At 38.1% G+C, this 72,089-nt stretch overlaps 1 protein-coding gene across 1 annotated transcript; it reads right to left on the bottom strand.

Moving 5' to 3' along the window:
* Window positions 1-52,228: 52,228 nt before the first annotated feature.
* TDRD15 (tudor domain containing 15) lies at window positions 52,229-58,216 on the bottom strand (the record flags this gene model as incomplete). The annotated part of the gene is made up of 1 exon (XM_080342894.1): window positions 52,229-58,216. One exon carries the CDS (start codon window positions 58,214-58,216, stop codon window positions 52,229-52,231), a length of 5,988 nt encoding a protein of 1,995 aa, XP_080199020.1.
* Between the last annotated feature and the right edge of the window lie 13,873 nt (window positions 58,217-72,089).

Below are 72,089 nucleotides of genomic sequence, written 5' to 3' on the forward strand. Positions count from 1 at the left end.
ACCCTATTTGCAGTGTCACAGCCTGAGCTGGAGAAACAGTTCTTTGGGAGCTCCTGGCTCACAATTACATGTTCTCCTTGTACTCACTATGACTCCCTGTGAGACGCAATTAGGGTAGGATCAAGTTCATCTTTCTTGCACCAAACTCAGTCCTAAATTTCAGAGGCCTAATGAGGCAGACCTTCAAAAACAAGCTTCATAGTATCAGTGAGGAGAGGTAGGTGATCATAAAGGCTTTCCAGAGAGAGAATTCATCTATGTAATTTGGTAACTAACATGAGAGTGGCAGATTCTCCCTCTGGAGTCCTTCAGAAGCATCTGCTCTGTCTACTGACCATATAAGTAATTGAGATGTTTATCTTAGGAAGACTTACTGTAAAGACACAAAAAACATATTAGCAATCAGATGCCTATATTTAGTGGTCTTGAGCGTAGCATTGTTATAATAATATTTTAATTCATATCTCCTATAGGCTACCAGTACATACTTTTAACCAATTTTGACATATTTAATCATTGAAAAAACAGACATAAATAGATGGAAAAGAGAGAAAAGATGAAGCCTGAATATAAATGACTATCATATGAAAAAATCAAACTTACATTCCCAATAGCATCATCTCTGAATTTTGCCCTTAGAATTTACATTTTGTCATCCTCATCAAGATCCAAAAAATACTTCTCTTCTCTTCCCTTCCAAAACAACTCTAAACCTTGCAGCATAAAATATAGTATAGCCACCCAGGCACCAAGCATAATAAAATGTAGCAACAATAACTCAAATATGTGTCTCCTTGTCTGAGTCACTTTAGAGACATCCTGAAACATAAATATAGGTTTTCCCTGAAAGGTAACAGTTTTCTTCCTTTTAATCTGAAATAAAATTCTGTCCCCATCTCCCAGGGAACTAAAGGTGACAATAAGAGCTTGACAATGTTCAGGAGATGTGCTTTTCACATTAACATTGCCAACAGCTGCACCATAAATACTAGGTATACAAAAAGTGCATTCAATCATTATAGGAGGTGCAATTTAAAATCTGAAATACATTCAAACAAATCAGTAGAAAAGAGTTAAGGGATCAAAGTCTCCAAAACCTAAAATGCACCACTTCAGTGTTCCAGCTTTATTTGCAAGTAATTCTAAAATCTACTGGAACAAAATATTCCTCTTAATGTTCTGTAAACTGCTTATGAAATATCAAGCTTTGTTCTGTTCATCTTTCCTTTTCCTGTACTTGCCAGATGTCAAGGCCCATGCCAAATGTCTGTGAATTCATGGCTTATGAAGGGCAGGATTGGATGAGTGAAGGAAAATCATGCTCAAAAGACAAATAGATTACCCTCCCCCAACCTCCTCTCCTTTATCATCACAAACACACAGTTAAACACGTTTCACACAGAGAGCTGGGAGCCAATATGAGCATCTTGTAATTATCTGAGATACAACACATGCTTTTGGACCTCCTGCATTCAGCCCTGGAGGTCCTCTGTTCTGTTCCTGAGGACATTTGATATGATGGCACTGACTGCATACTCTCTACTGGGTTTGCTCTGCACATTGGAGACTCTTAAGAAGGGCTACAAGGATGCTGATAGTAGCACTTGCCAAAGACACCCTGTCATTGAAATAATGCTTATGCCCTGCTGGCAAGCACAGAAAGTGCCCCAAAATCTGGAAGGGTATGCCATGAACTGCAGTAGTGATGCAGGTCAATATTCTTCCTCTCCTTGCAGCCCCAGATACTTGGTGAGAGAGTATAAAGAACAGACCAAGTACAGGATGTAAAACCTTTTAAATGCCAAGAGTGAAAACATTGGAGAGTCCCGAACCAGTTTGTATCTAGACATGTTTTAACAGAGCACAGTGGGCCAGCTGACATTTCTGAGGTAGACCTGGTGACTATTTCACGAGCAGATGCCATATTCCTTACTGGAGTGTTAACAAGAAAACAGCCTGAGACAACATTAAAATTATTACTCACTCTCTAAATTTCATAAAAGGAGTCTGATCTGTACCACAGATCTTAAAACTTCTTCTATCAATTTATCAGTTCAACATATAGGACTTTTTTCTTTCGCACCCACATTCTTGAATGTCTCATGCAAGATAATTGAGGTAATTTCCTAATATCTTCTTTTTAACAAAATTAGTTCCATTAAAAAGTGAAGATAAAGATGGAGGAACAGAGGAAGACATAGAAACTACTATAAAACATAACTGATTGATTTATAATCTCTTTAATAGACTGATCTAATGTGCCTAATATGTCTAAGTCCAACCTCATTTGAAAGAAAAAAAAATGCATTGCCAAAGGATAGCCCATTTTTATAAGCCAGAAATTTCAAGAATAACAACAGTTTCTCCACATGCATCTTGTAGGCTGTCCTCATCAATAACCACCAAGGTAAGTTAAAAAAAGAAGAGTACAAGAACCAGGTGAAATATGGACTAAAAACTCCCAGGCTCCAGTAGTCCCTCAGTGTCAGGTCTGCAGTCATCGCTCCATTCTCTTCACACTTGTGATAGTTATCATTAGGTTACATATTTACAAATCTAGAACGAGCCTTGTTTCTTCAAAACCCAGTCCCAAACTTTAACAGTCGCACTGATGACTGTCCTGGATCACTGCAAACAGGAGTAAGGATTAAAGCAAGATGAAAACATATTATAGATTGCCTCAGAAAGCAGTCCTTGGGGAAATGATTTTCTAAATATAAGCAAAGTACGAGGAATTTTTAATTCTGAAGCTCCCATTCAGTTTTCCACATTATTGAAAATAGTGTATCAAAACACACAAACTGCCTCTGCAGCCTGACATTCAGCCTCTCAGTGTCACTGGAAAGGAATGGTCTTTTGATTTATTTTGCCTTTCGGAGCCTATTACTCTTATTCATCTATAGTACATATGTTCTGTCTTTCCTGTATAAAGAAATGTCTCTTGTTTCCAAAAAATATGCATTTTTTTAATGACACACTACTTTCCACAATATTTTCTATTTCTGAAGCAATTCTAAATGAAAGAAATGAAAAACAGGCATATATAGTAAATTCAGGGTGCTTTCAACATAGCATACAAGCTACTGTATTGTAAATGACCATTTTATAAAATGATGCAGTCTTGTTTGATTTCAATCGTAGTTAAAAGTAAAATAAAGCCATTTCCTGGTTGATTTCAGTTGGAATTGGAGATAGTTTTTCAATATGACCCTCGGCAGTGCTCAAAAAAGTGGGGGAAAGAGGCAGATAAGGCACTGAATGAAATAAATGGATCCAATCTGAACTCAGTTACTTCAGAAGTTGATAGCATATTGGAAAGGCAATATGCAACCAGCAACTTCAGCCATAAGAAACCTTATGATGGATGAAAATGAAAAATGTCAGGATGCCTATTTATCTATGAGAATTAGAATCCTTTAAACAAGTTATGAGTGAAAGAGCTGTAGCTAAACACGATTTTAAGCCAATTAGAAATGAATGAAATGTCTAATTTAAATGGACATAATCTTTCACTAATATTAGAAAAACAATACTTTCTACATTTTATTGGAGCTGATAAATCTATTGTGACACCTGAACAGGACAGCTGTTTCATACTACAAGACAGTTTCTTCTCCTTAACAAATAGTCAAAACTAACCCTCATTTTTGAATTTTATCTCCTGGTAGTGAATTGTTCATAATTGTTAATTATTTCTATTACTTTTAACTATAATGGATGACTTAAAACCAATCTTTTACTGTCATAATCAACAAAACCAGTTTGGATTTTACTGCATAATTATATCATTATATCTAGGGCATTTCTAAGAATTCAAAAGTTAAATTGTTAATCTGCACAATGCATGCTAGTTATAAGACGATGGATTCTGGTGTCCTCTACACCTCTGAAAAGTTGTGTATCTTTAAATTCATAACAATGAAGCTAGGATTAGCATCTGGTCTACCATACCTAATTTCCCAACATGTTTTTGACAGCACTTGGCCATTATAATGTACATGGCAATCTTATGAGTTACATTGCCATATATTATCCTCTGAAAAGCCACAGGTCAGACAAAATTCAGGTTATGAACTCCCTTTTCTCCCTTCCTACACAGATATGTGCAGAGTACAGTAGAGAGAAGCACAGAATCATAGAATGTCCTGAGTTGGAAGGACCCACAAGGATCATGGAGTCCAACTCCTGTCCCTGCACAGGACAACCCCACAGTTCACACCATGTGTCTGAGGGTGTTGTCCAGTCTCTTCTTGAACACTGTCAGGTTGGGGCCGTGACACCTCCCTGGGGAGCCTGTTCCAGTGCTCCAGCACCCTCTGGGTGAAGAACCTTTTCCTGATGTCCAGCCTAAACCTCCCCTGGCACATCTTCCTGCCATTCCCTCAGGTTCTGTCACTGGTCACCAGAGAAGAGCTCAGCCCTCCTCCCCTTGTGAAGAAGCTGTAACTGCGATGAGCTCTCCCCTCAGTCTCCTCTTCTCCAGGCTGAACAAACCAAGTGACTTTAGCCGCTCCTCATACAGCTTCCTCTCCAAACCCTTCACTGACTTCTCTTATTCTCCGTAGATAATAGATGAACTACATACAGAAGATATCTCACAAGAAGCAGCAACATGATTGCAGAGACATACTTTCCTATCATCTAATGCAGTTCAAGCCTACTGATTTCACTGGGGATTCTGTGACAGATATGAGAGCAGAGAAATGCCTTATGTATCAGAACTATTATGCTGCTTTCCTTGGGAGTTGTTACTGTACATGCCAGCAATTGTGCCATACTACAAGGAATAATGTTAATACTTCCAATAAAAAAAAAAAATAGGTTATTTAGTATTGCTATTGTTTATGGTATATCACTACATTGAACTTTTTTAAGGTCATACAGATACTATAAGTTTATTTCAAAAATCATTACATACAAATTGGATCTGATGATAGTGTTGTTTGGTTTTATTGTTTTTATATTTTTTTTTTCCAAATGCTATTATAATGATGTTTCTTTCCTCCACTGGCTCTGATCTGATACAATTTTAATGTACACAGGAACATCTAGATTATGCTGATCTCAGTATCTGTGATATCACTTAACAGAAAAACAGGTGAATCTGCTTGACAGCAAATAAGAAAATAATGATTTTTCTTAAATATGCATTCCGAAGCATAGCAATTAAACTGATAAAATTAAAATGTTTAGCTTGAACAATTTACACTGTCACCCAAAGCAAAATTTCGTATTTCCAACTTGCAGTCATTACCAAACTTTTCCTTCTGAAAGGTAATAGAAAAGCAAAAGCTTACAAGAATACTGCCATTTGAGTCATTGTACAAGAACTGTTTTTCCCATCCATTATATAAACTTCCTTTAGCTTTGGAAATTTTCAATTGGAATGCCAGAGTATGTTACTTTAATTCCAAATACGTAGCTCTTCACTGTTGTCACTTTGCTAGTATGGTATTTTCTTGTTCTACTGAAGACATCTAACCCAATGCTAGGAGCACTTGCCTGGAATAACTAAAAAGAATTCTAGTCCTTGAAGAGGCTCTATGGGAGAAAAAAGAACAACAACAAAGCCAAAACAAAAACAAACAAAACAAAACAAAACAAAATAACGAAACGAAACAAAACACAACAAACCCAAACAAACCTCAACAAACTGAAAATCTTCCATCAAGTTCTTGTTCTCTAAATGCTAGCCAAAGTTTCTATACTCCAGATTTTTGCAATGATGTTGCATGAACAGATGTTCCCCTATACAATCTCTTAATATGCTGAACACTCATAACTTTTAAAAAAGGCCTTGGGAAGATCACTACCTACATAGCTTTCATTACCAGCATCCAAGTCTCATGATTTTCAGTATATTCCTGTCCACAAATGTGGGTAAGCAGGGCCGGTCTGTGGGACATGAACAACTGCTGAAGGCCAAGGCTTCAGAGCTCCCTTGGGAGCTGTACAGCTGGGTACTAAGAGGGTGCAAGAGGGGGAAAGGACAGGCCAAAATCTAGCCATGAGTTGGCCTTTAGACCATAATGGTGTCTCTGCAAATAGTAGGGAAAACTGTGATGAACGCTTTGTTCTGTGGAGCTCTGTGAAGACAGCAGAAGGAAGGAAACAGCTCAGCATTTGAGAGACCAGGATCCTTACAGCAGAGAAAGGTAGAATTTTTTCAACCTTTGTAAATGATTCAGGCTCCTATCAGCATGTGAAAGTGGAGAAAAATTATCAAGAGGCGAAGAGAAAAAGCAAAAAGCCTGGAAGACAGAAATAAGGTCCTCTGATGTGTTGCTCAGATTCATGCTTAGTGCTATGATTCCATGATTCTACATCAAGTGACACAGACTGGCTGGTGGCAACCTCTGAAAGAAAATCCTTCTAATTGCTGTGCATGCAGGACCCTGTTCTAGGTGGTTTTAGATGAACTTGGGGCATTCAGCTGATGCAAAATTTCCTTATAGAGAATTTCACTGTCTACTGGTTGAAAACTCACAGAAATACTGGAATAGAATAATAGAAACATTTCAGTTGGAAGAGACCCTCAGAATCATCAAGTTCAACTATAACCTAGCCTAACCCTAGCACTAAACCATGTCCCTTAAGAACATCGTCTACATGTCTTTTAGATACCTCCAGGGATAGTGACTCCACCACTTCCTTGGGCAGTTCTAATTCCTGACATCCCTTTCCATGAAGAATTTTTTCCTAATATCCAAGCTGAACCTCCTCTGGTGCAACTTGAGGCCATTTCCTCTTGTCCTATCACTTGTTACTTGGGAAAAGAGACCAACACTCTCCATGCTACAACCTCCTTTCAGGTAGTTGTAGAAAGAAGCTCTTGCAATGTCTTGCAAGTGGTAGCTTAAGTCATGGATGCTTGAAAGGGCATTTGCTTTCCATGGCAGTTACAGATCACTGCAGCAATATCTCCATCCATTAAACTCATTGCTAATTTGAAACTGTTCAAATCAGAGCACAGTTGGGAGATAGTACATTGCACAACCGGAAAAAAGTACTATGGAAAAATGGCTCTGCAATTTCCTTCTTTATCAGCACTGATACCACTTATGTTACTATTAAGTCATATTTCTAAGCCCATCAAGAGTTTTAAACCATCCTCTTGATCACCAATTCTGTTGCACTAAGCACTGCAGAATTCACTTAGCATATGCAAGGCTAATAAAAACAAAATTCTAGTTAGTACCTTTCTGGGTTTGAATCCATACAGCATCATATACTGAGATTTCATTTTAAAATACTGCATTGGTATGTGTTTCAGGTTATCATCAGACAACCTATGTAAAATATGATACCTGGTTAAAGATAGGTCACCTATTAATTAAGAACATTGTGACCAAAGTAATGGATGAAGGTCCTCGTAATTCATTATAATGGCATTACTGAGACCCACAACTTGCAATTAAAAGATATTAATGTGTACTATGAAGCAATAACAGTATCAGAGAAGCATCCATTTACTCTCATCAAACCCAAGCCTTATCATAAACACAGGTTATTCCCTTTTGAAGACAATATATTCAGCAGCTACGTTCTCTTCTTGATGCACGAAGATCTACGCTCTCAAACCAGCACCTTTCGAGGAAAGACCACACCCTGTATTATTTCTGAACTTTTATTAATTATGTTTATTTTAGAGAATGGGACGATAGTATTTAAAAAGCAGTGAGAGCTCTCCTGTTCACATTCTTCAGTGTTGAGAATGATGTCAATGTAATCAGCATATTTAATTATGTCCTTGAAATGTGAGAAGTTTGCAAATCACTTAGATGTTAAAAACAGAAGAAGAAAAAGAGACAAGGGGTCATCTGAAATAAGAATCTGTTCCATAGTAGGAAACCCTAATTTACAGAAGGTCCTGATTATTAGTGCTTTACCAAGACCTTGTTGAAACAGAGAAATGATTTATTTGTGGTATGACCTTGACAAAGCCGTTCCCTTCTGCAAGGAGAAAATTGAAAAGTAATAGTTAGCAATGATACATTAGCACTGAAACTCAAATCTGTGTATTCAGATTCCTGCCATTGTTTTTTATTTCTCTCTTTTCCTAGAGCAGGAAGAAATTGTCTCTCGAATTTCACTAATTTAAGATGCAAACCTCTCAGGTACAGAGCAGCACAGGAAGATGCCGAGTACAATGAATCTTCCCCACTACCACCACGACCATCCCCTTGGAGAAATGAAGAAACATCGGTCCAGCTTCCTGCAGGATCACATCTTTAGTAATTAGTTACTTGATCCAGCTTTCTGTGGAGTCAATGGGAATCTTTCTCTTGATTTCAGCAGAACCATACTGAGCTCTCAATAAGTTCAATGTGAGTTTCCTCTGCATAAAGACTGTGGGATTTGCCATTAGATTAATTGTTATATTTTGAGGGGTCGGATTTTGAAAATTGAAGAATTCTCTCAGTTCTTGCTGAAATCAATGGAATTCACAGAAGGTGCTAAGCTGCATGTTCAGTGCCCCATCTGTATCCTGCCTTTTGCAGCAGCCATAAAATTATGCTAGGAGACTGGATTATGACAGTCTTATGCAAGCAGATATGCTTAATGACTCTTTTAGCTAATCTGCACAACTGCCTCAGTACATAGGACATGGTTCTTAAAAACACTTGCCAGTGTGCACAGCAAATGCTGCAAAAGTTTAAAATCTCTAATTAAATACATGAAACAGGGCTTTGGGGGAAACAGAAAGCCCAGTGTACAATTATCATTCCTTAAGAGTCTGCGGCAGCGCAAGATCATCATATTCTGCCCCAAGGAAGCTCACATATTTCTACCATTTTACACTTCTCATATTAATAGGCCAACTGAGTGAGAAATAGAGTAACAGTGACCAAATCAGAGATAAAACTCCAGGAGAATTTCTGACAGATTGCAACATAATTCCATCCTTTTTGTTTATATGTTTGTTTGTATTTTAGTTGCCAGACACTTTCACAGATCCATTTTTAATGCAGAAATTTCGGTTTCATAAAATATTCACCATGCTCTGTTTAAATAAAGGAATGACATCATGCATAAAAAATGAAAAATAATGTGTTTCTAATAAGCTAGAGGTTACATTTAATGAAACAATGCCCATAAATGAAATTTCATTCTGAGTGCTGATGGTGCTCATTTCAGATGAATGCACTTTGTATTTATTAGTTTTAAGTGTGTTCATCCTCAGCTTCTGTAATCAGAATTACATTATCCACTAAGATGACAAAAGTAATTAAATCATTAAGACATACTTTCTTAGGGTTGGGTGATTCTGTGGATATGCAACAGTTGGCTGGCTCCTGCCCTAAGCCCCTAGTGCAATAGATTAATTGTTTTCTCATTATTTTCCAGGGGGTATCTATCCTCAGAACAATACACATGTACAGTCAAGTAAAGCCTGCGTGCCTCACGCACGTTCCAGCAACGTGTATATATCTTTGGGCTACTGGCACAAAAGGCAGCAGAATCCTTGTATGAATAGATATGGAGAATTACTTGCCACATCATGCTTGAGGCAAGACTCATGAATGACAAGAGAGGTGACTATTGGACATTGTCAAGGTTTGGTAGATATTGGATCCTGACTGTATTTGTTCAACCTATATTCAGTGGATTAGATGCAAAGCTGTACATAAAGAATTCACTTTATGTACACAATTTCAGTAGAGTCCACTCCACATAAGGATAAATTATGAAGCCTGCATACATACGTTAAATTACTCTGTCCTTATGTGTCACAAGTTTTCCAGTAAATGCTATGAAAAAGCTTAGGAGATTCATAATACTTTAAGGTTTGCATAAAAAAACCCTATAAATGAGTCTAAAGACAGAGCGGGACTTCTACTCAGGATGGACCATGCCTACTGAGAATATTATCATGCAGAATATCATGATGAGAATATTGTCACAGCATCAGCCCTATGCCACAACAGAACAAAGTTTCAATACCCCCAACTTGTCCCCATGTCCTATACCTCAGTTTAATGCTGCTTGCATTGTCAACATACAGATTATGAAAAACAACACCGCCAAGGCAGCAATAAGGTAATGTCACCATCATAATTGGGTAACAGGATGTGATGGAAGAGTTAAAAGCTTTCTAGCATTCCTAATAAATACACTCTTATTTTACTGCTTCAATCAGTCCATAGAGAGGGAATTTCCAGAGTTCGCCCTTCTAGAGTTTAGCTCCTAAGTTTTAATTGCATGTATCTCTGTTTCACGTATGTACCTGTAAAGTCCCTAGTACTGATGCACAAAGTAATCTAATTTTAGATGTATACAGTGAAAATATCTACATCTCAACTACTCACCTCATGTTCTCTTTATTCTCAATGAAAAGAAATGACACAGAGCTGTGGTTCATATATGCAGGAAGAAGACGTGAAAGGCCAAAGTTCAGTCAGAGTTGAAACTGGCAGTATTGTGTCAGATAACAAGAAGGGCATTTTTTAAGTCTGCTAATAGCAAGAATAGATCTTAAGAAAACATTGGACTGATACGTTTTGAAGATGATCATCTGACTAGTAGGGATGAAGAAAAAGTGGAGGCATTCAATGTGTTTTTTGCCCCAGTCTTTAATAATATTGATCGACCTCCACTCCCCTGAGTTGGAGGGCCATGAGTGTCGAAACAGTAACTTTCCATTTGTGGACAATGAAATTGTAAGTGACCAGCTGTATCAGCCGAATGTTCAAAAGTCATGGAAGATCATGGAACAGATCCTCCTACAATCTGTGCTAAGGCACATGGAGGAGAGGGAGGTGATTTGGGACAGCCAGCATGGCTTCACCAGGGGCAAGTCCTGCCTGACCAGCCTAGTGGTCTTCTACAATGGAGCACACCTCTAAAATGGGCCAATGTCCACCTTGTCAGATTAATGCTGTCTCAAGTATTATCATCTTCTCCTAAATGTAAACCTACTCTCCACATCATGACAATAATTTTTCTCATGGTGATTAACTTCTACTGAAAATTTATGAGATTTACAATGCTAAGGTGCTTTGAACTTTACTATTCTACATGAACGTAAAGAGTGAATAAAAAAGAAAAAGATGGTGTTAATATGATATTAAGGTGCCAAAAGTAATACTAATGCAGACACCATGCATATTATATATTTTTTGTCATGTGTTGGGCTGGAAACTGTTTTCCTGTCCCACAGAATATTTCCACATTTTTAAATATTTCACCTCTATACGAGCACAAGACAAAATTATGTGAGGAAGAGAGAGGAGAAAGAAAGGACTGGCAGACAACCACTCAAGCAGGACAGTAAAACTAATGATTAGGCCTTTACCCAGATGAACATGCTCCCACCCACATCAGTAGCTTGAACCAAGCACAGTGAAGGCTTGAAAGTCTATCTTCTTCCTTTGTCCAGACTATTGGCTATTCTGTGCAGCCAGTCTCTCCTTGTGATGAGAGACTCCCTTCTGAGCCTAAGAAACCATTTTCCAATAAAAGATTAATCAAACTTTTATTTGATTCCCACAACAGCTCTACTTGAAGTGGTTTGCAACTTAAAGCAGTAATAATCTACAAACTTCACTAGAAAAGAAATGGAAGTTGGAACAGTTATTAGAAACTTTCTTTTGTGTTATATTTTGACATTTCAGTGCTGAGGAACTTTAAAGTTAATAGCAGCAGGTTACCAAGTATTTTGTTCCTCTGCTAAGAAAAAGAAAGGAGAGGGGGGAGAGCCTTTGCATAATAAGTTGATTTTTAAATGTTCCAGTTATACTTTGAAGTTCTTCATTCACTGAGTTGAATGTTAGTGAGTAAATTTACATTTTCTGTGAGCTTTGTGTTAAGCTAGGCAAGTAAAAACACTTTTTCAATCATGTATGACTCTTTATTTTTATTTTTCCCTCAAACCAAGAAAAGTACTGATTCCTTATATAAAAGAATCGATGTGTGAAGATCTGAGTTTCAAGCTTCAAACATTTTGCTGCAGTTCTGTTAAAAAAAAAGTACGTATGTATATTTTTAAACAATAGAAGAAGTGTTCTTTCAACACAAACCTATAACTCAAAATTAGCTGAAGGAATCATATCTCAACAATTATAGCAGCTTCTCAAATACACTATTTTGTTGGACACAGACAGGCATGAAAAGCGTCAAGCTTCTAAATGAGTGTTTCAGAAAGACATCCAATTTTTTAGGCCCTTAATTACTACATATATGGCCAGTGGCTGCTATCAAAGAGCAAGAGTAAGCTGCTGGCCAAAATAATTGCATTACAGAATACACCATGCTTTTAGTCATCATTTTGACATCTGATAGATACAAGGCATTGATTTGACAGTGAAACTATAAATTCAGGCCATTAGAACTTCATTTCTGACATTAAAACATGATAATCACATTGTCATAAGGACAAAATAATTCCTCTGATCAATATGCACCTGAAAGATATTCTTCCAGAGATGAAAAATAATTTAAAAGCAATTTTGCTAAGATATCTGCGTGCCTGCTTTGTCTTTATAAACTCACGTTTAAATCTCTTAATACAGAGATTAGCCTTAAGCATTTTGTAACCTGCAAGTAGTTTGTCTCTGAGTTTTTAAAAACTGCTAACTAAATAATACTACCTTTTGTCAGGCATAGATATAACTAACATTTTTGACAATTTTGAAATTGGAATATTTTTACATTTTGGGAGAGAATTAATATTGTGCATACAAACAGTTTTAAGATTGGCCATTATTTTAAATGCTGTGAAATTCATTATTCTTGACAGTGAAAATTCTTCATGATCTTTGCAATATTTTTGAGCTCCTGTGGTGAAGCTGTTGCCCTTGCAAGGTAAGAAAAGCTAAAATAGGAACAAAAGAACACACAAGAATTGAAATATCTACAAAGGGTGAGCTACAAAAATGTGATGACCAAAAGCAATACCCTATACTGAAAGGGTTGAAAAGGAAGGGAACAGAAGGAAAATTGTATGTTCTTGCACAATAAAGAACTTAATACAGCAGGAAAATCAAATTACTATTAGGAAAACAAACCTGAAATCATCCTTTAGCATGACTGAGGGAATCTGAGAGTGGACGGCTCTGAATGCAAGAATAACAAATAAAGCAGGTTTGGAACTTGTAATCAGAAACATTTTCTAACACTTTTCCTTTTGGAAAAATCAAAATGATGCCTCCCCAGATGCTGCTCTGGAAGGTTCCTGTCTGTTTCCTTTCTCCCAACTACCAAAATGCTCCACAGCTGGAATGCTGAAAAATTCCACACAACTTCCTCAAATGGAATTTGCCATCAGTTCTTAACCACAAAAATTTGGGGCACATGCCTTTCTCCTCTTGATTAAGGGTTATTTTTTAAACAATTTTTTAACATTTTTTTCCATTTTCTCACCAGTCTTAATAATAAACAACCTGTCACTTAAAAAATGATTTCTGCTTCTCATTAATTTTTACAACATGAAAGTGAGCATTTTCAGTAATTTCTTGATTTTTCTGCTAGAATAAGTCCAGACGGAAACATGGGAAAACTGAAAATATTAAGACCTTAAGTGAAGGAGAAACCACTTTGTTTGGTGTGAAAATACCATTTTATATAATAGTCATAGGAGTTTCTCTAGGGTTTGTGGGAACTATTTGCTGAGTGTCTTTTATAAGACTATACTTATACAGTTATGTCAAGATTCCACTTACCTGTAATCTGAACTGCATTCAGATATACATGATAGGTAACACAATACTTTTCTATTTCTCCCTACATTTTAAAGATAAACATTACATCCATGTTAATGAAGCAATAACTGAAATATTTTCTCAACAAATTATTAATTCAATATATTTTGCCTTATGCCACTTATGAAGTGGTCAGAAAGATTACATATGACTTTATTCACACTTAATATAATAGCTGAATGAGACCAAGCCATAATAACTCTATTTATAACTTAGTAACATTTTGGTACAGGAAAAACAGAAAGCATTCTCAGGAATCTGAGAAGTAATGTACCCCAAAATTTAGAGAAATTACTTCCAAAAGGTGTTTGAGCTGTGTCTATTTACAATTGTTGGCTAAATCAGCCTGAAAGCTAAGACTTCATGATTGCCGCTTCATGAATAGTTTTCCAAATCACGCAAAAAAAAGCATTACTGTTTCCTGACTGTGTGACCTAATTGTGCTGAACTACTTTCCATGTTGGCACAAATATAGCGTTGATTAAATAATCATTTTGCGAAGGCTTACAATTCACCAGCTCCGAAGAAAGTTTTACTTGTACAAATGTTCACAGACAATAATGGGAGAACATGCTGAACTGAAATCTATTTGGACAATTTTTCAGCAGCAGATTTCCATACTACCCAGTCAGCCCTGTTAGTTTGTGGCACACAGTGTCTGACAACTGAGAAATATGTAAATTGCTCTACACTTGTTATGAACACTCCTCCAGATTTTGTTCAAAAGCCGTAACAGACTGGGCTGCTCAGCATAATTTTTTTTGAAGCATTTGCAAAGCTGGTACCAGATCCCACCCTCTTTCCCTATGTATATCCCTCATTTGATTTCTGTGGCAAAAACACCCATTTAGCTACATGAAGAAAGTCATTTAACCTCAAGTCCATTTCCCTCAACTCTATTTTCCTCTCATTACACACACACACCATACAGAAATTTTCAGTCTTGGTTATTATTTATGGAGAGCTTTCAGGATTACCTTTTACAGCTGATTTATAAAAGTAATCACCTGCCTCAGACCGAAATGTAGCACTTGAACTTAAAATGCTGCTTCTGATTTGAAAGATGTCATCTGCTTGAATAAAATCCTTCGTTTGAAGCACAGAGAATTTTTTTGTGATAGAAAAAAAAAATCCTAAATTAATTTAAAATTCAGAATAAGCTTTTTACTGAAACCACTTGAATATGTATGCAGCTTGCATTGGATAAATAATGTACTTTTAATTAATTGTATAATGAGATGTGTGCATTGTGAAAACATATATGCACATATTATTTCATTAACAGCCATTTGAACCAGTAATACTCAGGGTTCAAAGGAGATTATGTTCTTTATGTGTACCCTTCTGAGAAGCCTAGATTCCATTTTAAAGAGAAACATTACACTAAACGAAACTGATTCAAGCTATGTCAAAAACATGTGCAAAATCTGTCTCCCAGATATACAGGGCAGCTTTCAGGTCTTGCACAGAGTTCTGCTCTAATGCTCTCTGCTCTACATAAGACCCTCTACAGCCCCCGTCAGCAGAATAAACTGACTGGCTGCTGGAAGGCAGAAAGAGTTCCTGGTAGAACGAATAAAACATGCCACCTCTCAAACAGGCAATTTTTGATGTTCACCCCAAGCTTTTTAGTTGATACCCTGACCTGCTAAACCTCTGAGAATGTTCCAGTGGCCACATCATAACTCTTACTTCACCGATGACCAATGCTTTGGGATCTGAAGAGCCATCCAAATGGTACAACAGACCCTTTTGTCTTAAATTAAATAGCCAGTTCAACTGTCCAAATTTTACATGTGGTTTATTTTTCTTCTCTATAGATGAGCCTGCGTTTATTCTATAACAGAAGGTGGCATTCCAGACTGTTCGCATGATGTAGACACAAGGGTTTCATTTTTAGTACACTTCATAAGTATTTTGCATAGACAGATGAAGATGCATGACACACTGTAAGCAAAAGCAACGTTTCATGCCTGCACTTCATAATTAGACTGAGTTCTTAACAAGTCACATTTTAATTCCCACTAAGCAAGTATGAAGAGGGCATCTGATCTCAAATACCTTATTCATGCAAAGAATAGGTTCAGCTAAAGTGCAACAATGAATAAAATATGGGAAACGTATTTCTGAAAGGTTATTTTACTGTGTCACCAAGTTAATTCTGGCACAAGATGACTCAAACCATCTGCAGCTTGAACAAGAAGAATTAAACATTTTGACAGGCCTGAAACCTCATACTTTGATTTTCCATTTTTCAAAATCCCAGTTTAATTCAACCTCACTCCTCCCTTTTTTCTAATGTGCTCCTTTGCCATTATCTCTCCGCTAAATGCAACTGCTGGAAACCCCCTGCTGTTTGACACTCTTAACCATAGGTTGCTAAAGTTGAAATGAAGTACATGTTAGTTGTTCGAAAACAGCCACCTTCCTCAGAATGCAAACTCTAGAACTTTTTGCAAGGCTGACTTAGAGCAACCTTAACATATTACCCTTAGTTTGTGTGGGTTTGAAATGCAAATGTTTACTTTCTACTGTAACATAAACATGATTTGTTATGCAGGGCACTGACACTTCTTAGCATACCTCTAAGAAAAGATATAACTGCTACTCTCAAACACATTTCTTAACACCAGGATGCTTGAAATTTATACTTTAGATAACAACAATGTATAACAGTGAATGCATAAACCAATATACACTGACCCTCATTTGAAAATTTAGGCTCTAATTGAGGAAAAAATCTGCTGCATATTCTTCTGCTAAAGAAAGCATTTAAATATTGTTCTCTGTGAGGATGGAATTCTTAAGGTACTTATAATGTTAGAGAGTTTCACTGCATCCCATCCTTATGTATTTTTGTCTTCCCCTGTCCCTTTTCCTTGCCATCTGCTTTCAGTGTTACTTACATTTATCTGTCGAAAATTTTGCCACATGCCACATTTTTATTGAGCCAAATGATACAGTGCACATGCATTTTACTGGCAAATTTACGGCTAGAGGGCCCTTGATTTTTTTTCTGTCCTTTATGGAGAAGAACAGTTCCAGTTTTAATGCTTTGGCACATAAGCTTTAATAGCGTCCATTCATCTGCTCCTGAGCTCCTCACTCAAGCTCCCTGTGTATCATCCAAGTCGAAAGCTATAATGCAGAGAGAACACTTCTCATCACTCCATTTTCACACTTGTTTCTCTATACTTTTCATTACTGCTGAGCACCTACCCCTAAAACCTGAAAGATAAGTGAAGATACACAAAAGGCTTCTCCCTCAACAAAAAACCTCAAGCTTTCAAACACTGAGATGAAGCGAGACACCCAGGGACTGTCCCACCCACACTTCATGTCTGCTTTAGGAGTCTTCGCTTTTCCTGCCATTGCATTTCTGTACTACGCACGTGTGAAAGGATTTCTTTCTGCTACTCCTGGCCTTTAAACACCAAAATTATACAGAATGTTTCAGAAAGATGGACCAAATTTGATCAGGATTTGCTTTGAAATTAGGTTCACCTTTTTGAAACACACCGTACATATGAAGGGAAAATAGGAACAGTCTTAGCAAACAATTATGAGGAAATAACTTAGTTTTTCCATTAAAATCTAAATTACATTCTCCTAGGACTTATTTTGGGGTTTATTATTTTTGTGATTGTTGCTTAATTTGCAGCTGATAGATTCAAAATGCTTTTCCAAATTGGATGCAATTTCTACGCTAAATAAAAAGGCAGTCCACAGTTTTAAGAACGTTCCTTAAATGCATGGGACGACCCAATAATAAGTTTTAAGGAAAAAAGCCATTAACATTTTGTAACATCAACCAATTCTTTTTTCGTAAACACATTATATACTTCTGTTTGAATTTAATCACTACTAAGCAGCTAAATAATTATTTCAAGCTAATGAGAATTAGTTTTGAAGTTGTTAGTATTAATGAAAAATCACCATATCCATATTAGTGTTGCATAGTACTAAATAATTGATACCTCAGTTCATATTACTGCTTGGAGGATACTACCAGCAAACACAATTATTAGTTTCATTTTGTCAGATAACTTGCAAACACACTTTTTAATGTTTTCTTAGAGCAAGTATTTTGAATAAAAAATAAATCTACACTTCATTAGAACAACAGCAATAAAAAAAAAGCCTCCAGATTTAGAAGCACAATGATGTATACTTGTGTTAAAGATAAAATAGAAAAGGAAGGACAGAATCAGGAGAATTCAGTGGGAATCCGGAGCACTCAACACTTCCTCGGAGGTTTTAAGCTCCTTTTAGGAATAAGCCCTGGAGGAACTAGAGGAACTGTTTCTTTCTTTTGTTCAGAAATCTTTCCTATTCTCTCCCAATGAAAACAATGCATGTTTTGCACCCCTCAAGACCTCACTCATCATTCCCTGTTCATTGAAATTTTTAATCAGTTTCTATTTTTCTTGTTCTTGTGAGCTATTCTGTGTAGTCAAACATTAAGCTAACAGGAGTGATAGATGGCACTTCACAGGCTGCCAACTACTTCACAATTCTTAGTATCTTACAATTCAGGAAAACCTGAGTATGAATGTTTCTGGTCCAAATAGTCTAATAAGGACAGCATGGGAACACAAATAGCGAGCCAAGTTCTCCTCTGTTTATATATCACCAGAATTCTCACTCACAAAAGGAATCTGCTGATTTACAGGTGAGACTGTCAGTAGAAGGAATATAACTCCCCTCTGATAGCACACTATCATTTCTCTTTTAATGTTATATGACTTAATGATGAATACACTCTCATCTCTTGATCTGTCTATGCAACCTGCAGTAGTTTATCCCTCAGCCTGAAATGTTTCTCTTTATACAACCTAATGATATTGATTTTTTTTTCTTATGATCCAGACAACATGCTTGGGAGTGCTACTGTTCTCCCTTTTGTAACTTTCAAAGGTTCAGCTTATTCACCTCTATCTCTCTCACATTTTCTTATGAATGTACCATACTAACTACCTCTGGCAGCTCCAGACAAGCTTCTCAGGGCAGAATTTTCCAGGCATTGCAGCCTTTCACCTTTTTTCAATTTAGTAGTTGTGGTCTAATCCTGGCCAGCAGCTAAGCACCACACACAGCTGCTCCCTTAGCCCCCTGCAGTGGGATAGCAGACAGAATCAGAAGGATAAAAATGGGAAAAATTGTGGTTGAGATTAAGACAGTTCAATAAGAAAAGGGAAACAAAAAATATACAAATAGAAGCAAAGAAAAACAAAACTAAAAAAAAAAAGAAAAAAACCACACACATACGTACACACACAAAAGTGATGCAAAGTCACTCGCCACCAGCCAGCCGATACTAAAGTGATATGGTATGGGATATCCCTTTGTCAGCTGTCCCAGCTGTGTCCCCTCCCAGCTTCTTCTGCACTGGCTGGAGGAGCACAGTGAGAAGCAGAAAAGGCCTTGATGCTGAGTAAGTGCTGTTCACAAATAACTGAAACATCTGTATGTTATCAGCACTTTTTTCATCAGAAATCGAAAACACGGCAGCATACACGAGCTACTGTGAAGAAAATTAACTCAATTCCAGCCAAAATCAGTACAGTTGTACAATCTGTAGTTGGCATAGCTTTCTCCATTTTCCCTGAAAAACTATTTCATGGTCTATTCAAACTCATTGTAAGGAAGCTTTTCTTTGCTGTATTTTTCCTCTAGTAATTCTATTGCCTGAAGTCTGTTCTTCAAAATTCTTGATGCCTTTCCATCCATCATTCTATCACCCCTACTCGCACATAACCAAAACTTTATGTAGTTGGCCCTTTTATCTGCAGCCACACTTCCTGTAGCCCCACAGCTATTTTGTTCTTTTGACAGAAACATTTTCTACCTTGACATTCTTTGCGACCATGAGCTCGTCATTCTACCTGACCGGGTCATGTTTTCTACATCACCCTTAGCTACCCAGCCATTTTACACCGCCTTGTTTCTATGGGTAGGCACACAATGATTTATCTGAGAGAAACTCCCAGTCTTGTATCTTTCTAGCACAGGATACTATGGTTCTTTCTACACAAAGATGATTAAGGGAGTGGAGCACCTCCCTTATGAGGAAAGGCTGAGGGAGCTGGGTCTCTTTAGTTTGGAGAAGAGGAGACTGAGGGGTGACCTTATTAATGTTTATAAATATATAAAGGGTGAGTGCCACGAGGATGGAGCCAGGCTCTTCTCGGTGGCAAACAATGGTAGGACAAGGGGTAATGGGATCAAGCTGGAACACAAGAGGTTCCATTTAAATTTGAGAAAAAACTTCTTCTCAGTAAGGGTGGCAGACACTGGAACAGGCTGCCCAGGGGGGTTGTGGAGTCTCCTTCTCTGGAGACATTCAAAACCCGCCTGGACATGTTCCTGTGCGACCTCACCCAGGCGTTCCTGCTCCAGCAGGAGGATTGGACTAGATGATCTTTTGAGGTCCCTTCCAATCCCAAACATACTGTGATACTGTAATGAACAAACCATAACAATTACCTCCATGCTTGCACTAGAAACCTCCTGTCCCTCTAGCACAAGGGCCACGTTTAAACCACCAATAAGGAATGCTCCTGGGCCATGCCTAGAAATAGCTGGTGAGAGCACTGGTTATCTCAGGTCAGAGGTAGGGCAAGATTTGTTCAAGTATTTGAATAGACTTACCATAAATCCCGTAGTCCAAATTTTTTTCTTCAAAGTGAAAATGTTGTCTCCTCTTTTTTGCTTTCAATGGTCTCAAAAATGAAAGAAAGAAGAGTATATTAGGAAATGTTTATTCACACAAGATACACCTCAACAAGGAATGCTGACCATGGGAATTAGCATTAGAAGGTTTGGTTTTCTCCACGTAGAATCAGAAAGGGTCACATTCAGAATCATATCCCTAGACTAGGACCTGGAAATAATGTTCTTTAGAAAATTTTTGCAACATGACACTAAGCTCCAAACATCCTGTCTAAAAGGGAACAATTTAGATCAGCTGTGCTCCTCAACCTACGGTGAACCTACGTCTATACTTAAAAAGCTCTTTCAAAAATACTTGGTTATGATTATAAGAGTTGCTAAATTAGACTAAGGCAATGGTCTGTGTGGTTCAATAAACAGATGCCAACACAGAATGGCTTTAAAAATATATATAAGAAAAAATAGAAGGCAGCAATCATGATCTACTTTCTCTTTTGAAATAGTGTAACCTTCTTGGTATATGCTTTGAAATGCATCTTCTAGATCACTTTAATCACTAGTATACTGAATGCTCTCATTACCCATTTCCATGGCTAGTCTGTGTCTGAATCAAACAAAACGTGGCATTTTTTTAATACTAAATAAAGATAATTACAAGTTGTCAAAAAAATCCCAGTGAAAAATATGTTTCTTTAGAAACATTTTTCAATAGTAACCTTTCAGTTCTTTCAAAATATTTCTTTTTAAACAAAACGAAAATGTTCCATTTTGTTTTGAACAGTTATATTTAATTCTGTCATTTTTATTATTTCTGTTTTTTTTATTTTTCCATTCAACCTTTTTGAAGTAAAACACATATATTAACAAAATAAATTCTGGTGGAGATTTTGAAAAAATGCTATTTGATAAAAGGAATATGGAAATTTTCAATTTGTACCTCTTAATGCCTTCCTTTATCATTAGGTTCCTTTACCATTATCTGAAATGTGTCTTGGTGGGAAAATTTTTAGAGAAAATGTAGATTATTGGCACACTGTGATGTTTTTTATGGGAATGGGTTTCTATTAAGGGAAAATAAATGTTTGACAGAGCAGGGAGCCTTCACAGAAGAAGAAATAGTAAAGGGAAGTAAGATTTCAGTACAGTTCTAAGAAATTTTTTACCCGATTAAAGAGTCCACATTTCAACTAATTTTTGACAGGACCATATGACTAGAAGGCATCAAATGTGCTACTGGATGTAGCTTCTGCAATGGGGTACTAGAGGAAAGATTTGTTGCACATTTACTTCCACTGTCCCCACACAAAGGGTCAAAAATTCCCCTTTCCTCTCCTCTCCTCTCCTCTCCTCTCCTTCCCTTCCCTTCCCTTCCCTTCCCTTCCCTTCCCTTCCCTTCCCTTCCCTTCCCCTCCCTTCCCTTCCCTTCCCTTTCCCTCCCCTTCCCTCCCCTTCCCTTCCCTTCCCTTCCCTTCCCTTCCCTTCCCTTCCCTTCCCTTCCCTTCCCTTCCCTTCCCTTCCCTTCCCTTCCCTTCCCTTCCCTTCCCTTCCCTTCCCTTCCCTCTTTCACCTTTCACCTTTCCCTCCCTTTCCCTTCCCTTCCCTTCCCTTCCCTTCCCTTCCCTTCCCTTCCCTTCCCTTCCCTTCCCTTCCCTTCCCTTCCCTTCCCTTCCCTTCCCTTTCCCCTTTCCCTTCCCCTCCCTTTCCCCTCCCTTTCCCTTCCCCTCCCTTTCCCCTCCCTTTCCCTTCCCCTCCCTTTCCCTTCCCTTCCCTTTCCCTTTCCCTTCCCTTTCCCTTCCCCTTCCCCTCCCTTTCCCTTCCCTTTCCCGTCCCTTTTTCCTTCCCTTTCCTTCAACATAAAAGAACCTCATGACTCACAGTAAAAAATTGAAAGCTACAGCTACAGTGTAGGGAATTCCTCTGAAGGGAATTTGAAGAGGCTGAGGGTGTCACCAATGTCCTACAGCACTTCTGCTATTCAGCATTTATTAAATAAAGATTTTACTATGACTCAAGCTCAGTCTCTGCTGTCTATCTGCTCTCATATTAACTCATCTTGCATAAGCACAGATTAACCATATGAATGCAAAAACCAGACCACATCCTACAATGTGGAAGAGTAGGTCAAAACTAGTACACGCCTGTCTGAGCTGTAGATCCATGTTATAGTCTCATGGACATACAATGGCTCCAGGAAATCTGGGAGCAGCTTCTTCTTCTTTCACACAAAGGTCAGACAAAGGTAACGCTCCTCATGCAACTTCTAGTAGTCATCAGTGAATCAGCAGGGAGAAGTTCACCTTTCCACCCCCAAGCAACCTCAAGCCCAGAAAGATGTCATTAATATACAGTGTGATCAGGTGACTTTTATTTCAAAAGCATCACATCTCCAAGGTCTTGTATCACAAACTTAATTTCCAGCCTCCTTAAATTCCCCTATTTTGATATATGATCCTTTCAGTAGCTTACCAAGCATCATATTAAAACAATTTTTTTTTCCTTCTCTGTCTATTTGAAAGAACATTCCAGTAATTCACTGTTTGTTTGGTTTGGTTTGGGGTTTTTTATTCTAAACTTAGTGAAGACCAGTTTTGATCTTTTAACTTCAGAACTTTGTTCCTGTTTGATATTTGTTCTCCAAAAGTGTTTTCAGAAAGTTATCCCTTCTGACACTCTCTTAGGTTGAAAAGGCAAAATCTCTTAATCTGCCAAATAAGGTTTAACCAACGCTTTTCAGCTAAGGAATGATCTTTTTTGTCTTCCAATTTAGAAATGCTCTATTTATAGCAGAATGTTTTATTACTGGTTTCTGAGTGCCCAATATTGTAATTTGAAACTCTCAAGTTTCATCTCACACTTTTCATATCAGTTGCCTTAGTCATCTGATCCCCACTTCTTTTAATGGATGATTCCTTTCCCACCCCCTTTTTTCAGCATTACCTCCCCACTTTATGCTTGGAATTTGAGAATCACATATTTAGTTCTCTACATTTGGGTCATTATCAAATACATTAAACAAGATCTGTCACAGATTGATCGCTTGAGGATACCAGCAGTAGCCTTTCTCCACCCCAGTTATCTCTTCCTGCATATCCTCCTCTTTTAACAGCTCTTTAATCCACCCCACCTTCTCTATTAACTGCTATCATCTCCACCTACAGTACCAATTTCCTATGCAGCGTTGCAGAAAGCACTTTTCTGAAATCTAAAGAGATAAAGCCACTGCCTTACCTCACAGAAGAAAAATTAAAATAAAGCAAAATAAAATAAAGATAATAGGCTAAGCTGACAAAAAAAAAATTACCTTTGATAAAATTCTCCAGTAATTTAGCAAATTTTCCATTTGCCTTCATTCTTTAATTATATTTTCCTTCAAAATCTCTTCTAGTAATTTGCTGGCAAAATATCTTCTAGTACTTTGTATTAAAACCAGAAGGGCCAGTTTTAGATGCAGACTTGGGAGGCAGCTGCCAAGGGTAGCCACTGTTTTGGTGGCTACTTACCTTTCCCCACTTTCCCTGTGTCTTGTCTCTGCTGCCTTGACAACACTTGAACCAGGATCTGAGAGAAGGGAGAAAAAATATGTGTTACCTCCAGCCCCGTCCTTCACTGTCTGATCAGCTCCTGTTCTCAGTGCCAGTTGAGGGGTGGAGGTAGAGGAAAGAAGATGGGAGAATAAGAAGAGTGGGAACAGGGTGGAACCTCTTATAGTTGCTGGGTGCCCGGTGTGGATAGTGGAGCAGATCCTCCTCCTGCCATAAGGGGAGGAACAAGAAGGTTGTCACCGAGGAGGAGTAGGAGACTATGTCCTGTGCTGTTATGGACTGTAGAATGAGGAGCTGAGCCAGAAGAAGGGTACCCTACAGAAATAAATCTTATCCTGGAGAAAGGTAAAGGGAAACATGAAAGGGTAGGGATACAGCAATAATTTTTTTGTGAACAGGACCTGTGGAAAAAAGAGGCTCTGGGGAACTGAGAAGCCTGGGAGCTTCTCTATGTCCTCAGCACATGGTCCATGTTGACCCTGGGCCAGTACCCTTCCTATGGGGTGAACAGTCTCTCTGCAAGAGACCAGAGATTTCATTGGCAGGGTAGGGACAGAGGGGAAAGCACCTCAGACGAGTCTCTTCCCTATTTCTCCAGAACTTTAAAAATTTCTTCAAGCCCCTTATTGCCTACTCTGTCTTTCCAAAATCCTTCTTTGCTCCATCACAAAACTGAACTGTCACCACAAAAAATGAGGACAAAAGAAATATCCCTGATGCTCACCCATGCAGTGGCAAAATTCAGTTTTGCTCACACAGTTAAGAAGTTCTGACTTGGTCTTGGTGCGAAGCAAGACAGCAAAAGTTTGTGGGGGAGCAGGGAGAGTTAATTTTACAAGATTGTTACTGATTTTATTATTCTCTAATCATACAACTCCACTGTACCAAAAATGTTCGTTACAAATCCTTGGTGCTGGACTTGCTATTTCCTGTACCAGTTCCTTCAATAATCTAGAATGGAGATTATCTGGATTTCATCACGCTGAGCAATCTAAGCTTTGCTTCTTAGAGCTACATTTTGCTGCTTCTGCTTTGTTTAGATCTACTGCATGTAGTGCAGCTACGATGACTGATTAAAAATTGTGTCAGAGATAGTGTACGACATACAAAACACAAAGGGTTAACATACTAATCATCTTGCATTGGAACAGAAACACCCCAGTGGAGCCAGTCACTGAGATAATGAAATTATAGCTCAACAGGAAAATCCTGAGAAAGGAGTGTAATGGCTTTAATAAACAAGGATTGCTGATGTTGGGGAGGGAGCCTTTCTAGAGGCTTAATTAATCAAAACAGCTGGGGAACACCTAAGTAACCACTATAAATAGTGCATGTAATTGTTCTTTACGCAAGTACTTTACTGAGCCAGTGTGTAACTTCCTAATTTAGCCGTCGAATAATGTAGAGAGTGAAGACCGTATACAATGTCCATACATTCATAAAGTCACAGATACACTTTAAATCATTTAACAAAATTATTACTCTGGTGATTGGCTAGGAAATGTGGTTAGGAAAGCAGAGTCTGTCATCTAAAATGAGATGTCTGTTGTATTATTTTCCTGTAACGGACTTCATAGTAAGAAACCGTATCTAGAGGTTGCATCCAAGACACTTTGTAATAGCTTGGACAGTCTCTTGGACGGTGTCTTTTCTTTCAAGTTTAATAACACATGATTGTTATATCCTACAGGGGGAAGAACTCATTCAGGTGAATACCTGGTTCAGAGCAGCATTTCTTCCATGTACCCATGTGCTCTCCATGAGAAATATATCACTCTAACACAGCTTTTTATGACGTCTCGGCGTCAGCGGAACCAGCTGTCGAGGCTAATGGAAGTACGCAATCTTCCTGATGATTTCTGGAATAATCTAAAGCAGAAGATGATGACAATTACCTTTGAGACACCTGCCTCTAAAATGGCACATGCTCATTTTAAACAGCCTGTAATCTCACCTTGAGTGACTGCCAGGCTTCATTTGGATCCTTCATGTTTAATATATTATTTAGATTGCATGGTTTTAGGCCTGAAAGGAAGCAATTTAGACTGAAATTAGCAATAGAGTGTGGAATTACACTGACAGGCACTGCAAGTTTAGATAGTTATTTCAAAAATAACACTCTCTGCTCCACATGTACCTCTATGGCACTAAAAATGTTTAGAGAATGTTAAGACATCACAGTTAAATGCTCAGAAATAACAATTCTTGAGATTTCAGGCTCCAGTTTTGCTCTTTATGTCCCAGTGCATCCCCAGGACCGGAATATCTCACACACCTCTGGTTGCTGCCCATCATCAAACTGAGGAAAGGGAAGGCCTGTGAGGATGATCAGGCAAAAGGAGAATGTACTTTACGAGAGGTGAGCAAGGGAAAGCTTGTTGGCTTCTTTGGTCCAGCCAAATGAAACTTGAGTGGGAAGATGAAGCTGATTTGAGATGTATCAGAGATGATACAACAAGAAGAAAGCAAGAATTATTTACATCTAAAGAATAATGTTTGTTTAAAAAAAAAAAAAAAAGGAAAAAACAGTATAAATCTGCCACAAAACAACCTGAAACTGAAAGAAATGTCCTCTTAGAACAGCCTCTTGATGACAGATGTAACAGCAAAGCCTTGCTAAATTTTAACTTTCTAATTGCAGTAATCTTAACTCTAACACTGTAAAACACTGACAGGTTTCTCATTTCAGATCACGTGAAAGGCAGCTCTGTGTCCTTCAAGTCTTAATATGGGAAGACTTGTGATGATTGTCTCCTTTTTACTTTTTTTTTTCCTGCAGACAAATGGGTCAGGAAACTTTCAGCCAAACTGGTGAAAGTTTCTGAAAGTAGAAGGCAGTATCAGGAGCACCCTGACATCCAGAAATATATCTGCTAATGGTGTTCACGATGTGTCATGATATATGGAATTGCCATTCATCTTAAACAGCAGGCAGTTATTCAAGGAAACTACAATTTGCAGACACTGACAAGCTCTCATGCATGAGTTCCAGCCTCATTTCTTTTGCTTTCTGGGGACCACATACCAAACCCAGACCCCTATAAATCAGTTACATTAGTCTAATCTTGGGTGACACAGGCATGGACATGCGTGGTGAGGCTTGTATAAAAAGAAGCAAACAGCCTTGCAAGTCAACATTGGTTTTAGTTGCTTGTCTTAGTCTAGCAACATTATGTTTGTTTTATCAAAATGCAGCCAAATGGCATTTATCATTTAACCATCTATCTATGCTGTTTAGAATGGTGCTCACATTATTATCTATGTGCCAATCTTAGTTCTACCTCCCATCTGCAACTTTATATTGTATAGTTAACTTCTACAGAGACTGGAGAAAAAATTTCACTTACCAGCATTTTCACTTACCAACTTCTAATATACTTTTTTTTTTTTTTTTCTTTTTAACATATAGCAGCTTCTACAGCTTTTTTATTTTAGACAACATATCTTTTCGTTTCAATCCAGCCAGCTTTCAGTGGCAGTGTATATTTTTAGGAAGCTGTACAGCCATCTGGAAAGGTTTTATTTTTTTGTTATGTTTATCCTTTGCACTTTTCAGATTTCTGTCAACGTCCATGGTAACAGCTGCTATAATACTCCCCATTCTTGTTTGGTTTGCAAGCTGCACAATCCAATGTGGTTTACAGTCTAGACTTCAAGCAACCACCAATTTGTAAGACCAATAGTTGTATTTTTTTGCCTTTGGAGACTATTATATAGGTGTCATAAGTGTAATTTCTTTTTCTTTTTGCTTATGATTTATTTCAATGGTGTTTGATCAGAAAACTATGCATTAGTTTTTCATATGCATATATATAAATATGTGTATATATATATAAAACTCCTGAAAATGCTGACTTGTGCATTGCGGGTTTTGTGGTTGTTTTTATTTGTTGGGGATTTTTTGTTTGTTTTGTTTTTCTTCTTCTCTCCACTCCTACCATCCACCTTGTAAACTAAATTATTTTCCTTGTTTGTGAGAGCAGAAACTGAAGTGTTGCAGTTCATGTACAGCTGTATTTTATTTTTCATGAACAGTATTAACTTGCATAGACACACCATTATTCAACCCACAGAATTAAAGAAGAAGTGGTATCACCTTGAAGTACAGACATGATAACTGTTTAAACAGATAAAAGCATTAAATAAAGTAAAATTTTTAAAAAGCAGCTGAACCTGAGGGAGATGTTTATTAAGGTGAATTGTACTAATCTGAACTGAAATCCAAGGGGCCTGGACGGTCAACAGTAACAAGTGCCAAAAATTTCCTAATGATTGCCAAATATTTTGAAACAAGCTCCATAAATATTTGTGGTAGTCACTGAAAGGAAAAATATCCCAATAATTTGCTGTCCTGCATTCAAGAGTCTCATGGTATGTGATTTATATTCACAGATGAACTTACTTGCCTAACTTCTAGGGACCCGTGTCCCAGGGCGCATCAGTAGCTCTGAGAAGGGTGTCTGAGCAATGACAGCAGCCAGCAAGCTGAGCAAAGAGCTACCTGCACAACCAACAGCAAATAGCTAGCTGGGATTTGTGCCTGAAAACACATCTCCTGAGCACTTTGGTGTTTAGATTGAAGTTTATCTCATGCATCTTTAGAGGCATGTGGGGCAGGTGACAGTCCAATTTGGAAGCTGATGCTCCCTTTGTAGTCAATGAAGAATACACAGAGAGTGATTCATGCTAAGCATTCAAGGAAACTTCACTGGCAAAAATCTGTATACCTGAGGTACTACATAACGATTTTAATAAGTGCGTAGTCAGAATTCAGTGTTTAATTTCACTCTCCTAAAATATCACACAAAGGTCTGTGGACTGGGACATTAGTCTCAGAGCCCTAACTGTCCAGCAAGGATATTGATATTACCCTTTCTTTTATGCAGCAAGTTTACAAGGAGAAATATATTTCTGAGAGTTATTCAGATTTTCCAGCAATGGGCCATGTAGGTACATAAGACAGATACTTCACATCAAAGGGAAACTGAGATTCTTACTTGGAACCTGCCTTCCAGCAGTTCACTAGTGAGGGACTTTACCCTTCCTTTACACAAGCTAAACAGAAAAGCCAAACTGTGGCTTGCAAATTTTCATGACTTTATTCTACCTCTGTATCACATGACTGTGGCAGTGCCTCTGAAAAATAGCAAGGATCTACTAAGCCAGACCCTTCTTAAAACGTTTAACTTTCTGCAAAGTTTGACTAGCCTTAAAGAATAATAAGAGGAGGAAAAAAGCCCCGAGAATTGCTACTCAGTACAGCGTGTTGAACTGTGGGCCCAGCAACGTCAGCATATCAAGGAAAACAGCTCTAGGGAACTCTAAACATCATCCAGCAGAGAGAAATTTTGTATACAATGTAAATATTGGACTGCCTGTCTTTCTATATCGTTATTACTAAGCTCTTTACTGTTTAACCTGTGTGGTACAGTACCTGTCAGTCTCTGTCGTACCTGAAAGTTCCTGTAAACAAACAGCATTATGATAAATCTCTTGAGTTTCCCTGAGGCATTTTTGCTGCTGCTGGAAGCCTGAGGTCACTGTGCAGTCAGTCCTGCAAATATTCCCCTTGACTATCAACTCGGAGGTCACAAGTCTGGATGGTGTGATGCCAGAATGCTTTAACAACAATCTCACAATATAGAGCTTCGGGAATCAGCATCTTTAGCTAGTTTGAGAAATCTCTTCATTCCTTCTAAGGATTAGGAAAAAAATTCACGTCTGTCAAACTGTCAATGTGCAGAAGAAATTGTCCCTGAGCATACGCTGTTAGTGAGCAGACAGATCTGGCAGTGAGAGTCCTGCTAATTTATCGTGATCTACTGACAATTCACATGGAGGTGCTCACCTCCTCGAAGGCTCAAGCTACAGGGAAACTAATTACCAGTTTGGATTAAACAGATAAACGAATAAAATTGGGCATTGTTTTTTTTGACTGGTGGAGACTGGAGATCAGATTCAAACAACCTAAGACATGCTTATACCTAAAAATGAGATGCCTAGGGTTAGCATGATGATTCAGAAAATCTTCGTTATCTTAGGCTCCTAATGTAGAGCTGCTCCTGAAGAGCAGTTCTCGTAGCCTGAACACCGACTGTGAAGCCTTCTGGAGCTGGACAGTAACTAATTGTCCTGTCTAAATCAGGGCTATATGCTAGAGATAGGATACATCCACCCTAACTTCAGTCATCTAAAAGTCAGCTTTCTGTCTCTAGGCTACCTTTGTAGTCCACATGGAAAAGCAGGATGTTAATCACCTGTTCCCTGAGGTTAAGTATTCCCCTAGAAGTATCTGTCTATATTGACTTAGGCTTACACAGATAACTTTTGAATGTGCACATTTCAGAGAGAGGAAAGTCATTGTAAGTGGCTTAACTCATTTTCCATCAAGATATAGAAGTCTGAATATACACATAGTACTATGAGAAAGATGTCGCTTACTGGCACTGACTGGACTATCATGGTAATTACTAGTGTTCCCTATTTGTCTATTTATTTATCCGTGTCTCATTTTTTTTAATGTGAACCAAAGGAAACAACTGTGGTTTGCTCAGTTGTCATTGAAGTTCTGTATTTCTCAAAGTATGTCACACTAAGGGAAATCCTGACGTTCCTCAGATCACAACTCATGAGAGATTTCTAACTTGAGCAGGCGAAAAAAAAGCATTTGCTTACGTGAAGCGCATGGCTTTACCCCAGTGGCAAGTTTAAAACAACAGTACACTGTAGCTCTGCTCTCTTCTTCCCCCCCCACCTCACCCAAATCAAGATCTCCACTGGAAGTCAGAACACTGTCTTGCAGCTTAGTTTTAAAAACTCACTTATGTCACAGAATTACTCGCCTTCCTTAATTTACAGTTTATGTGTATGGCAAGAAATATTATATCATACATCATTACACGTATAAAAACATGAGTAAGTTCTACTTAAAAATCTTAATCATGAAACCACTATTATCTCCGTTTACATTTCTGACATAGGTAATAGAGAAAATCTTATTCCATATGGACTACTTAGACAGATATGTAAAGAAAATAACATTTTTAGAATTGCAGAAAACCCCTGAAAAGCTACCAAGGACCTTACAAAAAAGTCTTACATTCTTCTTATATTAGATCTTATGGGAACAGGAAGAAGAGAAGACTTTGCTTGTGCCATTATGAGGACATCAGCAAAATCAGTGTAAAATGTTCCCATTTCTTTGGATGACTCAAAACAGCTGGAAGATGAATTTAATGATCAAGGAAGACTCATTCAGTCCATGTTTGCAGGCTAGCCTGGCATGGAATGAAAAATGGGATCTGCTCTGAAACTCTGAAATCTCCCAGAGTAAATCCGTGAGGATTTGCAACACCCCATCGCCCATCCATCTCCGTGTCCTTTCCACCATCATCGAGGCCTCCTCAGGCAACTACCTGGGAAGTGATGTAGACACCTACATAAACTATATAATACAGACAGTATTTTTTATTACCTCTGCTAACAAAAATTTACACAGACCCAAGCCTTTCTCCTCTCTTCACATTTTTCCAGGCCACATGGGAGGCATTTACACTGAATGCTATCACAAGCCCCTGAGATCTACCCAAAACGTCCACAGTTATTAACAATATACATTCATGGCCACTCAGGAAGCCCAAACAGTCAACTGAAGATCTCTTGGGTGCCTGCAAGAACCCCTGGCCATCTTTGGGGCTACAAGACAGAACAACCAAAAGCCCTGTAACACCTTGTAACTACTAACACAGACACATGCACAACGTAAGCATCTACCATTGCCCCTCTCTGCAACTTCTATCAACAACTAATACAGACAGGAATTTCTTATCACCCAGAAGATTCCCAGTCAGCAAAGTAGGATGCAGCCAAGCACCAATCTCCAGCCAAGCACTTTGGGGTGGTCAATAAGTGCTCCGCATCCAGTGAGCAAGAACAAACTCATATACAAAGCACTCCCTGCACGCATAAATGCCATTGGTCACACCTCATACCTACTAACAGGTATACCTTGTTCTTTACGATTCAAGAAGATAAAAAATATGCATATCAAGCCTACATGTGTATCATGGCAAATATAGATCAGAATATCCTTTATGTGTTAGTCAAGTTTTGTCATGTAATATAGAAAAATAAGAGCATTCCCAGACAGCAGTGTCATGCAGATTTCTAATAGTTATTATCCCAAGTGAGATGATGAAGTTACTTTTGTTCTCCACACAAAAGTAGGTGCAGTGAAAATTGTGTGTGAGTTGCTAACACATTTGTGTTTTGAAGGGTTATTGATGTGAATAGCAGGTGAAGTGTAAAGAAAAGGCTCCAGCTGTTTCTTGTTTTGAATTCTTCCTTGGTGCAAGCACTGAGAGTAAATACTGGAATGTGAAAAGTTAAATTCATAAGTGTCCCAGTTACACTCAAAGAGAAAAGAATTAAAACCCTTTTTTGTTGGTGTGCTATGCGGTTCTGCAACGCTGGTTTTATTCACACATAGTACACAGCTGTTTATTGAGTCTGACCCTTGAGGGGACATTGAAGAAACACTGGAAATGAAACCACTCAGAAAAAAGACAGTTTTGCTTTCCTGTTTACTTGATAGATGTTTCTTATTAAAAAAACTCAAAACCAACCAACCAAACAAAAAACACCTAGCATTTCCTTTATAGCAGTGACTTGTAAATGATTGATTCAAATATTAGCAAAATTATTTCAGTTTTATGATGTCTTCCCCATCTTCTTCTCCGGAATAATTGCTTTCACAAAGCAAAAAAAAGAAGAAAAAAAAAAGCAAAAGAAAGGAAGAAGAAAATAGTCGAGAAGGTGCTGTTTTTAGTGTTCAGGAGACTCTAAAACAAAACTAAGTAATGCTGTCCTTTATTAAAATGATTTAGTAACCAAACCATCTCACTTTTTTTTTTTTATACCACCTTAAACTCTACTATAACCAGCCTTAAATATGTCATACCTATTCTGTTTGATTGTTTTGTCAGAATAAGAAATATAAAATACATAATGGATTCAAATAAAGAGAGACTAAAATGCAGTGAGTGCATTCAAATCCCTGCAGATCCAATTTTGTGGGTAGGGAGGATGACTGGGAAGTTGATGCCTGAATACTTTTAGCTAGACTCCTGCAAAACCTCCCTTACTGAATACAATTCTTCATGAATTGAACAGTACCATTATTGGAATATAAAAAGTCAAATAAAAATGTGAGCCATCATTTTGCAACTGAAAATTTTGTTTACATTAATTATACGGAAGACAATAACTGTACAAAAAATGATGCCTTCAACCCCCCCTTTTCTCCTTATGTGCCTCCAACCTGCCAGTGGCAAAACCTGCACAGCTGAAAGCAATTTCCACAGCCACCAATTCTGTATTCAGTGCTGGGGCAACTCATCACAACAAGAGAAAGGTATATTCCATCAACTTGAAATGGCAGGCATCTAGACTTTGAGACTTTGGGGGTGATTCAGATTTAAGAATTCCTTTTCCTTTAGTTTACTTTATATTGCTGAAGACTCAGTTCTAGTATATATGTCAAAATTTGAAATTCTGTATCTTTGAGTAAAGAGAGACAAGTGGCTTAGCGAGTGGAGAAAAGAGAAATGTTCTTCTCCTGAAGGACAGTGTGATAAATTCATAAACTACTGTGAGGATGCTACCATCAAATCTGGTGTTTGAACCTCTGGAAGGTTTAAAGAGACAGGTCAAGGGGACTTGACAGAACATAGAATCCAAGATACAACCAGAGACAGAGCTGTCAATAGCTCTGAATACAGTTAAACTGAGTGTTGCTTGAAGAGCGAGCCAGTGAAAGATCTGAATGATGGAATGATTGACATAGCAGAAAAGCAATTTCTAGATCTCTGGATTAAGAATGCGGAATAAATGCAAAACATTATTACTTTCCAACAGGATGGTCAGTTGGCCATCAAAGGAGTGGTATGAGAAATGCGGATTTCAATTAAAAAAAAAAAAAGAAAAGAAACAAACAAAAACCTGGAATATCCAGTTCAGAGTTTGTGAGAAATGTTTCCCAATGTGTTAACTTTCAGATTACTGCACCAAGACAAATGGGTACAGGTTTTTCTTCCTTCTTTTTAAGCCATCTAAGCTGGAGGTCAAATGTTTGGATAAAAGTAAATCTATGCAAATGTGCCTTTTATTGTATGCAGACTTTTTTTTCCTATTATAGTATTTCTGAGTTTTATTTTAAAGTTATAATGCTCTTAATCTCCTCTGTGATATCTACAGGAACAAGGACAATGGTGGAAACCTTCAGCCTTAATAGTTCAGCAGCTTAGGCCAGCACACGCATTCATCAAATGCAAATAATGTCCATGATGGTCTATATTATTCTGATTTATTTCAACTAATCTCAAAAGCTGTATTTTTTAAAAAAAATAATCTCAATAAGGGGTTTAATATTTTGCTGCAATTAATTCTCTTATTTGGCTTAAGCATACCGTCCAATCATTAAATAAGCTCTACCAACCTCACTGCCCTTTAAAGAATCTGTTGAAAGTCTTTTCCTCCGGAATACAAGTAGAAAATAGTGTAAATTTAAAAAGAAAGGGAAAGAGTAAGATACCTATTTAAACCTGCATATTATGTAACTGTCCCCTTTTATAAACCAAATCTCAGTATTACAGAGTCGAAACCTCACCTTGAAGAACTGTGGATTGTATCATTGATAGAAGGTCTCTTAAAGCTGATGTAGATAGACTGTTTCCCTGAAAATAAGCCCTGGCATGATTTTTCAGGATTATTGAGGATGCTCAAAATATAAGCCATACTCCAAAAATAAGCCCTAGTTACAGTTCATAAAAGAAAAGGTCAATTTAAATGGTGTCCAGGCAGCTATACTTGTAGAAAAGGAAAATCTTTTGGAGCAAAAATTAATATAAGACACTGTCTTGTTTTCAGGGACACAGGCTAAAAGGATAAACCCTACAGATGTGCCACAATCTCTCGCCCACTTAGTATTTCACGCCAAAACTGGCACCAAGTGAACTGCTTTTCACATACAGTAATATGAGGGACATCAGGTAATTTTCAGATCTTATTTTAAGGACTAGATTCTCCTCCTTTTAGCCATGTTGAACTGTTTTCCTGCACAAGTGGTGCACTCTAAGATACTGATAAAGTATAATAAAAGGAGGAGAACCTGCCTTTAGAGCATTACACATCACTCATTACAAACTGCACTAAAGTACATGGTTTTATCGCTAACTATGCAGCTCTATTTTTATATCAAAAGTCTTTGGGTTTTTTCCTAATGATTCAGAACAAACTCTTTAGAAAGCCAAACTGCCAAGCACCAAAGACCACCAATGGCTGGAAGTTAAAAAGGTGAATTTGTAATAAAATTGAAGATGCACATTTCTGATGGCAAATGGTCAATTAGCCATATGGAATGATGCCATATGATAACTTCAAATTAAGATTTCCAAATTTTTTTTTTGTATCTCAAGCAAAAATCAGAAGATTGATGTTGATAACAGAGAATAGAAGTCCTTAGTCCTGTACTGAAAACTGAAAGCCCATCCAAATCTAGCTGGCCTAAGGCACCCAGCTCTTTCAGCAGCACACAAGGGATGAATGTGACCTAGCATTATATTTAAACGGAGGAGTAATTCACTGGGTGCCTATCCACAGCTTTATAAACAGTTGAAGGTTTTAAAGCAAATCAAAGTATGTAGCAAATTCCTTAACTGCCCAGCCAGCATGCACTAGAAATCTAAGTACTTGATGATAAATTTCCTTTGGGATCTTAAAAATTGATTTTCTAGTATTTATTTCATTCTCATTTTCCCTCTTTTGAAACATTGCCATTACCTTTTTTCTACAAGAGCATCTCCTTCCATTCCACAGCTCCTTCTCCCTGCTACGGACAAATATTGTTTTTGTCCCTAGGGCCAAAGCATATGTCACTGGCCCTGGCTTCAGCCTTATCTCCACTTATTCTTTCTTTCAAAGGAACAGTTTTTGAATGCATCTGCTGATGGGATATGCCAGATGAAGAAATAGGGTTGGCAGCCTTTCTTTTGCTCAAACCCCTTAAGGGTGAAAATTGGGGAAAAACGAAGCACATTAAAGTGCAGAACAGCAGAATACTGTTGTAACCCCCGTGAGACCCCACTGCTCCCTGTGCCCACTACAGCCTCGTTCATCACCTGCCTGCAGCTTTCATTGCTTTGTCACCCGATACTCTCACATGCACCCTTTTAAACCATGTCTACATGGATATTTTACTTATCCAATGCCACCTCATCCTCATTTTTTCAGCTAAGCTTCTGCACAAACTCAATCCTCTGATTCACAGTTCCGGCCTTTCATTCCCTTTATTAACTTACAACTCAGCACCCACATTTACTCACTTATCAACCCTTTCCAACTAACCAGTCTGTAGCTGAAAAATGGTATTATTGCTGATCAGAGAGAAACAGAACAGTTTGATGTTCCTGCCCCATTACTGAAATGCTGCAGCCAGATTAGTTACAGGGCAACAGGTCTTCACCTCTTTCCGCATCCTCTTCACTGCAGAAAAATGGAAAGAAAGATGGTGGAGCGCCAATTTAATATAATTCTCCTCCATATTAATAAATAGCTGGCCTGGAAAACCAATTTCCTCCATAAATTTGCAAATTGTTATAGATGACACTGCCTATTAGTATTTGCATTTAGGGACTTCCACTTACAGAAAAGCATGCAATTATGTCTTTGCTATTAACTATGCTACACAAAGATAAATGTTACTTAAACCTGCTGCAAATTCTAAAGGCGAAAGAGTTTTTATAACTAGGTCATTTTTAATGAAAATAATTCGAGATTGGTCAATTCCCTACCACTTAAAAAGAAGAATCAGGCAGATGGAACATATTTAACTTCAGCAAATTCCATCTTTTCATGAAACAATTCAGCATTATGTTGCTAAATCTTATACTATATACTTCTCTTTTTTTTCTTCAAAGAATTAAGACAGCCTCCTCAGATCAGCTTGGGCAACTTCTCACTGCAAGAATTATCTACAAGAAGAACTGAAAAATAAATGGGATTATTTTGTTTTTGTGCAAATGGCTTCTTATGCTGATATCTTCTTTCGCTTTATTGTAGCTTCGGTTTAGGAAAAATTAGTGCAAAGTCTCCACCTACTGGCCAATCGTATTTTGGTGAAATCAAAACATTTTGCTACCTAGCCAACATATTTTAATCTCTCTCCTACTTAGTTGGAACAATGCTTTAGATTGGTTGTTATCATTAAATAGGGGGGGAAAAAAAGGTTTCGGAAACAATATCCCTAATCTATTGAGTTATACAGTGCTATTCAGAGGTACCTTCCAGGTGTGGAATTTTGCACAGATTAGTACACCACTTTTGTCAGTGTCTTGTTATTCAGTTTTGATTCACACAATCCACAGGGAAACCAACCAGGTGGAGAAAAATGTGGGGAAGCGTTTGCCAAGCTAGTACATAATAGAAACTGAAAAATTCTACAAGTATCTTGAGTCAGAATTTGAAAATTTCATAGCAGATTTGGAGATAAGGGACAGGACACCCTCTGAGCTAAAGGAAAACAAAATAAAACAAAAAAGGTAATTAGAGGAAAAAGACAGTTGGTCAAAGAACAAAGCTCAGAAAATTCATCTAGCAGTATCGCTGGAAGTGGCAAAATTTAATCACAATTTCAAAGAAATGTGTTGGTGCACTCCATTTGCAATGCAAGATGGTTGAATGGTCACTTAGCAGTGTTGCAGTGGATAACAATACACCATCTGGTGACAAAGATATTTTTCTATTACAGGACTGAAATTGCCTAATTATTGACCAAAAAACTCAGTTCCAAGTAAATATTTAAAAAATTATAGTAGTTATTTAAATGTACTATTAACTACTGTCTTTTTATTTGCTAAAGCATTGTAACGATATTTCAAGGTTAACGCAAACACTAGATAAATATATTTCAAACAACAACTTAATTTGCCCTCTCTCTAAATCTTCCTTGAAACATTCTTGTGCATGATCCAGCTCTTCATCATTAATCTTCTGTTTTGAGCATCTCTGGTCAGCTAAGCCGATCACTGCTACAACTGCTCATTGGTTTTGACAGCGGCAAAAATAATAGCATGCCATAATCACCAGGACAGCTTTGGATCTAATGATCCAAAATTAAATTCATGTCTACACTCCCTTTGGCATCACTTATCAAATCGCAACTTGTTGGAGCAGATACTGTGGATTCATACTAGAGAACTGTAAATTTATAGGCCATTAGTCCTTCAGTCATTTTTAGAGCTTGCACCCTAGAATCATAGATCAAATAGAATGCTATAGAATCACAGATCAAATAGAATGCTATAAAGACTAGCATTTTTTTGTTTAATATAACATCTTTTCTAAAGTTACTGTAGAAGAAACTGTCTCCTCTTGTGGAAGTAAACATTGCCAAATAAGGAAAACTCAGATCATATATATCTTATGAGTTTATAATGGAGACTAAATTAGGGATCAAAAACAAACCAAAAAAAAGCGTTGAAGAGTTTCCATGTGAATGGCACAGAGAATATCTGTGCAACTGTACAATGCTGTTCTTTTCAGAATAGTGGGTGAGAAAACTGAACAGCCAGCTTAGAGATGCTGTCACTAACACCGATGTAATCATTCTCCTACGTTCTTTTCTTTTGGGGCTGTTCCACTTCACCTGAAATACCTATACAGCCACCAAGGCAGAGAATAATAAAGTCTCAACAAATATATCTAGACTTCTACAGAGTAGCTTCAAGATGAACCTCCAAGTTCCCTTGTGTACCAGCCCAAATGGCAGCTCAGCTCCAGGTATGGCCCAAGATCACTCACCAGTCTGGAGTTAATGTTAAAAATCACACAGAAGTGTTGTAGAAAGAGAAGCACCTACAAAACATTCTCATGTAAGAATGAACAAGACTTTCCCAGATGCACCACATGACAGAATAAAACAATTCAGATGCAAATAAATACCTCTGAGGTCATCTCTTTCAGCCTTCCAGGAAACAGCCCAAGCTTGCTCCCTTCAGGCACTTCATCTAATCTAGTTTTAAATAAGACACATAATGAGGCTTCTACAGCTTCCTCTGGTAACTTATTTTACAGTCTAATATAACTCATTTTCGGGAAGTTTAAATTCTTTTTAATTTCCTCCCATTACTTCTAGTTATATATATAATATTATACTTCATACAGTACAACTTTTTTGAAATACAGTAAATATTACTTTTTCAAAAAGTAACTCTTACCATAATTAATAAAATTACTAATTTCATCAATGTTTTTCAAACGAATTTAATTCTGTTGATAGGTTACAAAGTAAAAACTGAGTAAAAATTTATCTGTTCATATATATATCTATATCAGTTTTAATAATGTTGCAAGGTAACCTACAAACATGACCAACTCCAAAACTAGGGTTATTAGTACCAAGGAGACACGATAGGTGACTGTTCATTCCCTTAAATTGAAAATTTCCTAGTTGAAAACCTTGGAGTGTAAGAATCAAAGGGAAAGGGCAAAAATTCACCATAAATTATTGCTGCCTGGATGAAACAAACAGTCCTTGACAAAATAAGATTCCTGTTTATTAATAAGCCCTTTTAGACAGTTTTACGCTGCTCATCATATATATCTGTATAAGGCACTTGCTGGGAAAAAGCCGTTACATCAGAAGTTGTATAAGTTCAAAGGAAGGGGCTTTTTGGTCCTGCAGTATCTTGTCTGTAATCATTAAATCCCATAACTGATGGTGCCTTTTACTGAGAGTTCTGGTAAAGGATTGCCACTCCTGAAGAGTGGCATGGAGGTAATTACATCTATCTATACCACACCTGTGCTATGTTATAGTGTATGTACATGTGTTACTATAAAGTAGTTAGCCTGAACATGATATAAAGTCTAATATTGAGCACTAATCCAGTAGTCCAGATGGCACCAAGCTCTTAGTTACCACAGAGAAAACATCCTTTCCCAAACTGAATCAACTCAAACTAGTTCAGGTATGTCTACAATACACTGTGCATAGTTATTGAAGACTAACTAAGGTTGGAATGGACCTTTCAAGACCATTTGGTCTGACCTCTGCTCAAAGTGCAGGGGTAACCTGTGAGGGGCAACCCCTGCTCCAAGCAGAGATAATTTCAAAGCCAGGGCAGGTTGTCCAGGGCCTTGTTCAGTCAAGGCTTGGTATCTCCAAGGGATGGAAAATCCACAGCCTCTCCAGGCAAACTGTGCCAGTGCTTATCTGTCCTCACTAAGAATATTTATTTTTTTTGTATCTTACTGGAATTGCCCTTGCTGAAACTTGCATCCATTGATGCTCAACCTTCTACTGTGCACCCCGGAGAAGAGTCTAGCTGTGTTTTCTCTGTATCTTCCGTTTAGGTAGTTGGAAGACGATTACATCCAACGCAGTATGTGGGTAGACTTCCTCACCACACAGGCACACTGCTCACTCATATTCAACTCACTGTTCACCCAAAGCACAAACAGTTGACTAGATAATCTTTTGAGGCCCCTTCCAATCCCTAACATTCTGTGATTCTGTGATATTGGAGATAGTCCTCTTTTTCTGCTGAGTTGCCTTCTAGCCAGTCTGTTCCAAACTCATGCTGTTTTATGGGGTTATTCCACTCCAGGTCTCCCTCCCTTGGATTCATGTGTGTCCAGTTTGCTCAAAAGTGGGCCCTAGCTCAATCTTCCTAATCCATCCTCAAATATGAGAAAGGGTTGATTTTTGATGGCAACAAAACAAAACGTTAGCAGGAGCTTTATTTTTAAAAACAGATGAAAGTATTTCTGAAGAAAACTAACAGCATAAACTAGGGTGCATGGAGTAAATTTAAAGAAATCTTACAGCAAGCATTAGGCAGAATTGTACTGTCCAGGTTCAAACTTGTTATTTAAAACACCTTGTTCAGCAGCTGCTGTACCTGCAGGCACCTGCAATTACCAGCTGCCTCCTTGTCTGATTTCCCAATTCCCCAGGCACTGCTCTAAACTACTTCAGTCTCAGCACCTCAGTGCTTATCTCCCTCATACACCCAGTTAGAATCCAAGCGTGGGCTTTTTCAACCTATGTCCTTTACAGGCAAAGCATCCAAAAAGCAGATGTTCTGACTTTCTAGCCCTTAGGGGCCCCCAGTTACGAAAACACTACTCTGAGAGACCACTTAGTATAAAATCGCGGGGCAGTGCTCTTAGCCTTTTTTTAAATTTTATTTTTAAGAGTGGCCAGATAAGACAGTAGCAAGCAGTTTAATGGTTAAATCATTCACTTGGAAAAATGGGAGATGTTTTCAGTTCAACAGTGTCCAAAACCCTCTGTTTCATCACCAAGCTGTAACAGCATAAGGAACCTTTTCACTCCCTCCTCTTCAAATTGTTCTACTATGGACAAAACAGGTCACGGAAACATGGCTTTAGAGCACATAACTTCATACCTCTAGTTCTGTGCCCTAGCACCTAGGCTACAAAATCATACCCTTTCCTCTTTTGTGCAAGGAATCCCGAGTGCCTATCTGCACAGATTTGGAAAGAGGGGACACTTCTTTCTCAAAATGTTATACAGTCTGTAGGCACCTTCCCTGGGTTGTGGCTGTGGCTGTTCTTGGAACTCCTAATATCTGAGCAAGTGATGTAAATAGTGTACATTGTTTGAAAAATTAGTATTATCTTCTTAACTGGTGGATATGTTTCATGAATACTGCTCACTGGGTTGAATGAGCTATTTGTACACATGTAGCTCAGGGAAAGACTGCATAGGCAGAAGTCCTTCCTTACACTCCACATAAAGCACCTAGCCAATCATAACAGAAAGGTATAAAAACTATAATACATTCTTATCCTCATGGTTTTCCACTTCCAATATGTGGCCTTTCAGTACTTAAAAGGAGTCTATAACAAGAATGAGGACAGACATTTCAGTAGGGCCTGTTATGACAGGACAAGGGGTGATGGTTTTAAACTAGAAGAGGGTAGATTCAGGGTAGAGATGAGGAAGAAATTTTTTACAATGAGGGTGGTAAAACACTGGCCCAGGTTGCCCAGAGAGGTGGTGGATGCCCCATCCCTGAATATGTCCCAAGCCAGGCTGGACGGGACTCTGAGCAACCTGATCTGGGTGAAGATGTCCCTGCTCATTGTGGGGCGGCTGGACTAGATGACCTTTGAAGGTCCCTTCCAACCCAAACTGTTCTCTGATTCTACTATTGTTTTAAATCCCACATTGAGAGGTGAGACTTTTCCCCATACAGTCTGCAGGAAGCCTTGGCATTCCCCAAAACTTTCTGTGCCTGGGACAGGAAACCTAAAGATTATATGCTGCCCAAGTCCTTTGCTGGACCTAGTGCCATAAACTTTTTGTAAGGCATTACTTCTCATTAAGTACAAAATAAGGCATACTAATTTTAAGTCAACTTTTGAGTCTGGCTATCAGAGCAGACTCCACAGCTCACACCAAAGCACAAGGCAGATGTTTCAGGATATGCTCTGACTCAGGAGTCCAAAGGGAGAAATGTCTGAACCAGCCGAACAGAAACACTGAGTACAGGCACTTGAGATTCCACCTTTCTTTAGCCAACTTAGGCGGCAGGTAGATTCTTCCATCCAGGTATTCACAGCCCTGTGGCTCCTCATAAAATCACAACCCTAATGTGTCACATACCCAAATGTGCTTTATCCTTTAAAGAAGGATATACTCTATTATGAAGTAGACTTATGCATTCAATGCAAGTGAAGAAAATGCAAAGCTAATTCTCTGTTTCAGACTGATGTTGTTGTGTTTTATTATTATTATTATTATTATTTGTTTCTTATTTTTGTTTTTAACGTATTTCAGTTGTGTGCTTTAATCCCAGAGCAATCAGTCATTTGATCTCTCTTGCTGAAGGTGTCCTGCTTTGCAGAGAAGTATCCAAGATTAATTAGTGAAAATAAAGGGTGTAAAATGCAGGGAACATGACTGGATTATGAAAGTCCTAGTGTCTGCTCCCAGAGTTGTTTCATCAATGAGTATTTCATATAAAAATGCATAAGAATTCCTTTGAGGAGAAATTGGAGCATAGGTTTCTTCCTGCCCAAGAAATTGTCTAGCTCCTAGACTTGACTCCTGTGGCTAGAGACAGAGAGACACATCACAGCTCTTTAATAATTTTTGTACAGTAAAATGGCTTCAAGGGGGTGAGTAACAAGCTTATAGCTTGAAGGTGGGAAATGAAAGATGAAGGTTTGAACCCTTGGAGGCAAAAGGGGGAATACTGGCTTAATACAAAAGTAAGTGAAATTCCACATTACATGGAATGTCAGATTAGAGGAGATCAATGGCTGCATGGCTTAAAAGAAAATGAACATAATTAAACAGCTTGATCATATATTATGTGTTAAATTCAAACTCCTATGAAATCAGCGTGATTAAACACTAAAGAATTAATCAGAATCAAAGTCTGTCAAATAGTGTTTTCTCTCTTAAGACCTTGGTTTTCCTTTAAAGTACAAAAGAGAAAAAAAAAAAAGAGAGAATATTAAACCTATTTAAACCCCATTTTTACCCAATTTATTTTTATTTGCAGCAAAATTATTTCACAGAACTAGGTCGAGTTATATTTCAGGGTCACCTAGTTGGATTCCTAATGTGTACTGCTTACTAAAAAATACATTGCAATCACAGTTTTAATTCCTTCAATATGCAGATCTAGACATGGTTGTCCTAGAAACTTTCTTATTAAATCTGCAGGAATCAAGATACCTGCCCTTAAAGTCAGTTCAGAGCTGAATAAATACATTCATGATTTTGTTTTCATAGTGTTTATTATAGAAAAAAAGATTCTTGAAATAACTAAAAAAAAAGATTTTCAAATGTGTCTAATTAATTGAGAAATATAAATTTAATGGGACTTAATGGAAATGTGCATTTTTAAGTGCTTTTGAATAGCCAGTCTACAAACATCATATTTCTGTATCTACAGTAACAAGGAATTTGCCACCATTTACTTATATCAGGCCCCCCTTAAAATAGTGTCCCCAACCTATTTCCCCCACTCTGGTTCTTCTATGTTTTTACCTTTCCTCAGAACAAAAGCAGAAATGTCATCACTTAAAAGCAATATAAGAAAGGGGTAAATCTCCTGCCAACCCCTGCCAGGAACCATGCCTGCATGCACAGAGCCACCAGATGCCAGTGCAGCTCACCCGATTCATCAGAAACCAGCAGCCTCCTGCAAACTGACAGGAGCTCATCGCAGCCTCTTTAACAGACGTTGCCACCGCGCAAACACCTTGGGGATGAACCTGAAGAGGAGTGAAGTTCCTATCACGAATTTCTTTCACGTCAAGTGTTTCCTGCTGCCCCACGCATGTTGGATGCTAAAAATCATTCCCAACTGGAGCAGCATTCCCAGTCTCTGCTATTCCCAGTCTAAAATCAGCTAGTAAAGCTTTTTACAATAGCAGAGCTTTTATTTTTTGGGATTCCCTTCCCCTCCAGGAGTACTCAAAGAGTACCCTGGCAGATTGCATTGCCCCTAACTTACAAATAACTTCTTAACTTTCAGAGGAAGAAGCCTTTCCTCCCTTTTCGTACCTCCACATATTTCTGCAGCATATACATTCTCCAGTGTCTTCATAGAACCTTATTTTTTATAGCAATGTATAAATTATAAAACATAACTCACAGAGGCCTTTAATACCTATGGTATGGAGTGCAAGATCAGATAAAACAGGGATGGATCATCTTGGGTGGCAAAACATTCAAAATCATAGACCCACACCAAACTTTTTGGCAAGTATTTCTGTAAGAGACATAAGCAGTTATCTTAAAAATTCACTAATTACCTTATGCAACAGAGATATTTCCACTTTTGTAATCAAAATATTTCTTAGAGAAAGACTGCAATTCTGGGACAATGAGTAGGTAAGCATACATACTCTCAAGAACAATTATCGCTTCAGATTTATGCAATTAGCCCATGTATAAGCAGCCTGTACACTGTTACAGATAGTTGGTGGAAGAGCCAAGTACACTGATGAGTCCACAGCAAAGGAACGTGGAGACGTTCTGAACACCTTGGAGAGGGAGGGAGGGGCAGAGGATGGAAGAGCCAAGACAAAATAAAGTATTTGAAGCTTCTATTCCCAAAGCCACCTCTCAAGTATCCAAAGGGACATAAGCCTGGCAGGCTGATAGATTTTCTGTGTACCTCAACCTATTGGTGCATCTCTGTCTTAACAGTCTCTTTCTAGAAACACAAATTGTTTTGCAAAGAAGGATTTATTCTGTGCAAGTGTCCAATTGTAACTAGAGAACACCATACAGAATACCTGTGCAGTATTCATTCATTTGCCATTTACGCTTAAAACTGGTAGCGGAGATGACTTGAGTGAAACTGCCTAATCACGTCCTAAAATAAGATTTAGGGACTTTCATGTGCTTCATTCCAGAAGCAAGGCTTTGGAAGCTACTGAAGAGGAGCTGCAGCTGTAACAGGATAATAATGCCAGTGAAAACGGACCCCTACAGTTCTCTTAACCTCCTGCTCAGAGCAGGGTCAGCTATGCAGTCAGACTAGGTTTGTCAGAACTTTATCCAGTTGGGTGTTGAATCACAGAATCATTTTGATTGGAAGAGACCCTCAGGATCATCGAGTCCAACCATAACCTAACTCTAGCACTAAACCATGCCTGTAAGAGCCTCATCTATATGTCTTTTAAACACCTCTAGGGATGGTGACTCCGCCACTTCCCTGGGCAGCCTGTTCCAATGCCTGACAACCCTTTCCGGGAAGATTTTTTTCCTAATATCCAATCTAAACCTCCCCTGGCGCAACTTGAGGCCACTTCCTCTTGTCCTATCACTTGCTACTTGGAAGAAGAGACCAACAGCCTCCACGCTACAAACTACCAAGGATGAAGACTGCACAATCTCTCTGGGCAACCTCCTGCACTGCTTGACTGTCCTCATTCCGAGAAGGTTATGCCTTCCAGTCTAAACATCTCATTTCAATGTATGGCTATTTGTCCCTCTTACATTTTGTTGTGTCTCTACTGACTTCCAGCCTCCACCTCTGGATTGCAGCCTGTGGCCCTCGAGGTGTATCAGCTGGTCCTCTCAACTCAGTATAACACGTGAACTCAATGAGTAAGTACTCCATTGCCTCCTCTAGGTCATTGATAAAGATGCTTAAAAGGACAGGACCCAGGATAGACCCCTGACGTACTCTACTTGTTAACAACCTCCAAACAGAGCATATCCCACTAACCACTACATTCTGAACCCACCTATCCAAACAACATTTGACCCATTTGGTTCTTGACCCATCAAGAGAAGTACCATCCTGCCCTAGATACATTAATATTGTTGTACAATGTTGAAAGCCTTGCAGAAGTCAAGGTACATGATGTCCACTGTTCTCCCTTCAAGCTGTTCAAGCCTGATTTACTCTTCTAAATCTGTGTCAAATATTACACATCACCTCGTTCTCATTCGCATGCCCAAAAATGTGCTTCAAGAATACTTGCTCTGTGCTTTTCACAGGTACCAAAATGGAACTGACCAACCTGTAGATCATTGACTGTCCTTTGGGCATCTTTTGAAGATGAGTGCAACATTTGCCTTCTTCCAAACATAGAAATCCTCCCCTAATCTCAATAAAAGGACATCAGCCAATTCTCTCAGCACCTTTGGATTTAGCATGTCAGGTTACATGGACTTGTTGAGTTCTTTTCTTGTAGACTTTGACATTCCTTGCAAATCTGAACTCCAGCTCTAGTTCCTCCTCCTTATATCCTAGGCTGCATGCATTTGTACACAGATATTAGATGTAGTCTCCCTTGTACTGTTTTAGTACAAGGTTTAGTACAGTTTCCTGAGGTGTCTCTTGTTCCCATCACACTGTATCCCTTTTTCTTTCCACCTCATCCACCATTTCTCCACTTAACTGAGTGACAACTCCTTACCCTCATTGCTCCTGGTTTAAAGCTTTCCTCATCACATTGAATAGTTGGTTGGCATAAATGCTCCTTTCTCACTTTGTCAAGCAGATCCTGCCTCCGCCTAGCAGTCCTCAATTATCAGCGGGTCCTGAGGGTCCTAAAAACCAAGTTCCTGTGGATAACATGAGCTGCATAACCAGCTATTAATCCGCAGAACAAACCTCCACCTCCCCCAGCCACTCTCTCCACTATCAGGGCTATGTGGAGACCTGCTATGAGCAAAAGGTCCTGCCAGAGCACTAAACCTCTTAATTAGTTTAGGCCCATGATGGGAACTGGTAAAAATTATTCAGAGGTGAAGATACCATGTGAGCACAACCTATATTATTCTGTTGCTCTGATATTGGCAACTGCACATAAAAAACTGTTTGTACTTAATTATAGGTAGAAAAGTAAAGACCAAGTCAGGTAATTTTCTCTAGGAAGTATCTAAAGTAAACAAAAAGTAAGCAGCATGAACCAAATAGTCAGAAGGCAGTCTTGGCATCCAAGGCTATTGACATCTAGGTGACTGCACAGTAATACCATATAGGGCCCAGACTGCTTAGGTAATGCTATCAGAAATATCAATTTAGGTAGGGATGTAGGGCCAATTAAGAAAACGTCATTTGGGATGGGTTGTTTATTCAGAAGGAATGTGGGCAAAGACAAGAGGGTATAGGGGCAGCAAAAAGGCAGGTTCACAGAAAAAAAAAAAAGGAAGTTATAAGGTTATTTTACCTTGTTGAAGCACCACTCCCACTGCAGAAGTGCAGTTGCCTATAGTCAGTGGTGAGGATCACCTCCAGACTTTGGATCTGCAGCTACTAAAGCACACCCAAGCATAATCCTCTGAGGACATTAAGGGTAAGTAAAAGCAACATCAGATGCTCTTTTGCATCCTTAAGTTTCTTCTTACGTAATAGATGATTATTTGTTAGTTTCTATGAGCTCCTTCTTCATGCTCTACAAGCAAATTTAATTTCCTATCTTTTTATTGCAAACTTAAAAAGTCTTCACACACTAGGTTAGCACTGAAACCTAAACTTTTGCTTGAAAGCCAAAATTTGTATGGTGCCTGGCCTGTACAAACATTCAATAACTAGTCAGCCACTTCAGAACTCCTGAACTACCCATCCCGTATCTCGAGTGAAACCTTTTTGTTCTCTTCCTGTCTTTAATACATGAATCCCTAATGATTTCAAATCTCCTCTCAGGCTCACTATTTCTGCTGGCTGAGGTCTGAACACATTTGTGTCTGGAGGTAGTACAGGGTTACTGCTAAACCTGCCTGAAAGGACTGGAAAAATCAGTAATAGGTACTCTTCCTCTAGACTACTGCATGGTAATAATTTACTAAAACTAGGTGTCTTATTGTACAGTTATACTATCTTCAAGCTCTCTTAGGAAAATATTATACATACATCTTCTCCAGTATCAGGTAAGCTTTATGGATGTCACAGAGGCACCCCAAAAGTCATTTTTAGGCAGACAACAAGTTCCAAAACAGTTTTCATTCTAGCCAGAAAAGTGCAGTCAATAAACTGACTAGAAAGAGGGTTTATGGAATTATTTAGCACTCCCGACAACATAAAATACAAGTTCAGATAGCAGCTGAGGAGATTATTGGGGTACGACAACATATGAGTAATGAGGATCCACAACATGCACGCATATGCTCACAAAACCAGAGATCTCTCACTCAAGGGTACCTAGTAGAAACAATCACTCAGCTGGGTTAGGAGAGGACTCTCAGTTGCCTGGGTTAGACAAGGACTCATTCAAGGATGTATCCAGTAAATAACCACTCACCGCAGGAGGAGGTGAGGTGCTCTCAATCCCGGGAAGTCTCTTTAGACAGCGTCCCAGTCTAAGGGGAGGGCTCCAGTTCACAGATCCACTGCTCCGAGAAGACCACTCAGATAGGGTGTTCAGCAGGGACCCTGTTTTACAGCCTGGCCAGATTTGGCTGTGCCCATCCCCCCGCCCCCCCGCCCCACCCCGGTGAAGGTGAAATCACCCTGCCCCAGGGTATGGGAGGATGTGACTGTCAGCACCACGGTACCATCCCAGGGACAGGGACAACAGGGCACAAAAGGTGATAAGGAGCCATCACCTGCCCTATTGAAGGCTCTGGATCTCAGGGGGATGTGCAACTGCCAGAATGGAACATTATAAAATGCCAGAACACTAGAAAAACATCTCAATAATCTTTTAATATGGTTTAAATGTTCAGCAATGCACATCTTTAAAAGTAAATAATGGAAAATGTTTCTCAAAGTAACTGCACACAAATCTAAAAAAGTCTAAAGTAACAGTATTGTAACAGTGTGCGTATCTGGCACAAAAGGCCCGGCAGCATTTACAGCAGAGTGTGCTAGAGAGCAGGACGCAGATGACGGTGGAGTATGGCACATGTGTCACCGGAGAGCTGTACAAGTGAGCAGGCAGAATGCCTGTGCCGTTTGCACAGCATTCCAAAGCAAACCCTGACTTGGTGCAAACTGCTACGATTCACTCCACAGCTGCTGGTGCACAGGACAAGGGTTGATCCTTGTCACCATCTCACAAATATCATACTGATGTATCTTCAGATTTTTTTTCCAATGCATTCACGAACCAAAAAGGTCACAGAAAGCTTCAAAATATTCAGAATGACTTAGGCAAAGCCAGTTACACAAAGAAGATAAGCATTTTATTATTCATGACAAAAAAGGCAGAATACTAAATACGACAGTATGCATGGGAATATTTTTAATTTCAAACAAATGCAACCAGCTCCCTATCACTTTCATGGATTAAAAAAAATAGTAAAAATAATCATAGTAATCAATGACACAGTGCCCAAAACCAAACAGGAACACACACCTAAACTTCAAAATCCTAAATAAATGACAATTTATTTCAACCAGATTACAAGTACAGGCTCTCCTACTTACAAGAAACATGCTGTTATAGCTGAGGTTGGGGGCAAGGGAAGTAAACACCAAAGAAAGAAAACTGGGAATAAAATCCATAGCCAGACATCCCAGCAACTTCATCTAACAATCCTAACATAACTTTACAGTGCACTTCTGAAAATCTGCATCAACAATGGCAACAAAAGACAATCTCTATATTTACAGGTGCAACATACTCCTAAAAAAACTTTATCTAGTTTTTCACTGAAGCACTTCAGAAAAGGAACTGCTATCACAAGCTAGACTCATTATGAGTTGACAATAAAACACATTCTTGCAAATAAACATAACATTTGCAATTTGCAGAAGATAAAAATAGCACACACAGAGCTGTTTATTTTTTATCATCTGTTGTTTCTAGGCTCCATTTTTTTAACATTAGGTGAGCAGTGTTCTACAAATTAAAGCACAATATACATTAGCAAACAAACAGAAGAATTTATTAATATTACACCAACAGGACTGGCATTTAGGATACCCAGATGATCTTCAAAAAGAAAAGACAACCAAGCACTTGCTGTTCCAAGTGAATGATAACCAGGAGTTAGAATCAGAGTTAATTATCCCTTAAAGTGTCAGTGCCTTTACATGAAAATTAAGTATTACTTGGCACTACAACAAACATAGCCCAGTGAAGTAAATGTTAACGTTATCACTCAACATGAGTAATGCACAAAACAACCTTTGCATTTTATCATAAGAGCAAGCAGCATGTCAAACTTCTGACAAAGATCTTGCCAGGTAGACGTTTAATTTTAACTAAGAAAAACTTCAAATTCTGCAATGATATAATAAAATAGTGCAATATAAGGGAGACAACAATCACAAATGCTTACAAAAAGCCCCCTCTATTTAATCAACACATTAATGGAACATTTCTGATACAGCAGTTAATATTTACGTAAGAAATTTTATCATGTGCACTTTCCGATTTGTTACTAATGGGCAGCTTTCACATGTATGCTCAAAATACTTGCATGCTTTTTGAATAATACAGAAGCAGACCTAACTTAGTAAAGATCAGCTGGCATTTTCATATCTCTCATTTATTCAAATTTCCAGGATACATCTCTTTCCTTTAAAAAATTCTGTTTTCCAGATAGCACTTTCAGGTTTTCACAGAAATAAATCCATCATGATATATGGGAGTGGTAGGGGAGTGCTCTTAAGATTATATTTGCATACAGAGGTGCATTAGATGTATTGTCTATTATTAGGGATGTACTAATTTTTCCATTTAAAAAAAAAAAAAAATCACAGGCCATACAGCGAAAAACCCTCACACTTCGGGTCTCCTCATGCTTTATCTTTGTTTAAACAACTGAGGAAAGAGGGGGAGATTAAAAAAAAAAAAAAAAAAAAAATCAGAGAAACATCTAACCAATTCTTATAATTTCAGAATGATTAAAGCCTTAGCTAAGACATACACAGCATATCATCACTTCTCAGTTCTCCTGAAAAGCCTCTGAATCTTTCCCTTCAAGATACAAACAGACCTAAGTACATGGTGAAAACTTTCTCTCTTGACAGATGAGTGAGGAAGAGTGATGAAGGGAATGAGCACCCTCAGCAGAGACAACGACTCTAATTGTGATGTAATTCAGATACCAAGAGAACCTTGAGACAGGTTAATGGTATCTTTAAGTTGTTTTCCTTGGCTCTTGGTATAATCTCCCATAAATAAGGATCCAAGTTTTTTGCTTAATTTTAGTAAACTGTCTCCTAACAAGATAAGACATACACAAAACTTCGGACTTAAAAATAAAGAATATGTTGAGCACCTTTGTTTTCTGAACACTGAAAACAAGGAGACACCACCACTGTAACCCAGATGCTCCTAGAAACTAAGTTTATATATACATATATATATATGTATATACACACAGACAAACACAAATTGTAAAAGCACTCTGACAGAAAGTTTATTTATTGCTGATAAATACTATTGTCTAAATAAATAAAACAAGACATCTTGGAGGAATAAAAAATATTCAAGAGCAGAATCTGTTTTGGTTTTGTTTTGTTTTCTTAAAGCAATGAAGAAGTATTTTCCTAACTGCAGTCTACTTATTATTCAAATAATTCTTTTGATACTATCTTCACATTGTCTTTCTAGACTGTGGAACATCAGAATCACAAGTTTCTGGTAGCAAAACTTCTCTGCATTAAAGCCAATTTTACCTGTCATCACAATGCTGAAAAAAAACACTTCTTCACAGTACTATCTTCTGTAGTTTTTCCTTTTCTTTTAGTTACATGAACTCAGATCCTTTGTTAATGATATTCCAACACCCATTTTACCAGACCTTCCCTATTTAACACTCTGTCAAAGGTATTCCTATGCTTCAGATACTTTTTTGTTTCACTTCTTTTTGTCAGCAAAATAAGAGGTTTTGTCATAATCTGGTTCACAAAGGGAAGAATAGTAACTAGAATTTGGACACTTAGGCCGCAAATCTGTTTTTTCTGTTTTAATTCTGTTAATGAGGCAGCACCTACCTCTAACGTGGACTGCATGGCCAGCAGCAATTAAAGCATGAGCAAGATTGTTTCCCTCATACATAACATCCACCTCTAATTTCATTCCAGAGCCATAGTGTTTAAAATGAAATATCAGACCTGGTTTACTAAGAAACTTCTGAAACAGAAGCTTAGCTTCATCACTCCAGTATTCCCCCTTAGCAGGAACTGTATCATGTAAAGAGCAGTAATGTGCCAAGCGTGGTAAATAAGACAGACTTTCTGGAATAACTTTAAGTTTATGAATATCACAGTAAGGGATGCTCTTCAGAAAGCCATAATCAATAAATGTAAGAACAACAGACTGACCTGTTGCTTCACTAATTTCTGCCCTGTTCCACTGCTCATCCAGTCCAAATTTGATCAAGCATCTAGTGCCAGGAGCCACAAGTTCTCTTGGCAAAGCTGGCAAGTCATCAGGAAGGTCAGAAAGCAGCATAGACAAGTTGTTCATGCAATGAAATAAGACTTCAAACTGGACACAGAAGTTTGAAGGATCAGTAACTGCAGTCACAAACCCAGGATACCTTCTGCCACTCTGCATCAGCGTCCATGTGATTGAATCTATCTTAAATGATGTATCCAACTCCTTACAGTCTGCATTACTGGATTTTTCTGGTGTAACAGTAGTCTGACAATGACATAAGAGCTGGTTCAAATACTCCTCAAGTAGAATTTTCCCTATTAAAATATCTACTTCCCAAATATGAGAGGATTCCAAGTATCTCAAAAACAAGATCCTTATTTCATGATCCTGGAGTGCATTTGCTACATGTACAAATTGAATGTTCTTCAGTTTTTTAATCCAAACCCATTTACAACATACAGCTTGTTTAGGAATACTTTTAATCTTGTCACTGAGTATTTTTGCATTATTTAAGGATACCATCTCACACTTGCCATAATCTATGAAAAAAACTAGCATTAACTTCTCCCTGGCAAATTTCTTTATCACTTTTGATCGATACCACTTTAAGTTCCTTTCAGATTTTGTCATACATTCCAATCCTTCTTTAATGTCATCCACTTTAAGCAAATCACTTCTTTGTGCTTCTTTGACAAGCATTACATTTAACTCATGTAATATTTGCAAATTTCTAAGTAACTGTACATGAAATTCTCCACTCTCTGAAATACTAATTACTTCTGCTCTTTCTACTTGTTCAGAATTTAGATCTTGAGGAAAAACATTTAAGGGTGTTTTGGTATTTTTCATTGTAACAGCCTTAGTTTTACTTAGACCACCTAAACAATTCCCTGGCTTTCTATTAGCATTTGTAACCACAACTTGTTTTGGTCTATTTTCCTGATTATGCACTGGTACACTTTGACACCTTGTCTCGCTCTTTTTGTGCAAAAGGTCAGACATAGACTTTCCATCACAAATTACATCTATTTCCCATTGATCTCCGTGTTGCTGTAAGAACTTGCAAGCAACCGGCTTGTTATTTATTTTGCTTACAAAATAGGAAGTACTTTCATTAGTCCAGCTTTCATCAGGAACACTTTTTACTCTGCTAAGGAAACAATGAACGCTGAGCCTTGGCAAAGTTAAGAACTTCTCCTGAATCCTGCAGATTTTTGAAGGACTTAAAATTGCTGTATTACCGTAGTCAATGAACTCTACCTCAAGGCAGTTTCCCGATTTCAGAGCTTTAATAACTGCTCTATAGTAAAAACAATCAGTGTCATACTCTGCTACAATGAGATCCCCTACCATGAGCTCATCTAAGCAATTTTTGTTACCTACATTCACCATGCTTTCATTTAATTCTTCTGCTAGTTGTATTATTAAGTTTTCATCCTCTGCAAAATGAACATAGAAACTCAATGGACTATTTGTATGAGAAATATACCCTGTCACTTCAGAATTCACCCGAATTTCACGTTTAGGAAGACTGATTAATTTAGGTATATTTTCATTACTCCTTTCCTGCTGACCTGTGTAATTTAGTCTTTCGTTATGAGATTCAGAGAGGTCATTTACAGTTATTTCCTTTGAATTTAAAGCAGGATGACAGAGTGATTGAGAAACAGGCTCTCCAATCAGAGGTTCCACTCTGTGCTCCAGAACAGCACTGACAGTATTTCTAGAACCTGGGTCTTTGCTGTCTTGTAAATTTAGCAGTTTTGAGGACCCACTACATGACTTCTGTGTGCCACATACAGTTTGCTCTTCATCTTCAAAATTCTTTCCCATACCTGTCTGATGACACTTATCATATACTTGGCATTTCACTTCAGTTTTCAATTTAACACTTTCAAGATCTGTAATGTTTACTTTATTAATTTCTTTGTCATCTTCCATTTGACACACGACACCTCCATCACTTACAACTAATTGTTCCGCATTTTCCGGTGCAAATTCTTCCAGTATTTTTTCTTTAATTTTTGTACTTACTTTGACCTGTCCATCATACAACTCCACAACAATCTGTCCATCTGATTCTCTAGATACAATGACAGCCTTCAACAATTTACCAAAGAATGTATCCTCAAACCATCTAGTAACTCTTGCTGGAACTCTTGTCTCCCTAAGATCCGAGAGACAGCATTTAATAGCTTGCATGGGTGTGAATAATAAGTCAGTGGCAGAGTCTGGAATAGGCATCAACTGCTCCCTCTCTACCATATTCTTATTTCCAAAATCCACAAAGTCCGCACATAGATACGATGTTGATTTCACAGGACGAGCCAAAGCTCTATAAAACAGACCATCTTCAAAATGTCTGGCTAAACATAATTGGGTATTGCTGGTGTCATATTCTGCATTATTTGACATTTTACTTATGACATCAACCTTCTTCATCAATGCCTCTATAGTTTCAGTGTTTCGATTAAGCTGACAATAGAATTTTGAAGGACTATGTACATGAGTTATATAGATCTCCTCCTCACTTCCAATCTTTATATTAAAAGATGAATAGCAAAAACTGTACAGAGAACCCAAAGATGCAAGGTTTGTTAGACCAATATATTCAGACTGGTTAAGACCACGTTCTCTAAGGAATTCCTCTGCGCTAGTAAGTGGAGTCTGTAAGTCAACTATATTACATAAAGAGTTGGGGCTTACAAGAATGAGAGCATGAATTACACAAGTCAGTGATCCTCTAGAAACAGAAATGAAGTCTTCAAAATGCCTGCACACTTCTGCAGACCAACTAAGTGAGTCAGTCTGTAAGGGCACATTTTTAAGTGCACATCGAAAAGCTTGACTTTCCAGAGCTAGGAAATCTGGAAGAACAGCTTGAAGATCTTTAATTAAAACTCTTTCCCGATAACCATAGTCTACAAAAACTACATCAACTTTGTTTGTGGATACTTGCTGCACAACAGCTGCTCTGTACCACTTTCCATCTTTGGGATATTTAACAATACAGGCTACCTGTCCAGTTTCGTAAGGGCTGGTATGTTCTTCATAGTAAGCCTGAATTCGTTCCATTAATTCATTTAGCTCTGCCAGTTTGCTTTGCAACTGACATGAAAAATCTGCTGGGGAAACAATGCAAGAACACATCACTTCAAAAACAGCTCCTGGTTTAAACACAAATTCTTTATAAAGTAATTTTTTCTCATTTGCCAATTTACAGCTTTTAGAGATAGCACCTTTTCCAAAACGGGACAGCACAATAGATTCTCTCAGCTCTGAAGGCACACTTAATGATTTTTCCTTCTGAAATCTCTCTCCATTTACAGATACCTTGTTCTTACGAACATTACAGACACTCTGAGCATTTACTTTTTTTTTCTTTAATTTGTAGGGATTCTGGCCTTGACCTTTTTTTCCCAAATTTAAAACAGAATCTGGTGTCTTTTCCCGGTATTCAGCATAACCAGCCTGAACCATACACATGGCAACATTTTCTTGTTGCATGCCATTCTTATACTGTATGTTAACAACATACTTGTTGTTTTGCTTTCCAATGACATGAAGTAAAAGTAGCTTGTTCAACACAATGTCTTTGAAGAAATCAATTTCGCTTTTAACCCACACACCATCAACAGGAAATGTGCAAGCAAGTGCACAATATGTAGCTAAAGCTGGTAAATCAGAAAACTGAGGAAGCAATGTTTTCACATCATGACAAGGTACTGTATCTATATTTCCAAAGTCCAAAAAATAAACAGTAATATTTGCATGAAGCACTTCAATGACAACACCCCGATAATAACGCATGTCTTCACTGTAGCGGGCACAGCACAGCAATCCAGGTTCTGGGTTTTTAAGGACCATTTCATCAGCTCCACATTGGTTATATGTCTCTGCAATATTTTTCATCAAGGCTTGAAATTCATCCTGATATTTGTATGTTTGAATCCAGAAGTCAGATGGATTTATGACATATACCACCAAAGCAGTATGGTAAGAATTCATTTGCATTTCTACTCTTTTGTAGAGGCTTGACAAAGAAATATCCCATTCAGGTAAGCAGTTTTTGGTATATTTATTTCCAGTACAATTCTTAAATGAGTTGTATCTCTCATCACATGGCTTGCTGTTTACACCAATGCTTGTGATTTTTGTTTCCAGAAGAGAGACACGTGATGCAGCTGCCTCATTTAGGTTTTCTGGATGCTTATCTTTAATTCCAAGATTTTGATTTTGCAGTGTAATATAATACAGGCGTTTCATGTCACTGAATAAATCAACATGGACACACACAGTAGTTTGTCTTATCAAGGCCTCTGTAAGTTCTTTCAGCTGCATTTTTATTACTGTTTCATCCTGACCACCAAAACAAGACAGAGCACATGGAAATGAAATCATCGGTAATGCCATGAACTCCACTTTAAGTTTCTGAATGCAACTCGATGACACAGCTTCAATATTGCCAAAATCCATAAACCAGACTTCCACACTGTCAGCAAGAAGCTGTTTTATCACTCCTCTATGCCACTGTCCATTTTGCCTTTTGGCAGCACAGAGTAGCCCTAAACTATCAAGAGAGTTGTTACTTTCTCTACTGATAGCTTCATAGTACAAATGCATTGCTCCTGTCAAATCTTCCAGCTCTTTCTGCCATTTCTGTATCTGACAGTAAAATTTATTTGGGCTTACTGCAGCAGTTATTTTTACATTTTCTTTACTGCCAACAGGTAGACGTAGAAAGAGATCATCTGGAACTGGCCAAAAATCTGTTGGTTTCTGAGAACTACTGAAAGTAAGGAACTCCTTGATCGGATATATCTGATGCAACAAATGCGGCACTCTCTTACAAAGGATACCTTCGGGAAATGCTCTTAATATTTCTACGATAAGACAAAAGGAATCTACATCAATTAATTTTCCTAATTTCAGTTCAAGAACATCACTAATGATCTTTGGCACTTCTAGAATAAACAGCTGGTATGGTGCAACAGCTTTCACATGACCTGTAATCTGTAATCCTACCAGAGATGAAAAATAGTTAATGGCTTTTGGACACCATTTTTCTCCAAGAGGAAGTATGCCTGCAAAAACACCCAAAACGACCTTTGGAGGCAGCTGAAACAAATCATCACAAGCAGCTGCAAGATGCGTCTCCTCAACCACCAGCACTTGCCCAGTGTCTATAAGAAAAGCCTCACAGGTAGTGTCTCTTTTTTCCAGAATTCTTCCTCTATGCCACTTTCCTTTTGTGTCTTCCACCAAACAAGATCCACCAACACAAACATTACCTTTTACTTTGAATACACGTTGTATTTCATTTTGTAGTATGTAATAGTCAAGCTCACATGCTGCCTTGTATTGACCCTGGAAGACTATAACCAAGCATTCAGGATGGCATTCTATACGAGTTATCTTCAGATTTATGTCTACTGTGTTTGGTGAAGGAGTTAGAGATTCCATTTTGTCTGTAAAGAGAAGGAGTAAGATCAGCCAGGTAATTTTCCTTATTTCTTTTTTGTCAACTTATTCTTGACATGAAATTTATTTTCAAAATGCCTAGCATATTATAACACTTCTGGTTAAAATGTATACTAAGCATTTAACGGTGTCATGTTTTATGCAACAGGGATACAAGTAACACAACGCTCTTTACAAAAAGCCATGTTCAGATAATATCTGTAAAGTACCACCTCTGCACTTGCTTTTTGTGGGTACAGACTAATTTTACCACTTGAGAATAATCTGTAAACATAAACCTGCTCCCAAAATAACACAGAGAAATAAAGATTATAATAGAAAGAAGGGGGCAGGGAGAAGGAGAGGACACAGTCACAACGACAAGGACATGGAACAGGACAGACAACTAGGAGGATAACTATTTCTTCTCAAAGAAAACAAAAGAGTAGAAAGAATTGATGTCATTTATACAATTTATTCTCATCTCACAAACATTACTTACAGCCAGTAAATTTAACTGCAAATTTCTCCAAAGGAGAGAAAATACAGTGTTTCATTGCACTAGACTTGCAGTTACGAGTGTACCTGCAAAAGCATTTCTAGTCTGTTTCTTTTTAATATCTGAATGACCAAGGACAACCCCCTTACTCACCCTGTTTATTCTGTGTAAATCACTTCTTCAAATCAATGACAACTTACAACAACTGTGCTTTACTGCTTACTTAATCTGGCTGTCTATATACTATCAGGTCAGCTGTAGCATATTTAAAGTTTTCATAATTGTAATAACACACAGAACACATTATAAATGTGCCACATTTCTGCACTGCCCCTTAACAAACAGTTGTGCCATGTGTGTTTTGTATAATCTTAACACTATGATTCTGACAGTTTAATTATCTTCAAACCCTTCAGATATTTCTCTGACCTTCATCTATAATCTGGTCTGCCAGATCAGCTTCCAGTTACAATCAAATTTGTGAATGGATCCGTGATTTCACACTGTTTAAAAAGGCTGTGCATGCCCATAATTTAACCAAGCAATTCCATGAACTTAACTGCTGTTCTAACCAAGTAATTAGGGGCAGACAACATCTGGGATAAACACACAAGTACTGACTGGCTAAACCATATGCCTGATTTGTTAATTTTTATGTAAACCTAAAAGCAAAACTTTCAGTTTCAACTACAAGTTAATAGAGCAAAATCTTCCTTAGCCTACAAAAAAACTTCAACAGAACTGTTTTGGTTTTAATCACAAGCATACATGAATTAGCTAGTGATCACACAATCTGCCTTCAGAGTAAATACCAATCCCTATCATTCTAGTTTCACAAAAAAATAAAAAATAATAAACAAATAAGTACTCTTACTGTAAAGCTTACCAGAATATCTCAGGGAGATGGAAGGATATATGACTTCTCAAAAAACAACAAAAAAAAACCCCAAACCACCAGTCACCCAAAAAGCCTCCCAGTAAAAGCAGTACTAAATCTGTATCTAACAAATACCTCCTTAAACAAGTCCCCCTGTTTTCCAGCTAAAGTCTGGGGGGTTTTTGTTTGTTTTTAAATGAAATAATGAAAGAGAACAGCCTTCAGGAAAGAGTTCAGTCTGCCTGGAATAAACACCTGATCATTAGACAGAATCAAACTTTTGTAGGTGCACCGCTGATGCTTTTTTAATTGAAAAAAAAAAACCCTAGTTGCAGAAACACATCACAAGTGAGGACAATTTGTACATTGACATTTGCTTGCAACTTGTCACAGACTAAATAACAGCATCACAGTGATACAGGTACATTTCTAGAGCTTACAAAGTAACTTCCACTGTTTACTCACCTATATACCAGCTGCTACTTCTTCATTCAGACCACACCTGCAGAAACCTCAACCCTCTTATTAAAAAAATCTGAATCACTCTACAAGGAAAGACAAAAGAAAAATACACATAACTTATTGTACTAGTTCTCTAAATCCTCCTCCTGCCCAACAAACACCCTGGAAGAGTCCCTCCAATTTAATTACAATGTTAAGATTTCAGAAGTCAGAATTACAAAACTGATTCCACCTAACAGCAGAGTAAGACCATTCTTTCTTCACCGCAATTCAAAAATCACACCAGTCACAACATCAAAACGCAGATAACCAACCACCTACTTACTAAGCAAAGAGTAGCCCCACATTTATTTTTGTTTGGAGTGCTTCAGCCACCAAAATTGTTGACATGTGCTAATACCATACAAAAAAATTCAGAGTGTAATAAAAAGGCTTTTCAACGTACACAAACGAAGGACACAAGCCACAGAGTAAGGTATCTGCGCTGCCCTCCAAAGCAGCAGCTCTGACCGGGACGGTGCTTTCGAAGTGGAGCACGGAGCCGGGCTCGGCTCGACAGGGCGCGAACCGCCGGGCGGACGCTGCCGCCCCCAGGCGACACCTGACAGAGAATAGCGCCACCCCCCAGCAGCAGCTTCCTTAACGCTCTCAAGCGCGAAAGCGACGTGTGAGAGCCATAATTACCGGAGTACGATCATTTTACACCACGCCGAGACCAACAACCCGCTCCAGCCGCTCGCCCCACGCTGACAAAATGGCGGCACAAAGCCGCTCCCTCACACGCTGCCCGGCGCGGCGCATGCGCTGCAGCGTCACGGGAGACAAACACCCCTTGGCGGGAGGATGGGGCTTAGAGTTGATGGGCGGGAGGGGCGTGGGTTGGGTGGTCACAGCCACCTGTAGAATCTAGAAAACCTAAGGAAACTGAGCACAGTAAACTACTGCCAGCAAATAGCCGGGAGTCAGCAGGGGGAAGCGTTTTTAAAAGCTCCTATTCCATAATGTGTGCTGTAGTGTCTTGTATTTATGGTACATATAGCACATCCGCATGGCTTCCACAATACTGTGGAGTACAGTACTGTACATTTGCTGATCTCTTTCTTTTCAGTACAAATTTGTGCATCTAGCTTTCCTTCTGTTGTATTTAGGGATTGTCAAATGGATACCACTAAACAGAAAACCCACTTAACACTAAAACTTTGACTGAGCCTCTTAAACTGATAGGATTTGGGCTTTGAGTTTGTTTCTTAGCCATACTGTGCATTAAGCCTTTCTTTTTGTACAGTCTTAGTTGCAGGAATTCACCTGGCAATCAGAGTCTAAGTTTGATTCTAGAAAGAACAATTTCTTTTATCAAATTTTGTCTTCAGACTTCAGTCCACGTTTTTCCACAGCTGTACAGAGGAAGCTGCATCAAATCACTCACCTGAAGCTGAATTTCCTCCTCTCATCACTGGCCATATCCATCAGAAATTTTATCTTGTGTTTGTCATTTCATTATCTTAGGATAAGGCCCTCTTCAATTAACTCATTTAAGTTCTTTGTTAAGTTTTGCATCTGTTTCACTCAGTGGTTTCTGCAAGACAACCATACAGTCTGTGGAAGTAACTATACTTGGCACTATGTTGCTTATATTCCAAAGAATCCTTGTGTACCTTCCATCTCTTTCCTTCCTTCCTTCCTGTTGGTTTGTTTTTCCTTTTTTTTTTTCACTTTGCAGATGTCTGTTATTTATAAGGTGGTCTTTGAGCTTTATAAAAGGTGTCTGTGGGTCACTGAATTTGGAGCTGTCTGAAGAGGATTTAAAAGCTCTTATTTTTTCCAATCATTACAAAGACATTCTCCAGGCTGGGAGGAGTACATCTAAGAGGGCACAAAGTGTTGCCCCACTTGCTTTTGCACACAAGTCTTTTTTGTTTGTTCTGGTTTGTTGTGGGTTTTTTTTGGGGGGATTGTTTTTGTTTTGTTTTGTTTTGGTGCATCATGGGAGGTGGTTTGTAGGTTAAATTTTTATTGAATAAGAATATAAGCTTAGTGAGCTGGTCAGTAAGGAAACTTGGTATGAACTACAGTCCTACAAGTATCAAAAGATGCTGGTATATCTGTAACTGATTTAATTCTTTGGAATGAGTTCATATGAGTATAATAATTTCTAAAATTTTATCTTCAGTTTTCACATTTTTTTGCCACTGGTCAGGCTTGCTGCATAATAGTTACACTTTGCAAAACTGAAAGAGAGAAAACTTGCTTTTGGAGTTTTAGAGATAATAGTAGTCTCCAAATACAGCTATTCTATTGAAGACTGGACAGCATATATTTAGCGTGGTGTAATACCTACCTGAGTTATCCTTAGACTTTGCAGGAATTCTTAATTTAATTTTGCAGGTAAGCAGTTCATACATTACTTTGGAAGGCTGAGTTTTGTCTGGTCTGTTTATTTATTTGACAGAAAATAAGAGTATACATACTCAACTAGAAAGTTGTTTGTTTTCTTCCACTGTGTAATACACTAATGTCCTATACACTCCCTCTGTACCCCAGTATTCCCATTTTGGATTTGTCTTGTCTCAGCTTTATTTATTTATTTGTTTGTTTGCTTATTTTAAGTTTTATTTTATTTTTCCCCACTAGGTAACAGCAGTATGCTTCAAGTTTTAGACATGCACACTCCTTTTTCGGCATCTCCTCCAGATGAACTTCCTACAGAAAGCATCCTACCCTCACCAAGTACCTCTTACAGAAGGTGCAAACTTCAGGAAGCATCTCAAAGTCTTGCAAGTAAAACGGGTTTGTAAACATAAAAAGTCTGGGAAGGCAAGTAAAAGGCAGCTTAGTATATATTACACATTTTTTTTGTATAACTGTTTACCTGCAGATACTGTCTTGTGTTGGTGTGCTGGTTGGGGTTAAGTGGGCTCCCTTTTGAGACTGTTGAAAATTTACTTTTCCTTGAACATATGGCTTATTACAAGAGTACTGGTTTAAGGGGATTAACATCCAGTGACTCTGGAGATCTTTACAAAGAATCTGAGGACACTTGTGTCACTTCTAATAAAAAAAAGATAGAATATTAGTATATGTAGCATAGTAGCAGATTGATGAAAACCTTGTAATACTGAAATTTTCCCTTCTCTAAGGTGTTTTGAAGCTCTGACTGAATTTGCTTCTGTAGTTTTATTTGGTGCTACACGACCAGATTTCACATCCATAGAAATTCTGTTAGTTTAATTAGGTGGAGTTATGTAAGAATGGACTTCATTAGTGTTATACCATATTTATAGAGAGAAAAGGTAAGACCAAGTCTTTTAAAGAAGTTACATTATTGCAAGCTTAAAAACTGCAATCTAGACTCCAATCTAGAACCCAAGGTGGGGATCTTGGCATCCTCTACAGCGTGAATGCAGAGTGCTGCCTCAGAACAGCAATGCAGAAGATTCAGGTACTGGATAAGGAGCAGTCTTGATCTTATGAGTATTAAATATTCCACAAGGATGGGGGGTATGGCCCTGTTTTCCTTTGTAATTTAGGATGGAGTCAGTCGTGTTCTGACTCCAATCCAAAACTCACTCCTGAACGTAGAGTGCTAGCACTGCTTTTTTAAAGGCAGCAAGATCTACATTTTTTCCTACTCAAATTACAGTGGTGATGGCAGCAGCAATATAATAATCTTATGGTTTGAATAGTCAGATACTTGCAGAGTGAGTTTGAAAAATGTATACCAAGTCCCTGGAGTGTGCCTAAAGCGTGGGCAGTTATGCATTGTGGAATACAGCGTGTCCCTGTTGCTTGAAATTGTGCTACTATGGGATGGATGGTTGGACGGATAGATGGATGGGGCAGGGTGGGGTGGGGAGGGAGAGAAAAAACAGGTGCGACCAGGCAGTCCTTTAGGGCCAATTGGATGCTAGAGCTTTCTCACCTTTTTCTGGAAGGAAATAAGAGCTTTTTTGTTTGTTATGCCTTTGTTACAGAACTTCTTTCCAACTCACATCATTTCATTTCACTCAGTGAAGGAATTGTGGCTTTTCTGATATAGTGTGGGGTTTTCGGTAGGTCTTTGGTTTGCTTGAGAGTTGTATGATTTTGTTCCCCCCGCTCAGGGTTCATGTCTACATTGAAAGTGTCAGGTATACCTAAAGCACAGCCAAATCTCAGAAGCAAGCTCCTCCAATAACATTTGAGATGTAAGAGTCACTATAGGCCATTTTAAGTGTTCATGGAGCACATAACAGCCAAAAGCAGAAATAGCAGCATTGTGATGTCCCAGAACATCTCTCTAGTGTACTTCAGCAAACTTACAAAATATTTTCAGTGTTTACATTTTGAACGTTTTAAATTTAAATTCCACATTGATTGTTACTAAATCTCAAGGGGTTTTCCCAGCTTTGTTTGCAGTGTAAGTAGTACAACCAACTCTGAGTTTTTATCTTCTCCACTTTATTGATCTTTACAAATTTTGAGATGTTGTCATTCCCACAAGAAACTCTTTTTCTTCCTTGTCAACATTGTGAGGAAGCCATTAAATATTTTTTCCTATTGTATTCAGTATGAAAGGTTAAAAAACTCTTGTGAGTTTATTTATATTCCATTGACAGAAATAAAATATAATTGAAAAATAATTTTGGTGTGCGAGGCTTACCTCTCTTAACAGATCTTACCTAAGACAAAAGTCCTAAAGTGAGCCTTAAGGTTTTTTTTTGTCTATATCAAACTGCTAAACAAGGCGATACTTCATGTGTTCTGAGATACTGCTCTGTGTGTCCACTCATGTGTTTTCTCATGAGGAAAATTTGGTTAGGACTCTTGTATATGCCTTAAAAATAGTGAAAGCCTAAAACTTTTCTCTAAGAAAGCCTCTGCGCTCATAGGATGAAGTGGCTGTTTATACTCTTTTTTGTTCTGTAAGAGATCGTGTTCTGTTTCCAAGCTCAACTACTTTCAGTACATTTCCGTGTGAAATTTCTTGTGAAGGAATGAATACTAGTTTTTCTTATAGATTTCAGTGTAGTATCAAGAAAGTAGCAGTATTCTTCTACTACAGTTTAACAGAAAATTGTAAATTAAGCTCAACTGCCAGCTGTCTGCCAGGAGATAGAACATAGTACTGTATGAGTGAACACTTGTTGAAATTAGATACTAAATAACTAAACACAATTACCAGTAACTTCCAACACTTAGGAAAACGGATTTTAGAATCATAGAATCATTTCAGTTGGAAGAGATCCTCAGGATCACCAAGTCAAAGCATAAACTAACTCTAGCACTAAACCATGTCCCCAAGAACCTCGTCTAAACACCTTTTAAGCCCCTCCAGGGATGGTGACTCCACCACTGCCCTGGGCAGCCTGTTCCAATGCCTTACAACCCTTTCCATGAAGAACTTTTTTTCCAATATCCAATCTAAACCTCCCCTGGCACAACTTGATGCCATTTCCTCTCATCCTATCACTTGCTACTTGGGAGAAGAAACAAGAGGCAAGGAAACATGAGACAGATCTATCTTTTGTTGTGAAATTAAGCGTGATACTGAAACGTGTTATCCAAAGGATGGCTTTTGGGTAAGGTGGACATCCATCTCCCAGACTGAAGAGCAGCTGTAGTCTGAGGCCTTCTGAAAGCACTCCTGGCGGGTGAAATGTATTTGCTTTGATTTGAGCAGTGAAAAATGGAGAGACATTGCAATCAGTAGGATACACCATATAAAAGAGGAGAGGAGTTATCAGTATCTTATTTTTGAGTTTTAAAATAAAAGCGAACCTCACTGAATCTTTAGGGGAGGGGAGGCAAAATTGGGTACCCACCTACATCCAAGGAAGGCAAGAGGTGCAGATTATAAAAGGATGGGAGCATCTCCCCAGTGGAGGAACAGAGGAGGGTTTAAGGCTTAATCTTCTCCTTAATGTTTCCTTCTTGGCTGACTAAATAGCTGAACGCTCATAATGCTGGTTTAATGCACTGTATGCTGACTGGAATGAATCACATTCTGAAGCACCTGACTTTCATCAAGAATTATATAGAGATCATAACTGCTTTGATTCCACATGGAGAGCAGAGAGTTAAACAAAGCATATCCTCCTCTTAATCCCAAGGATCTGTCCTTAGTGTTGCTAAGATTGTTTCTTAATATTAATATCACAAAACCCTTACTAAAATAGGTAACCAATAGGTAACAAAAACACTTCTTTGTTTTTAGGAAGGATAGTCTGTCAAAACAAAGTACTTTGAAATTATCTCCTATGGGGTTTGCTTAGGTCATGACATGCCGACGCTTATGGGCAGAGGACCTTACACTCCATGGATTAGTTCCATCCCTCTCCAGCTTGACTCTAGTTCAAACCTGAAAATAAATTAGTAGGTTTTGGTTGTCAGAAATGGTTTTTTATTTCATGTAATCAAAATGCCTTTCTAAAATGCTCTGCAGCATTCCTTATAATTTTTGTCTTTTAAATAAACAGCTTTGATCAGGAAGATGTATTTAACACAGAGGTATGACTGAGTCGCAAGAGCAGAAGTACAGAACATTCCAAAGTTCTAAAAATGAAGAAAGAAGCACCATCACCAAAGAGAAATCTCACAAGACAAGCCCAGATTAATTGTTTAAATGATGACATCTACATTAAGAGTAGGGTTATAAAAATAATCACATTGTTCTCTTAGCTTTTCCTGAAAAAAAAGCAGTGTCTCTTCAGAACCTATCACAGCACAAGATCTGTGTAACACTTCTTTTTTTTTCTGAAGTCAGTCCAAAAGGTTTGCGGTTTTTCTTATGCAGTCAACCAACTTGAAAAAAAACAAAAGGACTCAAAATAGACATCTCAAAACAAAAGTTTGTTCACTTTCTCCTATTTTTGTCTTCAAAAGTGTGTCCTCAAGAGTGTTCCTAGTTTGTGTTCCTGTTAACCTGAGCGACAGCCACTAGATGGCAGGAACAACCACAACTTTACCTGGATGCTTGGAAAAACATTTGTGTTACTTCAGTAGACAGAAGGAGCACAGGAGCGATTAACTCAGTCTGACCTGTAATTAAATACGAGGGTGCGTGTGTTGTAGAGTTGCCCTAGAAGGGTCATAACATTAATCACACCATTTGAAACCACTTTCAGTGTTTTCAGGTAGCCTGAACTAACTCTTCAAATTTTTTCAGTATATTTTCAGTACCTATTTACTCAATACACAGTCAAAATCTCATTTCAAGTATATTTTACTAGATCACGTCAAACTTACCACCACTATATTAAAAAAAAAAAAAAAAGATAATATCATCACTTCTATCACTACTCCTACATTTATACAGTCCTAAAATTACATTTGGCCCTTTGATGGCAACTGCGAGGCTGATTTGGTCCCCGGTGAAAATGAGTTTGACACCCTTGACTTGTATGAAATCAGTCATTAATGTGGCAGCTTACGTATAAAAAAGCAGAAGGTAGAAAGAGCTTCTACGAAATGCTTTCAGTGGTAGACAATAGTTGTTGTTGCTTCCTAGAATAGTTATTGTTGCTTCCTAGAACACACATTCTGTATTTCAATGGCACTGTGTCAGAGCAGAGAGAAGATATGCCAATGACATCAGAAGATATGCCTATTTTTCAGCTGAAAGAACAAATTGAGACATTGTTAAATAGTGGGACAAAGCAGAAGGTAAAATTTCCATTAATAGCGCTCTCCAAAAATAGATGAGCTTTTCCATGCAGACTAGGTGGGTGGACTGGATGATCTCCAGAGGTCCCTTCCAACCCCAACCATTCTGTGATTCTGTGACTACACCCGTACTACAGATCTTAGTACAGCTGTGCAGAGTCAGACCCAGTATTACTGGCGAGGCTGTGTTGCTCTGCTGCGCAGTTTGTGTGGTGCCGTATGGTCAGGTCACACCACTATGTCAACTTAATCACTTAGGCGTGTGAGGCAGAGCTGTGCCTAAGAAGACCCTGCACTGCAGTTGTACCCTGGGTACCTGAATCTGCTGTGTGGGATAAGGGAATGTCAGGTTCCATCTGCGTTAGCAATTCCTGCAGCACAATCAGAGTAGATCTGTAAAGGTAAATGGTAGTTGCTGGTGACCCAGTGTCCAAGACAACGAGTTTTAAGGGAGGGTGGGTTATTTAAGACTAACTCCAGTGTGGTCACTGGATGTCTGCTAGCATTTGAAAAGCATTTTTTGAGTTAGTTTCAGTCCAAAGAATTTTTCTGTGTGCTGTGGAATAGGTCTGCAGTGCTGATCAGAGCAGGGTAGGTGGGAATGGTAGGGAGATTCACCTCCTGTTCTAAACTAAAACTAATGTAAAAGCACCCAGAGGGAAGCTAGACTTAAAAACTCAGTGAGTAAGTTCTGAGTTCTTTAGTATGGTGGTGGTACAGTAGGACTAATGGTGAGGAAGGACTATACAGGAAAAGGAGTAACCATCTTCAGAACAGAACTTTAATAATTTCAGTTCTTTAGAATCAAATAGTTTGATTTTGCATTGCAAATATTATACTTCTAAAGATCTGTAGATCCAAAAGTTTGGTTTGTTTTTTTTAATTCTGAGATTAGTTTGTTCTGAAGGAGAAAAGTAAGTAGCATATGAAGTAGCCATTCTGTTGTTAGAAATATTGAATAATACTTCTGATGAGTGATGGAATGACCTATTGCATGTAATGATGGTAGGTGAGCTGATTGAATTGTGAGTCATGAAATCACAGGAACTAAGAGATGGAAAAAGACCTGTTAAATCATCTAGTTGTCTCTGAAGAGACAAACTGAATGCCTAATAGGTTTTCAACATTATTAATATATATGATCCATATCGATTAACTAAGTTCTGGCCCCAAACCTACAAGCTCTATGTGAAGAAATTGCTGCAGCCTCTTGCAGAGTTTAATGAACACATTCTGGATTATGCAAATCTGACTGTTCTTGTGTGTTCTTAATTCATACTAAATTAAAATCTTAGCAAACCTATTTGCGAATTTTACACATTCAAGTAAAGATCAGACTTCCCATACTCAACAAAATAATTTTTCTTTTGCTCAGACACTGTCTATTCATATGTTCACTACATGCATAATGCTTAAGGAACATAGTCTTACCTGGAATCGCTATGAACAATTTTCATTTAAGCATAAAAACATATGTCAGAAGAGAAAAAGGGTTTGGTTGCTTAAGTTTCTTCATGTCATAGTTCAGGCTTATTATCTGTAAAGGACTTTTTTATTTAGAAATGTTGAACATCTCTATTTCCCACTGTAGCAGTGCTCAGCATCTTTTTGAAGCTGATGCCTGTGGTTTTAGCTAGTCCCATGTTTGTTTGCTTTTTCTTAAAAGCCTTACAATGTTAGACTAGAGTGTTAATCATTACATCCGTCTTGTTAAATATTTTCCATCTTGTCTCTGTTTACAAACAGAATTAGTTCTTTAAAACTCTTTTCTGGCATTTTTCATTGGGTATTTATATGAAATTTGAAATCACAGTGCAAAAAATACCAACGTTCCTTACGACATATGTTTGCTTTTCATACTTTCAGCACAACCTGTTCTGTCATACTAGCACTCTCAGATGTTCATATGTATGTGTGTGGCCTTTAGCAGTAATTCTGTTTTTAATGAATGACCAAATCCTACCTTAAGATAGGTGGAGGAAGTTTACTGTGTACTGAGATATCTGCAAACATAATTTCATCCATTGAGAGATGAGTTTAGAAATATATTTTAATTTAAAATATATCTTACAGCTACTATTTCTAGTAAATGTTAGCTACTTATACAGCATAAAGCAAAAATATTTCTGCATTATGGTCTTTCAGACAACATACTGGAAAAGTATGATATACTACAGTAATTTTAATTGCTGCAGGGTGCTGATCCACCCTTGGAATTGAAGTAGAGGATTTTGTCATCACATGTATTAAAGGGACAAAGACTGAAAATCACACCAGCACTGGGAGAAAATTTTGTCCTTATTAAAGTCAATGGCAAAACTCCCACTGAATTCACTGGGGCAACAAGGATTTCACTCCATATATTTTAGCAACAAGAATAGCATTACATGTGTAACCAATACTGTGTGGAAAGTAAAAAACATAAAGTTTTTTGGTATCTATTTGGCTTTTCATTGTTTGTGCTGCCGACTGGTTTTGATTCTCAAGTCCTCTGAAGCACAAGTGATAACACAGGTAGTTTTCACTTTAAGGCTCTGTAGGCACAGTCAGACTTGTGTGAGTGCATCCATGTGCCTGTCAGCATTTCACTGAATTTTGCATCTGTGAATTTGATTGTAGGATCAAGACTCCAAAGGTGATGGTACCACAGTTGAAAGGCAGAACTCAGTAGCATGATTTTTCATTTGAAATTCACTCTCACTTGACCCAGAGCTTGGCCACATTCAGGAAATTATGTAAGTTGCACCTCCCAATCCAGGCTTTGCGCTAAGCTCTTTTCCCAGCATTCAGCCTACTCTTAAGTTTTCCCTTCTCTGTTATGTAAAGTGGTATTTCTGGGCAGGTGGAGATTTCTGCTTCATATACTTTACTTTCACTTGCAGTTTAAGCCATGTAAAACACCTTCAAGCCTTGTACGTAGTGGGCTTTTTGTACTAGCTCAACTGCCTCAGTGCGAAACCTAGTCCCCTTCCACTCTTCACAGATGTGCTGTGAAGTTTACCAGTGTATCCTACCTTGGTTTCCAAACAGCAACATCTAAACCAGTGGCTAAAAAGGCTGAATAAACATGGGTCCAAATATTACCCTGTAGATTTCCATATAAATTCTTAATGGCAACAGGGAATGTTCTAAACTATGAAGTCAAAAGATGTTACTGGATGTTGTTAACAAAGTGCTTCACTTATATGTTAAGAATAGATTCCAAATTCTGAGATAGCCAGTCATCTTCAAAACGAGTGCATGTCCAAGAGGCAAGATGTGTGCATAAAATGAAATTAACTCTTTAATTTCCACATACGTGGATTTCTAAGAACCTGACTTCATTCCCACTTAAAAGGGTACACAGTGACTTTTCGAGATATTTCATTGGAAAAACTACGTTGTCACTTAATATATATATATAAAAAAAAAAAGAGGGTTATTAAAAGTAGAAATTGCTCAATTTTCTCTGCTTCTGCAGAGAGCATATTCATATTAGAAGAAAGCAATTAATTTCCATTTTGTCCAAACAAAATCGATTTGAAGCTACACTGGCAAGTTGTACTGCAATTTCCTTTGCTACATGGGATTATGCAGGGGACTGGGTAAGGTAGGAGGAGACTGAGGGTCACATTCATTCAAATGGTCATAGTGGTTCATGGAAGTGATTCATTTTCTTTCATATGTTCTGTGTCAGGGCGATCTTTCAGCTGAACAGGTCAGTGTGGTCTGAAATTGAGCATTATCTGTTGATCTGAGCCCTAAAGTGTTTGCTTTGAATAATTCTTATCATTCCCCTTCCCCCTATTTTCCCCCCACAAAGAATTACACAATGTGCAATACCTGTAAAAGGTCTTATCAGGAATCTTTTGTGGCAAAAGACAAAAATATAAGTAATTGACAAAATGTAAAATTCTTCAAGAACTATATACCCCTGGGAATACATATCCAGAAAAATAAAAATCAGAATATAAATACGTATTGAATATAAGCAAGTCTATAAACATAGTTGCTTTGAACTGGCTTACCATAGGTAAACAGCAGGAAAGAGGCGATTGCACAGACCTCACCATGGTTTGTGCAATCGCATTGGGGACCTTAGGCATATACTTTAGTTGCTATCCTGCTCTGACATCCGCAGTCTTCAGATAATGTATTTGGTGCTTGCTTAAACTGTTCTTCACTGCAGTCACTCTTTCATTTGCAGTGTCAACATACATCAGAGAAAAGCTGCTGTGAATTCTCACAAAACAGCTAGACTGAATGTCAAGCTATGTACTAAGTTATTCGCGTTTTGGTATTCACAAATATGTAATTTAAAAAAACAAAAAAGCTAAAATAAAAATAAATAATTAGATCCAAAGACTGTTTCAGTGAAATATGTTGTTTTGAAGATATATATTTTTCTTAACAGACTT

This window comes from Nesoenas mayeri, assembly GCF_963082525.1.
Source record: "Nesoenas mayeri genome assembly, chromosome: 3".
NCBI classification, from domain to species: Eukaryota; Metazoa; Chordata; class Aves; order Columbiformes; family Columbidae; genus Nesoenas; species Nesoenas mayeri.